Here is a 72,089-nt window from a genome sequence, read left to right on the forward strand (position 1 = left end):
TTTTTGGACAGAAACTGACCTGCAATATAGTCTATGTCCTCCTCTCATCTGTCCCAGAGTAATAAATTCTGACAATTACCCAATTCCCAGTTCAATGTCTCCAACTCTACAACTCGATGTTTCCAATTTGGATATCATTTCAAATTCAACATGTGCAAATTAACATTCTCATTTTATTCATCAAATGGGATTTTCTTTCCAAATTCCTGGTCAAAAATATTTTTTCTAAGCCTCTATGGTTTAAGCATTTAAACCATATTATCGTCCTGTATATTAAGTCCCATATTCCTTGGCTAGACCTAATCACTGTGCCTCATAACAATGGCATACATCAGTTTTGTATTGTGCTTAATATCTAACTATTTAGAAGTATCCATCAATTTTCTGCTCAGCATCCATCAGATTCAGCTTAATTTTAATTTCTTGAAAAGAAATCCCCAATTAACTTAATATTTCCAAATTTCCTTCCATGTCAAATTTCCAGATGTTTTTATTGCACTATTTTATACATAAATATATCTAGTTATAAATTCTCTTCTATAGTTTAAAAATGTTTTACAAAACTTTTACATAGTGGTAGAGAGATACCACAAGAGAGTGCGTGAGAGAGCTACCATTTCCTCGTTTGCTCCCCAAATGCCTGCCATGGCCAGGACTGGGCTGAGACCAGGACAAGGCCAAAGTCAGGAGTTAGGAATGCAACCCAGGACTCCTATATGAGTGGCAGAATCACTGCTGCCTCCAAAGGCCTACATTAGCAAGAAGCCGGTGTCAGGAGCCAGAGCCAAAATCAATTCCAGGTCCTGCCATGTAGGAGGTGGGTATCTGATCGGCTAGACTAAACACCTACTCCCATCTCTATAATTCTGATAGTTCATTTTAAATGTCGTAATCCCACGACTAATATACAAGACTCTTAAGAGTATAGGCTAAAGGAATTTTATTATTATTACCACTGGTGTTATCTTTAGTATACTCATCTCCATAATTTTGATAGTTCATTTTAAATGTCATAATCTCGGGCCGGCGCTGCAGCTCACTAGGCTAATCCTCCGCTTATGGCGCCAGCACACCGGGTTCTAATCCCAGTCGGGGCACCGGATTCTATCCCAGTTGCTCCTCTTCCAGTCCAGCTCTCTGCTGTGGCCCGGGAGTGCAGTGGGGGATGGCCTAAGTGCTTGGGCCCTGTACCCACAAGGGAGACCAGGAGAGGCACCTGGCTCCTGGCTTCGGATCAGTGCCCTGTACCCACATGGGAGACCAGGAGAGGCACCTGGCTCCTGGCTTCGGATCAGCGCAGTGTGCTGGCCACAGTGCACCTGCCGCATTGGCCATTGAGGGGTGAACCAACGGAAAAGGAAGACCTTTCTCTCTGTCTCTCTCTCTCTCACTGTCCACTCTGCCTGTCAAAAAAAAAATGTCATAATCTCACAACTGATATATAAGACCCTTAAGAGTACAGGCTGAAGGAAATTTATTATTATTACCACTGGTGTTATATTTAGTATACAAAGAAGATTAAAAATTAAGTAAATCTAATACTTGTTTGATAATTGACTATTTACTTATATAAAACTCATTTTGTTTTAAATTAGTAGTATATTATAGCAACTAACAGACATCATTGTCCTCAGACAGAGGTTTTTTTAACCCAACTCAAGCATTGCTAGCTTTGAGAACTTGAGTAAATTACAAAACTTCCCAAAAGTTAATTTTCTCAGTAGGAAAATAGGGACAGACAGAAATTTTTCACTAATTTTATGCATTGTTGTGAGGATAAAATTGTATCTTAGAATAATTTCTATCATAGGAATTCTCAATATGCTATTGTAACTACTATTTTCATCATTCTTTGCTATCATTATTGAATACTGGGTAACATAAAAAATAAAAACAGTAAAGAAAAAGCACTAATTTAAAAATCATGGCCAGCAAAAACACAGTAGACCAGGGACACAAAACTGGAAGGATACATAGATACACAATCCTAAAGTCAACACCGGATGCTAAAACTAGCTATCAGGATTCTGTTAACCAAGGCACGAAGGGAAACACAATCAACTACAAAGTTTGCAATGGCCGTAAAGGAAAAATACACAACTTTCATCAGAGAAATGGATCTTCCTATAGAAAATTAACTTTATATTTTTTCTAGTGGAAACATCAAATGATGAGGTCGACAACACCCTTAAACTAGAATTCATGAGATAACATCCTTCCTCTTTCAGAGAACACTTATATACCTTAGTTACAGCACCAATGCACAAATCACCAAAAGCAATATTGCAGCAGACAAGAAGAAATATATTCTAAAATGGCATGGGCTGGTGTGGTGATGTGGTGAGTTAAGCTTCTGCTTCCTAGTGACAGGATGCTGGATCCCACAGGGGCTCCAGCTCAAGTCCCAGCTGCTCCACTTTGGATCCAGCTCCTTGTTAACGTACCTGGGAAATGCAGACAAAGATGGCCCAAATACCTGAGCACCAGCCAGCCTTGGGGGAGACCCAGATGGAGTTCTAGGCTCCTGGATTCAGCCTGGCCAGCCCTGGCTTTTGTGGGTATCTGGGAAGTAAACCAGCAGATGGAAGTTCCCTCTTTCTCTCTCCTCACCTCCCCCTGTAACTCTACCTTTGATATAAATAAAATAAATATCTAAAAAAGTAGGATCCTTGTGGCCGGCACTGTGGCATAATGGGTAAAACTGCCACCTGCAATGCAGGCATCCCAAATGGTCACCAGTTTGAGTCCTGGCTGCCCCAGTTCCACTCCAGCTCCCTGCTAATACACCTGGGAAAGCAGTGGAGAACGGCCCAAGTCCTTGGGCTCCTGCACCCACAGGAGAGACTCAGTGGATCTCATGGCTCATGGCTTCGGATCAGCCCAGCTCTGGCCACTGTCATCATTTGGGGAGTGTACCAGTAGATGGAAGATCTCTCTGTTCTTTCCCTCTCTCTCTCTTTCTTTAACTCTGCCTTTCAAATAAATAAATAAATCTTAAAAAAAAATAAGTAGGATCCTCTGTTGAATTGGCTTAATCCAGACATAACTCCAGATAATCTAAATAGTTCCTCCAACAATCATACATAAACATCTATCCATGTTTGAAAGTTTACATATCACAACTCAAGATCGTTCTAAAAACGCTTTAGTTCCTTTCTCCTCCCTAATCTCCCTCATAGCCCTTACCCTGGAAGGGCTCATTTGCTAAGAGTGAATCTTGGGCTCTTACAAGTCAATTCAATTTCTTTTGGGTAAATGCTCTGTCATTCAGGGTTTGCCCTCCATTTTCCTACCCAAGATGACATTAGCACATAGAGGAAATCTGACATGAGAATAGAGCTTTTCAATTTTTCTATCTTTATGTCCCATGGATGCTAATTTTGTTAAGCAGAAAATTCCCCTGTTTTTCTGGCAGTGGAATGTTATGTTACTATCTCCTCTTGAAGCAGTAATGAATGCAACTCAAGTCTATATTCTTGGAATGCTCAGAATCATGGCCCTTCCATGTTGATTTGCCTGAGTGCAGCTCTCATTGGCAGAGCAGATACTCTGAACTGTAGTCAGGTTGGACACCTCTGCTCATGGCTTGGACTCCTCAACTCCTCCTGCAAGTTTCTGATGAGATGAACTCATTCTTCATTGATTTTCCTCCTGTCTCCCAACCTGCTGCACCACTCCAGCATGCTGAAGAGTTCTTTTCATGACTGTGAATGGAAGGAGATTTGGCAAGTCCTCATACCTGCTCTTCTTCATGCTCAAACATGGCACAATGTCAATGCCACTGTTCCATTCAGGTGTAAGAATTATATATTGGTATAAGGCACCCTGAAATGTATTCTAAAACTCAAATGAGAAGCAAGTCAAACCCATCTGCTTTTGGATTTCTTCTTTTCTTTCCATCATTTGTATCCCAGGATTGCAAGCTGGAATGGTGAGTTATGGTTGCAATTGAGTTATGGCCATGTTTCTTACGTTTTCTCTTCTATGCTAGAACATACGACTGTCTAGAAGAGATTTCTGTTCTGGGATGGCCTTCTCATTTTTTTAAAGATTGACTTATTTATTTGATAGGCAGAATTACAGAGAGAGACAGAGACAAAGAGAGAGAGAGATCTTCAATGGCTTGAGCTGAGTTGATTCAAAGCCAGGAGCCAGGAGCTTCCTTTGGATCTCCTACACCAGTGCAGGGGGTCCAAGCACTTGGGCCATCTTCCATTGCTTTCCCAGACCATAGCAGAGAGCTGGACTGAAAGAGGAGCAGCCGGGACCTGAACCGGCACTTCTATGTGATGCTGGCACTGCAGGTGGCAGCTTTACCTGCTATGCCACAATGCTGGTCCCTTCTCATTCTTTGTTTCAAGATTTATTTTATTTATATGAAAGTCAGAGCTACAGAGAGAAGAGGGTGAGACAGATTTTTTATCTACTATCCAGAGGGCTAGCTGCAAAGGCTGGGGTTGAGCAAGGCTGAACATAAGAGCATGTAATTCCATTCAGGTCTCCCACATGGGTGGCGGGGGGCTGAGCACTTGGGCCATCTTTTGTTGCATCCCCAGTTGCATCCCTCACAGCAGCACTCATATGGGATGTTGGAGTTCCCAGCAGCAGCCTAACAATGCTAGCCCTGGCCTTCCCATTCTTGAAGTATCATTAACCAGTTCCTTATCTTAGGGCCATAGCAGAAGTGTTGACTTTCCAGAAGCATAATAGGGGTTGGTGCTGTGACATAGCCACCTGCAGTGCCGACATCCCATATGGGTGCCAGTTCAAGTTCCACTTCTGACCCATCTCTCTGCTATGGCCTGGGATATCAGTAGAAAATGGCCCAAGTCCTTGGGACCCTGTACCCATGTGGGAGACCTGAAAAAGCTCCTGGTTCCCAGCTTCAGATCTGCCCAGCTCTGGCCCTTGCAGCCATTTGGGGAGTGAACCAGCAAATGGAAGACCTCTCTCTCTCTCTCTCTCTATGCCTCTGCCTCTCTGTAACTCTGCCTTTCAAATAATAAATAATGAAAAGTATAATAATTATTCCCATTTATTACTTTCAACTATTAAACGATGTATAATTTTACTCAGCAGAATCTTTCATAAATATTGATTATCAGATAGTCTGAGGTAACTACCAAATATCTGTAACAACACATTCCCATGAGATTCTAATGCTTTTTCCCTCACCCTGCACAAGAGCAACTTGATTGCACACCTCTAATCACAGTACTTGTGAATGAGATGATGAACTTTGTGATACATAATCTGCCTGGTGGCATGGGGAATCTTAATACCACTATCCCATATGTTCATTTCTAAATTTTTACTGGGCAACTAATGTGATTTTCCCACAAAGTTTCTCCAGACTTTCTTTATAGTGAAAGGTCTAGGGAGAATTGATGACTCTGGCCAGAGCGCAGATGCCATTTGGAGAGCCCAAGTTTATTCTGGATGTTTTCCCATGTCTTGGATTAGAAAAAGGGCATACTGATAAAGCATTTGTTTATTTATCAAATTTAACAACATCTTTTGAATACCTACTATAGGCAATGTCTGGAATGATGCCATGAATATGTGCTTTAAAATCTATCAGTCTAATTTATTTTTGCATAGCAACCTATTGGATTTTACTTCAAGATCTTTTTAAAAAAATTATTAGAAAAGCAGAGTTACAGAGAGAAAGAGAGGGACTGAGAGAGAGAGCAAAAGAGAGAGAGAGAGAGAAGGAAGGAGGGAGGGAGGGAGGGAGGGCAGGGGGAGAGAGAGAGAGAGAGAGAGAGAGAGAGAGAGAGAAATATCTTCCATCTTCTAGTTCACTGCCCAAATGGCTACAATGGCAAGAACTCGGCTGACCTGAAGTCAGGAGCCATGAGTTACTTCACGTGGGTGAAGGGACCCAAGGACTTGGGCCATCTTCTACTGCTTTCGCAGGAGCCTTAGCAGGGATCTGGGATGGAATTGGAGCAGCTAGGACTTGAACTAGTGCCCATATGGGATGTTGATACTGCAGGCAGAGGCTTAATCTTCTATGCCACAGTGCATACCCCCGGATTTCATTTTTTCATATAAGTATTTTAATTTTAATTTTTAACTGATATATTAAAATGTACATATATTAGGATACCATATGATGTTTACTAATGTCCAATCTGGTTAAACATATCTACTCCTTCAAACATTGCTCATTTCTTTATGGTGAAAACATTTAAAATCCTTTATTATTTATTTATTTACTCATTTATTTGAAAGATTTACAGAGAGAGAGAGAGAGAAAGAGAATCTCCCATCTACTGGTTCACTCCCTAGATGGCTGCAATGGCAAGGGCTGAGCCAGGCTGAAGCCAGCAGCCTGATTTGGGTCTTCCACTTGGATGCAAGGGACCAAACACTTGGGCAATTTGCTGCTGCTTTTCCCAGACAGTTAGGCTCCCAAAATCCTCTAACATTTTCTTTAAGAAAAATACACAATACATTGTCATTATCTACAATTACTCTATTGTGCAGAATACCAGAACTTCTTTGTCTTATCTAACTATAACTTAGTGCCCATTAATCAATCTTTCCCCACATCTCGCTTTACTCTACTGCTTTGTCTCTGTTAACCACAATTCCACTCTCAACTTATTTGAAATCAGCCTTTGTAGATTTCACATATGAAATCATACAGTTACCTCTTTTTCTGTTCATGGCTAATGTCATTCAACACAATGACCTCCAGTTTCATCCATGTTGCAGCAAATGATAAAATCTTATTCTTATTGATTGAATGGTATTGTTCATCGTGTTTGTACTTCATTTTCTTCATCCACTCATCAACTGATGGACATGCTTCTCTCTCTTTTTTTTAATAATTGTTTTACTTGAAAGGCAGAATTACACTGGGAGTGAGGGAGGAGGAAGGCAGAGAAAGGGGGGAGAGAGAATCAAGATCATCCATCTACTGGTTCACTCTCCAAATGGCTGTAACAGCTAGGGCTAGGATAAGCAAAAGCCAGGAGTCTGGAACTGCAGCCTGGTCTCCCTCATGGGTGGCAGAGGCCCAAAAGTCTTGGGCCATCTTCTGCTGCTCTCCCAGGCATACCAGCGTCCTCGCATCATCTCCTGATGATTTGGAAGTAGAGCACCCAGGACGTGGACTGGAACTCATATGGGATGCTGGCGTCACAGGCAGCCCACTTTGCCACAACACCAGCACCGGTTGTTTCCACTTCTTTGCTATTGTTAATAGTGCTGCAATGAACATGGGAGTAGAGGTGTCTCTTTGACATCTCCTTTGGATATATACTCTAGTGGAATTGCTAAATAACATGGAAGCTCTAGTTTTAATTTTCTGAGGAGCCTTCCACAATGACTGTACTAATTTACATTTCCAAAGACAGTGTGCAAGGATTCCCTTTTCTCCATATTCTATCACCAGAACTTGGTATATTTTTGTCTTTTTCTAACAACCACCCTAACTGGAGTTAGGTAGCATCATGTGGTTTTGATTTGTATTTCCCACATGATCAGTGATACTGACCTTATTTAATGTACCTGTTGGTTATTTGTCGGTCTTCCTTTGAAAAACATTCACTTATTTGTATTGCTTACTTGGGGATTTATTTTGATATATTCTTCATTTTAAAGATTTATTTATTTATTTGAAAGACAGAGAGAGGCAGAGACAAGGAGAGAGGGTGGTCTTCCATCTGCTGGCTCACTCTCCAAATGGCTGCCAACAGCCAGAGCTGAGCCCATCCAAAGCCAGGAGCCAGGGGCTTCTTCTAGGTCTCCCACGCAAGTGCAGGGGCCCAAGGACTTGGGCCATCCTTCACTGCTTTCCCAGGGCACAGCAGAGAGCTACATAAGAAGTGGAACAGCGAGGACTTGAACCAGTGTCCATATGGGATGTGGGCACTGCAGGCAGCAGTTTTACCCACTTTGCCACAGTGCCAGCCTCTTGATATATTGAAAAATAAATATCCTAACTTTGGGTTGCTATTTTTTGTTCTTTTCTTGCTTTGACTTTATTCTAAATATAGGCTAGAGTAGAACTTTGTGGCTTATCACCTCTGTAAGGGAACCATTTGATTTCTGATGGTCTGAGCATCCACATCTTTTCCCCTCCACCACATAACCAGCAACTGTACTCCAATTACAACTATCTTCTGTTAATTTGTTCCTGCATGTGTTTCACTAGTTACAACTAATACTTAAAACTGGAGTTTTCCACTATAACTATACCTCGTATATACTCACTATGACTGTGATTTTGCACACTATCTGGAACCAGATTATTGTAAATATAATCATATAGTCTTTCAGATCCAATAAAGCTTAATGGATTTGCAATCCTCCCAGTGGAGAACACCACCTCTCTCCAGTGATTTTGCTGTCAGAAACACAAATGCAATAGCCTTGAAGAGCTCCTACATAGCTGTCCTTCTTCAGGGCTGGCAAAATCCACAGACTGATGAAATCTAGTTTGGGAATCCTAGTGTCTTCAGCAGACACATTAGGTTTTCTTAAGAGCCTTGAGTTTATCACCCAAAATTTCTGAAATAATTCTAATGAGCAAGAGAAAAACCTTCACTTATTCCAAGGTTTGAATATAAAACTGAATTATTAAGGCTATTCCCTGTATATCCAGGGATATAGAAGACATATTCTAGCAACTGTTACATATAAGTTAATCCAGGATCTCATTTCTTCTGTTGAACTACAAGAGAAAAGTAGAACCTCAAATTCATTTAGGATTAGTATGGTAGGCAAGACACATTTAAAACACAGAAGGTTTAACCTAGGAGTAAGGTTTCTAAATCATTATGGTTAAAGGCTTTAGTCAACTAGAAACATAACATAACTAAATGCAATGAGACGCTAGGCAAATTCTTTTTTTTTTTTTAAAGATTTATTTATTTATTTGAGTGTCAGAGTTACACAGAGAGAGAAAGAGAGGCAGAGAGAGAGAGGTCTTCCATTTGCTGGTTCACTCCCCAGATGGCCACAAAGGCTGGAGCTGCGCCAATCCAAAGCCAGGAGCCAGGAGCCAGGAGCTTCTTACAGGTCTCTCACATGGGTACAGGGGCCCAAGGATTGGGTCATCTTCTACTGCTGTCCCAGGCTATAGCAGAGAGCTGGTGTGGAAATGGAGCAGCAGGGATTCGAACCAGTGCCCATATGGGATGCCGGCACTGCAGGCGGTGGCTTTACCCGCTACATCACAGCACTGGCCTCAATGCAAATTCAAATGTGGCTTCAATTTTTTTTTTTAGTATTTTTTTTAACTTTTATTTAATGAATATAAATTTCCAAAGTACAGCTTATGGGTTACAATGGCTTCCCCCCCATAACGTCCCTCCCACCTGCAGCCCTCCCCTTTCCCACTCCCTCTCCCCTTCCATTCACATCAAGATTCATTTTCAATTCTCTTTATATACAGAAGATCAGTTTAGCATACATTAAGTAAAGATTTCAACAGTTTGCTCTGTGGCTTCAAATTTATCTGTATCTGCAGTTCTGTTATTTATTTGCTCAGTAGGCATTTTAATCTATTCTGTTTAACTAAGTAATTTTATAGTTAATTAATTTTTAATTTTAATTAAGTTGAAAATTTTTATAACTTTAAGTTAAATAGTTACACGGAAGTAAAATTTAAAAAATACAGAAATTCCATGTAGCTCACTTTCACATACATTTCAGCTTCCAGAAGCAAACACTTTCATTTCTTTTAATATTTCATTCTTGGTAGTTAGCTCCATATTTCCAAGTAATACACACTTATCTCCTGATTTTTCAAAAAAATAATTATGGTAGATTGTATTCAAGATGAAAATCATTAATTCTCAATAACTGGTTCATGGTCTTGTGTAGTCCTTTTCTACATTTACAAAGGTCTGAGTGACTTGTGCAACTAATGGGATGTTGTGGGAAATGGTGGTGTGTGAGTTCCACAACTAGGCCATACAACACATTGTACCTTCCTGTGTATCTTGCTCTCCCTTGGATCATCCACTCTAGGGGAAGCCAGTTTCAATGATGTGAGGTCCACATGGTGAGATTTCCTGCAAACTGATCCAATTTGCAAACCATAGAAATGAGCTACATTAGAAAAATAATTCTCCGAGGGCCAGCGCTGCAGTGTAGCAGGTAAAGCCATTGCCTACAGTGCTGGCATCCCATATGGGCGTCTGTTCGAGTCTCAGCTGCTCCTCTTCTGACCCAGCTCTCTGCTATCACCTGGGAAACCAGTAGAAGCCTGTACCCACGTGGGAGACCCAGAAGAAGCTCCTGGTTCCTGGCTTCAGATCAGCACAGCTTGGGCGGTTGAGGCCAAGTGGGGAGTGAACCAGCGGATGGAAGGCCTTTCTCTCTCTCTCTCTGCCTCTGCCTCTCTCTATCTCTGCCTTTCAAATAAATAAATAAATCTTAAAAAAAAAGAAAAGATAATTCTCCAGCTTTACTTAAGCCCAGTTGACATCCTGACTGCAATTTTAAGAAAGATCCAGAAGAAGAAGTATCAGATAAGCTGTTGCCAAGTCCTGCTACACAGAAATCATATGAGGTAAGCTTATATTATTTATACTCTAAGTATGGGAAAATTTGATAGATGGTAGTTGATAATTTATCCATTTCCTGCAGTAGAAGTTGAGTATTTAGATCTCTTTCAAGTCCAACTTCTTTCCCAATAAGTTTACACATTCACACTTAATTTTTCTTCATCTTTCCAACAGAATAATTTCAAATCCTTGGGTTAATGCACTGTTCATTGCTTATATTGTTTTATATATATATATATATGTATGTATATAATTTAATAATGGAATCAAGTAGTATCTTGTGATTTCTATTCTCCCACAATGTTTTATAAATATGATCCAAGTGTGTATTAAAATATCATGAAATCTATCAATTTCACTGTTTTCCCTTGGTAACACTCCATCTTGGAACTCTTTGTGCTCTGTTCTGATCTAGACAGGCTGTTTTTTCCCTATTACAATAAAGTTTTTGCAATGAGTATCCCCTTCACCATCATCATATGGAATTCACCTTGTTTTCATTCTCTGATTGTACTTCTTTAATTACATACCTACCTCTTTCTTGATTGAATACTTTGTTTTATTGTAGAAGATTCTTCAATAGTTTTCAAAAGAAAAAAATGCATTAATGGTAGCTTTTTGAAGGCCTGTTTGCATGCAAAAACAATTTTATTCTAACACATTAAATATTCTCTTGAACCTATATCCTTTATCATTTTGCAGAATAAGTTGTATATTTCAGAATCATGCTGCTTCAGCACCTTAAGAGGCCACTTTTAAGCCACACTTTTCAGAACTATTTTCAATGTGAAATCTCAAGTTCTTCCACATTTAGAATTGTTCATTTTCTATGCTTTCCCTATGTAGAAAGCATAAAAATTGGTTTATATCATTTTATTTTTCTTGAGAAAATACACACATAAATTTTGGCACAATTACACAAAGGTTATTTGATATTTCTAATTACCTTTTGCATGAAAGATTAAAAAATAAAACAATGAGTTAAAATAGATTTCACAATACTAGACAAAATAATATAAATGATAACATCACACATTTTCTGATCACATTAAATTAAACATTACAAATTTAACTACCTTTGACACAACAGACATCAAAACTCTACCATTTTTGCAGTATTCACCTTTTGTTAAGCTATTTCTTGCATATAGTCTTGATTTACCTGTGATTTCTAATGGCTAGACTGGTGATAAATTTTCTTTTGCAAAGCTCACATAACCATCTGTAAATGTGGATAACTCTAGAATGCTATATGATAGTTATAATTAATTAAGAAAGTAATTTGTAAAAGAGAAGTTAATATATATCTATGCAATGTGATTAAGCTCTTTTAATAAAACATGTGCAATTATCTGCAATAACTAAATTGTAAGAGGCCAGAAGGCTGCCATCTACTCAATGGACAAACATGCATGAGCTTGATTTAGTGAAGTTAGCATGAAAAAAATAGACTGGTTAAGTACAGTTAAAGCATAAGGTATGGGAGTAGAGAAATAAAAATGGATGGTTATAGTAAATTAGGCTTAAAATTAATTTATATTTTCCAGGAACTTGAACTATAAAGCCAATGAGATAGTCACTAGTATCATATGTACAGGAGTGAATTGATCCTGTTGTTTTGATAGCACAGTGTTTTATTCAGGACTCACCAGAGAGACAGAAAAAGTAGGAGGGGGGAGTTATTAGGAGAATTGACTCATTTCATTCTAGAGTCCGAGAAGTCCCATGGTAAGCTGTCTACAAGCTGGAGAAAAAGGGGGGTTGATAGTATGCATCGGTTCAAGTCCATAGGTTCCAGAATTAAGGAAATTAATGGTGTAACTCTCAGTCTGAGACTGAAGGCCCTAGAGTTCTCCAGGGGCAAGTGAGGTTGGAAGCTAGTATGAGTCCATGAATCCAGGAATCAAACGCTGGAGAACCTGGAGTTCTGACGCCCAAGGGCAAGAGAAGAAGGGACTGGCCCTAGAAAAGAAAGAAGAAATTGCCTCTTCTTCCACCTTTTTGTTCCATCTGCACCTCAAGCTGATTGAATCGTACCCACCCACACATGGATAAATCTTTCCCACTCAGTTCACTGAGTCACATGCCAATATTCTCTGGAAACAGCACACCTGGCCCAGCTCAAACATTCTAATCAAATGCCAGACCACAGGGGTTTCTCTTTCAACAGAAGAGGAATGAGCTCAGAGCCTACTGAAGCATTGAAAATAATTAATGCAATGACTGAGAATGCATATGCCCCATCTGCTATCTGGGCATACCTTAGTTTACTCAAGTGGGCATCCAAAATCAATGATCACAGCAGATAACTGAAGGCAATGTGGTTAATGGACGGGAGGGAAAACATTAGCCAGAAATGTCAGCTAGAAGGCAACTGCACTAATCCTATAAGATTAAACAGTCATGATACTGATACAAAGAAAAAGGAGTGGATTGGTAAGACATTTCAGAGAAAAAAAAAATCCCTACATTTTTCAGAGCTACTGGATGTAGGAAACAAAGCAAGAAAGCATGAGGAACAAAGGATAATTTGAACCTCTGCCCAGGGGATGACAGAGAAAAATACTAGTTTCTGTTTACATGGCATGCCACAGTTTATAAACTCCTCCACACATGCTCCATTCCATTGTTTCAACAGCCTTGTGATAAAGTAATATGTATTAAATAACAGGGTTATACAGAGCCATCTACAAATGCTTGACTACTGGTAAATAACTTCTCTGCAAGGTGCTTTATGCAAGTCCTTTTCCAAGTCATCTTTTTTTCTTTTATAAACAGAAGTTAACTTGTGTTCTCTTCAGATCTATCATGTGTGCCTATACTGTCCTTAATTCTCTGCAGGTTGCTAGAGAGATGGACTTTTATTGCAGTTTATTTAATGGGCAGGTGTGTAGTGGATTGTGTATCTGTTTCTGAAAACAAAGTGATCGGTATGGCATGTCTCAAAATTTCGTGTGCATATGAATCATCTGGGTATCTGATGAAATGATGATTCTGATTCAGTGGCTCTTGGAGGGCTCCTGAAATTCTGAATTTCTAACAAGCTCTCAGGTGCTGCCATTGGTAGTTCATAAGACAGATTTTGATTAATCCCACAAACACTCCCAAAGTACCTTTGTTGAAGCAGGTATGCCATTCTGGGACACTTACAACGTACGTGATTTAAATTTTAAAATAAAAACCATTTTCTCACAAGTTTCAAGGTGCTGCCAACTGTATACGTATTTATTTTCAGTAGTATGACTGCATTCCATTTCTGTCTCTGTTGGCAAGCAGGCCCCTAAAGGTTTCAAAACATGTCAATGGTCTTTCTCAAGAAGAGATCTCATAAAGAACTACCTCATTGTTGGTTGTTCATTAATAGTTCTCTTACTGACAAGTTGGATGCATGCCTCTTAATTTTGCAAGTATTTTAAAATTAAAATGACTTCCAATGTATTTCAAATACTTCTTCTGGCAATAACATCTGCCTGGAAGCAGACATCCCAGATCTCCTCCCACAGGTCTTTTCTTTTATGATTCTGTAGCCTTGTGGGTTTCCTTAATAGTCCGAAATTCCACAATATAATCCATGTGTGCTGAAAGACATCTGAAATCATTGACATGCCTCAGGGTCTCAGGATTAAGCAACTACCAGCTCTGGATTTTTGTAATTGGACTCAGTGAGCTGGTCTTCTGTTTAGCTCCATCTCTGAAATTTCTTCTGTTCTCTTTTTGCCTTCTCCCTCCCTCCCTCCCTGTTTCTTTGAGGAAATCCATTTATGGTCAGAACAAGTTTCTCAAGGATCATATTTTTATCCCTATGGAAATCCCCCTTGTCAAACTCTAGGAGGTGAACAATGTCTCTTTGTATACATGACAAAGGGATTAATCTTGAATGCAGTAGCTGATTTTTATAAGATTCTAAGAAATAACTGAGCCACTCTGGACAAAGGAAAGCTGCTATGTGCTGTTCCAGCATTAGAAGTCCTTTAGCACCCTAAATGCCGAGTGGCTAAAATAAACATGTAGAAGTATAGAATAATCTGTGTTAGTACTAATTTTTCCAAAAGTCCAAAGTACTCAGACTGGAGATATACAATTTAACCTGCTACTCCATTCAGGAATCCTTAATGTAACATCCGTGAGAGTCCTTCAAGGTGCCAGGAGTACTTTCCAAAAGGGTGAGACATTCGTTGGACAGCTCCAGTTAAAAATCTGCAGCTGTGACCAACCCTGTGCTTTCCTTAAGGTGCCCTGATGTTTCACTCTATACCTACTCACTTGCTATACGTATATGACATGTTCTTGCCTTTTCAAGTTTACAGTGTCAGTTAATACCTTGTTTAATGTTCTTACTATTGCAACTTAAACTCCCCCCAAATGATTTCACTTTAGTTAGGAGCTTAATACTCATCAAAAATACAGCCTATTTTTGCTACTTAAGTCTGTGTCTCATCACTGTATCTTAAATGTCAGTGGCATTTCTGGTTTCAAACATCCTACTGCCTCTTAGGAAATTTGATGAAGTCTGTCTCACCATAAAGCATCCACCTTTCCCCACCACTGTTGGATGCACCAATGAAGAGTTAAACAGCATGCAGTGGGCCACACATACTGCTGGTGATCCAACTGGGAATATATCCTAGGAAACTTGACTCCCAGTCTGGTGTGCCACATGACCATAATTTCTGATGCATCTAAATTCCCATACTATTTCTTCTGTTGGAACATGCATGAGACAATCCCATTAGCAAACTGGACAAGTCAGTATATGTTAAGTAAGTTTCTAAACTGAACAGTGTGTGTTTTCCAGGATTCCTGTTGCTACTGACTATACATGGCCCAGATTTTGTTAATGAGATCACGATGCATGGCTATTTTGAGGGTCCCTCCACTACAACTTGTTCTAATATTCACATTCTTGGCTTTTGCTTTGCCTAACAGAGATTTGCTCCAATGGCACCCTCCTAACAAGGCACTTCTGATTGTTGGCAGCTGCTGTTGCTGTTAAATTTTTCATGGCCTCTGTGCCGTGCCCTCCAATATGCTTTCTGAGAGGCTGAGCTATTCTCTGCTTAATATCTAAACTGTAAGCTTCTAAACCTGAAACAGATGTTATCTTGGCTGCTGTCATTTGCCATGAGCTTCTATATTCAGATTTTACAAAAGGCAGGTAAAAAAAGCAGATAATTTGCTGAACTCACGCTGTAGAGAAAGAAAAAGAGGAGGGAAGGTGAAATGAGAGAGAATAATATATAAATTAGTGGAATAAAGCCACATGAAGAGAGTACAACCAGTCAAGCATCTATTATCTTAATATCATATGCTATAGTTTGATGACTACTGATTTGCCAGGCATCTCTCTTCAATCATATTTGTGGCCACCCAGATTAACTTTGTGAGCTGATCTCTTGATTTAATATCAGCTTGCTCTTTTCAGCTCCCATGTCATTTACTGTCTTTAAAAAAAGTACTGCTTGTTACTCAGCCATCTGTGTTTTCAAGAACCCACAGTGTTTTTTTTTTCTTCTTTTTGTATGGGAACCAGGAACTAGAAAGCATTAAATGAGAAAAAATGAACCACTCAGAAAAGGTGAAAGCCCAGAGAAAAAGGGGTTTGTCTTTTATGGTTTGTACTTTGTAAGCTGTGGGTGTGACTCAATTTCCTCACCACCCACATAAAAAGGTTGCCACCCAATCACTGTTTTTTTTTTTTTTTTTTTTTTCTATCCTAAACCCCTCCCCTTTGATTTTGGCTAAGAGAGACCCTTAGAAAGACTGCCCTTTCTGGACGTTGCAAACTGTGACATATAAAAGCTGTCAGCTGCTCCTGTAGCCAGCAGCATTCAAACCTTGCAGACTTTTGCTCTCTGAGAGTTTGTAATAAGACACACTTCTCTTACAAGGGTTCATGCTACAACATAGCAAAGAACTTTAAATTTTTGGAAGAACAGTATATTCAGTTTGGCATTTTGCAGAGGTAAGCTATTTGGCTCAACAAGTTTATATTGCATGCATTGATTTTAAAGTGGCTCACATATTTTAAAGAACTGAAATTAGTTGACTATAACTTTTTTGTATATGCTCTATCATTTTGTGTACATATATGTATGGGAGACACTATCAGCACATTCTCTGTTGTTACCTGTGGTGCATTTTTTTTCCTCTTCACTTTCAAGATGAACTTCAATTCCTAAAACTTCCCACTGAAAATAAATAATCAGTATTGCATTTTGTAGGTCAGGCAGTTGGGACAAATGGTTTAAATTTATTTTAGAGTTAGGATCATGCTGTTTCTTTTTTTCTAGCTCTGAAAAGTCCCTCTTAGGGGTCTGCCTGGTAACAGCAAAATGAGTAGACTCTACTACAGTCATCTGCTAGCTTTGAGTTCAACCTTTACTTGGGTTTGGAGAAAGTCAAATCAAGCAATGCTCCCCAGTGATGACTTTGTAAATACATTTCCTCTGGCCCTATTTTCTTGAATATATCCTAACTCTACCTTTCTGCTTTAAAGCAAAGTAAACTCGGTGGCCTCTTCTCCAGCCCTCAACATGATAGCAATCTCTGCGGTCAGCAGTGCGCTCCTGTTCTCCCTTCTCTGTGAAGCAAGTACCGTCATCTTACTCAATTCCACTGACTCATCCCCGCCAACCAATAATTTCACTGATATTGAAGCAGCTCTAAAAGCACAGCTAGATTCTGCGGATCTCCCCAAAGCCAGGCGGAAGCGCTACATTTCGCAGAATGACATGATCGCCATTCTTGATTATCATAATCAAGTTCGGGGAAAAGTGTTTCCACCGGCAGCCAACATGGAATATATGGTAAGAGGAAATCTTTCTCTTTGAGTTCTGAGTGAGAAAGCTTTAAATTGTATGTTAGAAGAACTTAAAGGGAATGCGGGTGTTTACATGTCAAGGGAAATGGGCTTTTTGCACATTTTAACTTAGGAAGGGTTCTTATTTGCTTAAAAATGTTAAATACTCTTCCATCATAGAATTTAAAAAGAATGATGTGAGTGTGTGTGTGATTCGACATAGAGTTTCTTCTCTGAATTCCATAGTCACTGTTGAGTTAAACCCTACATAAGGGACATAAAGAGTGGGGTTGGTAGACTGATGACATTTGAAAAGGGCACTTTTAAAAAATTTCACAGGGAACTTTTTCTGTGCTTTCTTTACCAAATAGTCATATTTATCAGCTAAAATGTTTCTTGAAAATATTTCTTAAAATTATAGGTTTTGTGTGCATGATTTATTCTTTGGGTAGATGTCTTTTCCCTTTCTTGGATAAAGCTCTTACTGATGCTAATCTATTTGTATTCTAAAAGAACATGCTGACTTTTTCCTCCCTATGATTTAGTGCTTTGTCATTCAGATAACAGTGAAGCCAGTGCACTTGCACACTGTTCCAACTTGCTGTGCACACATTCTTTGCTCTCTCTTAAAAATAGACTCTCTATGTTTAAAATCATTTTACTTAGGAAGTAAAAAAGCAATTTTAAACCTAAGTTGGCACTGAAAAGAATCTTGTTAAAGTTTATTTTTGGTTTTGAATTTATTCACGTTTATGATATAAAGCCCAAAACAGCATGGCACACGCTCTATTTACAGCAATGACAACCACCAATGTGGAATTCTCAAACAAGGGAGGGGGAGAGTGGTACCACTAACGATTTTTAAAGGGTGAACTGAAATTTGGGGTTCCTATTGGTTTTTATACAAATAAAGTTTTCAAGCTTGACTAACTCCAGATGCCAGTATCTCGGAAAAAATTATAATAATGTAAGAGAGTCATAGTTCATAGAAACACAACTCAGACTCTATGACAATGCATTTTCCTATGTTTTATTAAAGAAAGAAAAATAATCATAACTGATGTATGAAGATCAACATGGTCTTATGGTTAATATGGACTCTGGAATACAAACGTGAGGGTTCAACTCCTAGTGTTGGAATATAAACTGTGTGAACTCATTACCTTGCTTGTTTTATTTTTATCATCTCTAATAGGAAGATAAATATAGCACTTGCCATATAGGGTTGTTGTGAAGAATGACTGAATTGAGGAGCAATTAGGCATGAACCTACAACTAAAAATGTTCAATACACATATTTTCAAATTTAAATTTCTTGTGAAAGGTAACCAGTGAAAATCCATTCAGTATCTAAAAACAGAAATATTTACTCACATAGAGAATAGGTGTTTTAAGAAGTTGATCATAGATATGTAAAAAAGAAGAGGAATGAATACATTTTTAAATTGATATAAATTATGGGCCGGCGCCGCAGCTCACTAGGCTAATCCTCCGCCTGCGGCGCCGGCACACCGGGTTCTAGTCCCGGTCGGGGCGCCGGATTCTGTCCCGGTTGCCCCTCTTCCAGGCCAGCTCTCTGCTGTGGCCAGGGAGTGCAGTGAAGGATGGCCCAAGTACTTGGGCCCTGCACCCCATGGGAGTCCAGGATAAATACCTGGCTCCTGCCATCGGATCAGCGCGGTGCGCTGGTTGCAGCGTGCTGGCCGCGGCGGCCATTGGAGGGTGAACCAATGGCAAAGGAAGACCTTTCTCTCTGTCTCTCTCTCTCACTGTCCACTCTGCCTGTCAAAAAAATAAAATAAAAAAATAAATAAATTATGAAAGAAACATGTCTAATATTCTATATGAGCTCAAAAAGGCAAAATATCTAGGCTACAGATTTGGGACATACTTTCAGGCAGGGATCACATCACCATGCAGACTAAGGTTATGGCCAATACTCTTGAGTCAGCTTTGGAGGTGCACTCTTCTGGGTTCCAGTTCTACCTCTACTGCTTCCTTTGTATCCTTTCACAAGCTTCTTAAAGTATCTAAAACCCAATTGTCTTATCTGTAACACAGTGATGATGATATACATAATAATCAGTTAATAAACAATGCAGTTCACTATATTAATGATGGTGAGAGCAGATAGATTACCACGGAGTAAAGATATAGGTGAGTATAAAACAGTAGGAAAGGTTGAGAAAAGCTACATTTTTCTAATCATACATCCCCCACTTGTCAAAAATTAATTCATAATGCATTTGTCATCACTTCTCTGTGCCAAGGACTTAACTGTTTTCTTAGATGATCTCATTTGATAGCTCACATTCTCTGTGTGAGGTTGAGATTATGATCTTCATTTCACAAGTGAAATCACTTAGACCCAGAGAGGTTAATGAGTAGACCAAAGAGGTATGGATATTGGTATGCCTGAAATTAGAATTTAGGTCTGTCTTATTCAAAAACCCATGCTTGTTTTAGTGAACATATTTTCATTTATTTGAGCTAATAAGTGCATCACTGGGAGAAACCCCTGGAGATATCAATATATTTTTTCTTTCCTTTCTTAAAAATGTCAATTGAGATCTAATGGTATTCAGACTGTATTTGTCATTCCACCTTTGGTTTTTCTTCTCCAATATCAGAACCACTACCAATGATTTATTTTGTAAGAACCAGATAGAATAATCATTATATTATAGATGCCTTATAAAGCCTCCTCAATTCAGTGAAACCAATGAGAAACAGTAGCAAAAGCAGTAAGTTTTATGAGCAAACTAGACACTGGCTCAGATATCCATGTGGATAATATGCATATAATTCATTTTTACATGTATTTGTTCATTTAACATTTATTGGGCATTTACTATATGGTAGGCACTATTTTAAGCACTATGAAAACATCTTTGAATGAAAACACACCCTTGACTCTCCACCCACCCCAGGTGGGGAGTCAGACAATTAATCACATAATACGTTAGAAGGTGATGAGGTTATGAAGAAAACTAAAGTGGGTTGTGGTGTGGTTTTCATATTTAAGTTTGTCATTGAGAATGGCCTGAAGGGCGATGCAGAAATGAGCTACACTAATAGATGAGGGAAGAGCAAGGACTCTTTAAGTTAATCAACAAATGAAAATCATTCATCTGAATCCTTCATGAAGACCCAGAGAAACGTGATGGTACATACGACGTAATAGGTAGACTGGACTGTAAGTGACTATTTCCCTAGATTAGGTGAAAAATACAGATCTTGACTGAATGCTACTTACCTTTAACTTAACACTGGTTGGACCTGAGAACAACTGGAAAACTAGCTCAGTTCCTAACTGGTCCTACATAGCTCACAGACCTAGGACACACCCCACAAATAGTTGTTTTTTGAGTCACCAGCTATGCGTCCAAATTAACCTCATCAGTTAGTGATATCACCCAAGAGAGCCTCCTGAAAGACCAACTTTGGCTTAGGGCTTTTTCTAATGGCACTAGTCTCATTTGTAATCTTTTCCATCTATAACTCTCTAAATTTTCTCTGCCTCTAATGTTTTCTGCTTAACTTATTCCTTTATTTATAATCATATCCTTCATGTTTTTGATATCACAACGCTGGGTCATTTCTTGGTATTTCTTATACCACATGTAATCTTCCCTTCTTTTGCATAGCTGTAGCCCCTCCTGTCTACCATATCTTTTTATCACAATAGAATATGATATAGTTATTTGTGCATTTCTAGAAACCTGCCTAATTTTAAACTTTGAGGATACTAAGCCTATGTTTATTTATCTTTTAAAATATTATTTAGTTAGTTAAAAGGCAGAGACAGAGAGAGAGAGAAATCCTACATGTGGTTTCAGTCCTAAAATACGTGCAAAGGTTGAGACTACTGTACCAGGAACTGGGAACCCAATCTCAGTCTCCCACATAGGTGGCAGGAACCCAACTACCTGAGCTATCACCACTGCCTCCCAGGGTACACATTAGTGGGAAACTGGAATCAGAGGTAGAGGCGAGACTTGAACCCAAGCACTCTGTATGGGATGCAGGTATCCCAAGCAGTCCATGTCTTAACTGCTAGGCCAAACTCCTGTCCTCATCTTTGTATATCTCTATTTTCTTTAGCAATTTGTTGAGTATAGATGGTACATAATATTACTAATTCAGTTTGGTTGATGTCTCTGAATTATTATAAGTAGTATCAACTTTGATATTATAAATATTTTAATACATTTTATCATCACATATTTTATTCCACTAACCTAAAATAAAAGTTTTTAGCAAGTTCATATATAGCCCTTAAAATTCACTTTATCTTCCTTAAGTACTTCATTATGGTAGATAGTATAAACTTAATGGGATAAAGCAAAAGAAATTTGAACACCAGAGTGCTGACATTCATATTATGGTGCTTTAATGTTTTCTTTGGATATTGTCCATGATTTTCATAAAACAACTTGTTACTTGAAATATTTAGCTTTCTTCAACAGTGTGTTTACACAGAAATAATGTAGATAGGACTTGAAATATGCAAGTGGAACTTCTTTACTCTTGGCTTCTGTTCTATGATTAGTTTATTGACTAATTTTTCAGAGCTCCTTGGACACCAGCTGTTTTTCATTCTTTGTAGGGGCAGCTTAAACCAAGACTTGAAACCACAAACCACACTAGTTTCTTAGAATAAGAATTATACTTAAAAGAATGAAGTTGCAAGACTCACACACAGAATAAAATTTGTAAGATGTTCTCTGAATTCAAGGCAATTGAGCAAATTAATTTTAAACATTTTGAGGTCCTTCTATGAGAAGAAGAGATAACCAAAGATAGAAATCTTTGCCTTTAAAGTAGAAACAATATAGTAAAACAGAAACAAATGGGGGCAGGGAGACACCACTAAGCATATAATTCAGTATAAACACTGTTGCATAGGAATGACGCAATATGAGAAGTACAAATACTGCAGAGAAGTCAAGGAATGGAGTGATAATCTCTTCCTGGCAGATCATGAAAGGCTTGTGGAGGTTAGCTGCTTAGGAAGGGGTAGGGGTAGCTGCTACAGCAGGCAACACAATGTACAAACTAAATCACCAAAGGGGAAAAACCATAACATATAGCCATATTTCTTGAGGAATTTGAGGAAAGGTTGAGGTTACTGTATAGAAAAGCCACTAGAGAGCATACGAAGCTTTTACAGTAGGGGTAGACATGCATTTTAGAAAGCTGTTCCTGGAAGTTTCGGGCACAGATTTTGACAATTAAAGTGACCAGAGAGATGCTGACCACTGAGTAACTAATGCTATTCCTTAAGGAAATGGGAAGGAAGAAGTGTGTAGCTACACCTACATACAGTGACAAGTAGGAACAACTAAATGAATTGTTATGCAAGGGATCACAGTCTTTACAGATGATGGCAGGTGAGGGACAATGTGAAGATAATAGGAATGATCTGAACACCTTAGAAATGGAAAAAAAAAAAAACAAACATTTTTTGCAATTTCAAGAAGCCAAAATAGCTATGCTGATACTATGGCCTATTGCAAATAGAATTTGCAGAGCTCAGGGGATAAGTCTTCCTAAACTTTCCTGAAAAAGAGAAAAGTACAGGCTACCAAGTCACAGCAGGCTGTAAAGTAACAGAATACATTTCTTGAAAGACAAAGTGGCTGAAGAACAGATGAATCAATCCATCCTCAGAAGAGCCAATAAGCTATTTGCCTAGATGTGTGACTTTGGAATAAACAGGAATACTGATTTAGTTAATCTGGAATTCACGTGGAAGAGAATAATAGATAATGTAAAGTGGATAATGTAAACTACCTTTTTGCTCCTTTATTCGGTAGTTGACTAAACACTTCTGTGCATCCTCATTTTTATATTTCTTAATGAAGCCACATCTTCCAATTGTTCCAGATGACACATTTCTCTCATTTGGGAAGGTTTTCTTGTTATAAATCTAAGCAATTTGATGTGTCTAATCTAAATCTCTTGAATGGATGCTTTTGTGACCACTAGAAGGCCTGCTGGGAAGAGCTGCCAACAAACAGTGAACTGGAAAGACTGCTGACAGGAAGGCATTTCTCCAGCACGTTTGGAACCCTGCATTCCTGTTGTCCTGGATGCAGAACCTTCTAAGTGCCTTGGCTTCAAATGAAGACCGGGCATATTTTGTAGGAGTTTTCTTCCAAGGTGCATGTTGCTTAGTATTACTTGTAGATGAACATAGAAGGTTGTAACCTTGAAGGTTATTTCCTTTTGTTCAGCTCTAAACATACACAGGCAGCTAAAGGAAGAACATTTTGTTTTCTTTCTTTCTTTCTTTTTTTTTTTTGACAGGCAGAGTGGACAGTGAGAGAGACAGAGAGAAAGGTCTTCCTTTGCCGTTGGTTCACCTTCCAATGGCCGCCGCATCGGCGCGCTGTGGTTGGCGCACAGCGCTGATCCGGCAGGATCCAGGTGCTTCTCCTGGTCTCCCATGCAGGTGCAGGGCCCAAGGACTTGGGCCATCCTCCACTGCACTCCCTGGCCACAGGCCTGGAAGAGGGGCAACCGGGACAGAATCCGGTGCCCCGACCGGGACTAGAACCCGGTGTGCCGGCGCCGCAGGTGGAGGATTAGCCTAGTGAGCCGCGGCACTGGCCTGTTTGTCACCATTTTCAATTCAAGCTCCAAGAAGCTAAATGTGAAAACACTAACACAAGACAATTTAGAACCTCACCATCATGTGGCAGACAGAAAAGCTGTTAATTATACAAAGGCCCCTCTAAGTAACTACATTTCCTGGTACTTAACACTGCTTTTCTTAGTGGCAGATGCTACTTCATCACCTATGATGGTGTAGAAAGATAATTTACTGTGTCCCTACTGAGTTTATAGAACCCAACATCAAACATGCTCCACAGATGCTTGATAAATTGGATCAACTGAATGAAATCTTGTAACATTTTCTGGTTAGAATGTGTGACTGTGGAGATCCAGCAGGCCAGCTCCATATATCCACAACCACTCATTCTGCAATAGTCCTTCATCTGCCTGCCATTGGGCTGAGAGACTCAACGGGGAGAAAGAGACTCTCTCTTTGGTAGGAAGTACTGTGAACGGACAAGTGGGTAAAGTAGTGTGCTCAGTGTGGAAGCAGAAAAAATACAGGGTACTTGGGATGGCATAAGCAGACACAGTGCACACTTGAACAAGGGAAAGGGTAGGAGGGGGGCAGGGAAAGCTTAGGGAAGCAATGATTTTTAAATGTAAATATAAACACTGCATGAAAGTTACACAGGAGGGAATTAAGGAGTGAGAAAATGTATATGAAAGATGCTCTGAGAGGGTACACGGTCCACTGAAGCCATGGATAAAAATGCAGTGTGGCTTGAATTTAGTGTGTAAAAGAAAGAGTGATGTTTGATGAACTTGGGGGAAGCACTCAAAACCTTGCTGGAATTCTATTGGAAGATCAAAGGAAGTTATTGCAGGTTTTAAGAAGGGAAGTTATATGATAACATTTTCATTTCAGAAAGATCATTTTGTCAGCAGGCATTTGGTGAAACAATTAGGACGCCTAGGACGTCTGTATCCCATGTCAGAACATCTGTATTGGAGGCCTGGCTCCACTCCCAACTCTGGCCTCCTGCTAATGTACCTCTTGGGAGGCAGCAGGCAATGGCTCAAGTAGTTAGGTCCCTACCACCACATAGGAGACCTGGACTGTGTTCTTAGTTCCTGGATTCAGGGTGGTCTAGGCACCAACTGCTGAGGGCATCTGGTGAGTGAACCAGAAAATGGGAACTCTCTCTCTCTCTCTACCTCTTAAATAAATAAATAAATAAATATTTCAAAAAAAGAAAAAGTCATTTAGGGCTCAGGATAAGGAAGGGATTGGAGAGAGGCAGATGGTCAAGAGGTCTGCTGTGAGATATAATTGAAGCTTCAACTGTTTAAGGCAATAGGGACAGGGGTGACCAAGTGAATTAGAACTGTTCATTACATTAGAGGTGTCCAACGAGCATAAGTAATCCATATGATGAAGGAGGATTTATAGGATGAGACAATCGAGAAGAATGGCTCTGCTTTTGACCAGGACAACTGGATTTCTCTGAGTGACAGAACATAAGATAAAGAGCCAATGTCGGAAAGCCATTGAGTGGTTGCAGGTTCACCATCCAGGGTACATACCTGTAGAGGCTGAAAGAAGTAGCTAGTGTGTGGGAGGGAACATTCTTCTACTACAAAGAATTTTGGCTTGGAATATGCTTTGGTAGTCCACTTTGCACAACAAAGGTAGAGGAGGGTCATGGAGACAGCCTGGGTGGATGATTTTATGTCTGGGAAGCTACCCAAGAATTTTTGCAAGAAAATTTTTAAAAATTTTAAGAATAAGTGCTAAGGTGTAAGTCGCCCCTCATCCAAATTTGTTTTAGGGTCTAGGTAACACCAAGCCTATCTAGTCTTCCTGACATACTCAGAATAAAGTGTTTTTGGAAGCTACTCAAAGGACTTCAAGAAAATAGAAGCTGATTAGTCTGGCTAGTCATGTGTCACGAATTCAATATGTCTGAAAAATCATTTAATCATCAATGACCATTAAATACTTATGAACTCAGAGCATTGGCTGTCTAGGATGATTTCTTCAGAAGGGTGTGGGAGGGAGTCAGGGAAGATAACTAACTCCTTGAACTGGTCAAGGAAAATATGTGGCATAAAATATATCCCCAAATGAAGCTTGGAGGGATGGGATTTGAATGCTTTCAGTCTGCATTGTGCATAGCTTCTAAAATCAGGGACCAGAGTGTTTGGGTGACAGACATGTGAAGGTGCTAGAAGGGTGGCACACTCAGGAAGCACATGAGAGCTCTGTGTTCCCCCCTACCCCATAAAAATAAAATCAGGTTGCAAGCATTTTTTTTGACATGCAAATGGAAGGATGCCCAACAAATTGTGTTTTCAGACTAAATTTTCATGAAATCTGTTCAAATTTCACACCATGTACCCCAAACTGAAACAGTCCAAAAATGTTACTTAAGGGCACAGTTTTTTCTTCTCTTAAAAAGTGAATTGAATTCATACTTCATAATTTAGTTAAATAGGAACATTCTACGAAATCTCTCTGTGCATTCCAGAGAGATCATGTTTTCAGCAGGCAGTAGGTAGGCGGAAAGGCATTTGAATTCTTCTGACTGAGTGGGCAGTGGCAAGATAAGAGATTTGTATGTGTATCACAGGAGAGTTTAACAATCAGGAAGTCCATTTTTAGAACATTGTAACACTGAGTTGTTGGAAAAAATTAACCACACATGAGAATGTCTTTCTGACTCATAACTTTAGTATTAAATGATAGCTGGTAGGTATGATGGTTCCCTGGAAAGACAGACAATTGCTAGAATCTGTCAACAAATGGTCTTAAAATTTAAGGATAAAGCATAGCCAATGAGAGATTTAAAGAAGGGAAAATGATAAGTTTAAAAACTTCTAAACTAGTCTTTAATTTCTAATTTTCTGCTGTCTAATAGTATTTTTCCATGAAACAGGCTCATTATTTCTACACAATTCTTTTCTCATTAACTAGCTGCTTCAGGGTGTATCCTTTTCACTTTATCTGATCGACAGATTACTGGATATGAACGCTTGGTAATGTGATCAAGAGTGCGTTTCTAGGCCGGCGCCTCGGCTCAATAGGCTAATCCTCCTCCTGCGGCACCGGCACACCGGGTTCTAGTCCCGGTCGGGGTGCCGGATTCTGTCCCGGTTGCCCCTCTTCCAGGCCAGCCCTTTGCTGTGGCCAGGGAGGGCCAGGGAGTGCAGTGGAGGACGGCCCAAGTACTTGGGCCCTGCACCCCATGGGATACCAGGAGAAGCACCTGGCTCCTGCCTTCGGATAGGCGCGGTGCGCCGGCTGCAGCGCGCTGGCTACGGCAGCCATTGGAGGGTGAAGCAATGGAAAAAGGAAGACCTTTCTCTCTCTCTCTCTCTCTCTCTCTCTCTCACTGTCCACTCTGCCTGAAAAAAAAAAGTGCGTTTCTCACTGCTTCCTATTTTAGATGACTGTCTGGTTCAAGACACCATCACCATTCCTGAATCCCAACAATAACAGTAGCTACAATCCCTTGTAAAAATATATAAGGAGTATATGTTAATCAAATTTTTAAAATAGTTTTTAAAAAGTACACTCTTTTCCTATTAGAACTGTACTCCTAACTCTCCATTCACTATTTTACCTAATGTTCAGAACAGTCTTCAAAGATAGTGACAGTTTTCCTTGTCTAGAGATAGGAACCTAAGCTTAGAGACCACTAGTAACTTTTCCAATACCACAGAGCACATACCAGTGACCAGAGGTCACTTCTGACATTAAGCCCATGCTTTAAACATACTCCTCTTCCTGTGTTCCTCTCTCTTGTTCTGGATCCCATTGACTAAACACTTTACCTATAGGCTAAGTGTTAGATTTTCTTCATTTGCAATCAAATCTTTTCCTCTGCATTCTTTGTACCCTTGAAAAAAAAAGTCATGCAGGGAAAACTTGCATTACAATAATGCTTCAAGTCTTTGCATAGATATTCAGAGGGAAGAAAACCTCTATGTCATGGACAAACTCTTCCTGACCCTTATGTGTTAAATAGCTACATATATCACCTCTCCCATCCAGAATGCTGCCAACATAGGCTATGAGGGAAGGTTGTACAAAGATACCTGGCTTTTGAAAACTCTGGGAAAGGTAGGAAGTTCTGTCACAAAGAAAATAGAAAATTAAGGAACACACATACCCCTTGCTCCACACATGCACACTTTAACTGTGCCAATGGGATCATCTTGGGAATTGGAAGCTGTGTGGTTCTGAGTAAGGAATGTTCTCCCCAAGTGTGTTACAATATTTGTGTTTTGTTCTGATAGTGAAGTATCTGCGATTGACCTGACATGACCACGGTAGTGTCAAGGGGAGAAATTACTCTCCATTTGTGGATGCATCCTATAGTTAGCTTGGCAGATCCCGTTGGCTCATTCTTCTGCTGATTCCTATCCTCATTAACAAAGTTACTTGTGGGTCAAATGTGTGTTTTAAATGCAAGTTTGGTGTTATTAATGAAAAAAGATTGCTTTACATTTACAAATTCTTATCCTTTAAATGATCTTACCTTAAGATTTTGGATTTTCAGAAAGTTACATACATATTTTTCCCACATGTTAATCTGATATCTCAGTAAATAAATCAATATTTGGCAGTTCTGTAAATATAGAAACAATTTAAAAGAACACATGGAAGGTATTCAACCCCTGATATCTACCTGGTCTCCTTGATTGATCCAGGGTTGGGCTAAGCCATCTGCCTTCTCAGAAGTTCAACAGGAAATATGGAGTTATTTCCCCAGTGAGACCCCCATGTGTAATGCAACTCAATTCACAATAGCTAAGGTATTGAATCAACCCAGATGCTCATCAAGCAATGACTGGATAAAGAAATTATGGTATATATACTCTATGGAATACTACTTAGCTGTAAAAAGGATTGAAATCTTGTTTGTTTTTTTTTTACAAGAAAATGGAAACCATTGTACTTAGTTAAATAAACCAGTCCTGAAAACACAAATACCTTATATTTTCCCTGATCTGTGGTAACTAACAGAGTTATGAAAAATGAAATATACAGGGATGAAATTGACATTTTGAGATTTTATGATTGTTTGTAGCCTTTATCTAGTGTTCAGGAACAATGTTTTTTTTTTTTTTTCTTCTACTTGTTGAACTCTTAGTGTAGAGGTAATCTTATGAGTATAAAGTGAATTGAAATTAGGCCATTGTAAAAATTAAGGGAGAGAATAGGAGAAAGGAGAAAGAGGAAGAGTGAGAAAGTGGACAGAAGGGAGGGTAGAGTAGGAAGTATCACTGTGTTCCTAAATCTGTATATATGAAATTCATGAAATACCTTAAATTAAGAAAATGAACTATCTTAGATTATGGTTCAAGACCTAAAACTGAGCCAAAGAACCTATTATTTGGTCAAGCATCCACTTAATTGTCATAAGACTATACATTAAAATAAGAGGTTAAATCAAAAGAAGAATTATTCCAGAGATTATGTCCCTATGGTCACATAATTTCAATTCATTATTCATTTAGAATCTGCCTTTAGAAAACAAGTAAGCACTTCAGCTTAGCTACAGAAGTCTACAACATGGAATGATCTTTACTTGGGAAAGTGCTTGCCTAAGAAAACTTCAAAAGAATCAAAATTTTAAGTAGCGTATTACTTTTTTGTATCTTCTTTATAGATTGTATTATATAGATTATACTTGTATAAGAATCCATGGAAAAAACAGTGACTTTGATTAAAGCAGTGGCAACAGTGGTGGCAATCAGTGGTTATATTCTGGGTATATAGTACTTGAAGGCAGAGCCACCAAGATTTGCTGACTGAACAGATGAATCACCATTGTGAGAGAAAAAAAAAGGCAAAGTAAAATAAAGATGACTCTGGTAGTTTTTGGCTTGAGCAACCAAGAACAAGTGTCAGCAAACTTCTTATGTCAAGGGTCAGCGAGCTTATATGTTCTGCTTTGCAGGCCTTATAGTCTGTTTTGCAACTATTTACCTCTGCTTCTGTAGCAGAGAAACAGTCATGGACAAAATATAATAGGCAGTGGGACAGATGTGTCCATTGTGCCATAGCTGGCAACTGCTGAACTAGAAGAGCGGCATGATTATTCACCAAACTGAGGAAGGTTATAGGAGTAGCAGGTTTGAGGGGTAGAATTGTGAATATCTGGAATTCAATTCTGGACATGTTAGGTGGAGTTTTAATGTAGGCAGGCGAAAAAACAGTTTGAAACTCAACTGAGAGGTCTAGACATACAGTTTGGAATAACACTATAGCACATATGTGAACGAGTTTACCGAGCAGAGCTGATAAAACTCTGGCCTGCTGGCTATATAAGGCCCATGAACACATTTGGTCTGGTCCTGCCAAGGCAACTGAAGATTCAATAAATCTATAGCAGGCTCCTTTTTTGCTGATAATTCTGTATGGTCTCCTAATGATATTTGAAATATTGAAAATGGATTTTGGCAGAAAAAAGGCTTCTCCATCCCTGAGGCTATGAATATAAATAAATCAGAGGAGAAAATAAAGAGAAGTAAAGGACATGAAAACTTGAGCACACAGAGGGTGAGAGATCCTCAACAAAGAGATGAAGCAGCAGCCGGAGTGTAAAAGTCAAGTGTAGGATCCGCGAACCAAGGGATGGAAATGTGTCCAGGAGGAGCAAGTGGACAGCAATGACAACAGCTGTTAATAGACCACAGAAGGCAGGCGCTGCGGCTCACTAGGCTAATCCTCTGCCTTGCGGCGCCGGCACACCGGGTTCTAGTCCCGGTCGGGGCACTGGATTCTGTCCCAGTTGCCCCTCTTCCAGGCCGGCTCTCTGCTGTGGCCCGGGAGTGCAGTGGAGGATGGCCCAAGTGCTTGGGCCCTGCAACCACATGAGAGAACAGGAGAAGCACTTGGCTCCTGCCTTCGGATCAGCGCAGTGCGCCGGCCGCAGCGGCCATTGGAGGGTTAACCAACAGCAAAGGAAGGCCTTTCTCTCTGTCTCTCTCTCACTCTCCACTCTGCCTGTCAAAAAAAAAAAAAAAAAAAAACCACCACAGAAGGCAAAGACCTGGAAACTGTCTTCGAGAACCTTGACAAGATCAGTTTGGGCAGAGAAGGGGTGGGGCAGGAAAGCTGCCAGGGTAGGTGTAAGGGACCTGGAGAGGAAACACTGGCAATTCCCAGTTAAGACCATTCTCTCAAGGAATTCTCTTGTGCAAGCAAGAAGAGTGGGGCAGTTGGAACAGGAAAAGTGTTCAAGAGAGGACTTTTAAAAATCACACTTTTTTAAAGATATTTATGCTCCTCGCAATGATTCAGTTCACAGCCCATTGGAAAAGTGCACCCTATGACTGGATAAAGAATTGTGGTATATATACACAACTGAATACTACTCAGCCACTAAAACAATGAATAAAATCCTGTATTTCACAACAAAATGGATGTAACTGGAGAGCAGCATTCTTAGTGGAGTAATCCAGTCCCAAAAATACAAACATCATGTGTTTTCCCGGATTTGTCATAACTAATATGCAGACTACAGAAAAATGTAATGTATATGAGCAAAAGTGACATTTTGAGAATTGATTATTGTTTACAGCCCTTGTCTCTACTCTTCAGGAACAGTGGTTTTTCTACTTTAAAAAAGTGCACCTAAATCATCTCTTTGTAGAGAAAGAAATGAATAAGAAAGATAGTACTTTTCTCATGGGAAATTTCTGACATCTTTTAAACATCTAAAACATCTTCAGAATCCTTCCTTGATACTTTTTGGTATAGTTCCATATTTTATATTTATTTTTGAGGCTCGAAGAGATACTGTTGATATTAACTCAATTTTCTTTAACACCGCCCTTTATTCTTGCCAAGCAGAACAATCTTAATATCATAATTAATCTAATCACTACCGAAAATTCCCCAGGGATTTCTTCCTCTTCCCCTTTCTCTATCTTCTCTTTCTCTCCCCACAGTGCATCCCTCCCTGGCTTAACTAAGGCTTATTACGGCCTTTTATTTGGTTTATTTCTTACTTTTATTTTTGGAATTTATTTGCTTGAAAGGGAGGGATTAAGGGAAGAGAGAGCAAGAGAGAAATAGCTCACTTACTAGTTCACCCTCCAAATGCCAGCCACAGCCAGGGCTGAGCCAGGGCAGAATTTGGGTCTCACCACAGGGTGGCAGAGACCCAACTATGTGAGCTGTCACCTGCTACCTCCTAGGTGCAATAGTAGGAAGCTGGAATCAGGAACAGAGTCAGGATCCAGGATCATACTTTGATACAGGAATGTGAGCATCTCAAGCAGTATATTAACCGCTGCACCAAATGCATGTCTGTAGTCCCCTGTTTAACACTGGTTCTTGTCTATTCACCCCCGGTTTTCTTCAGGAGTCATTTCACAAGCATTTGCATCTAATGAGGATAAGCCCGCTAATTTTAAAACAGAGCCACAATTCTGCCCATGAAGTGTTTTAAAGCTTTTGGCAGTCTGCAGGGGAAGTAATTTTGTCACCACTTAATTTTTATAATGGTTATTTCTCACTTCTTTATATCAGCACTCTTCTCAATCTAAGGAAAAGATCAAATGCTTTAGTTAAGTTATTAAAACAAAAATGCAAACTTGACTATGCAAACAAGTTATGTTTTACCTAAATATGGGAAATGACCGCATAAATTTAGTTCAAGAGACTAAATATCCACAGCACATGCAATATTGCCTCCAATGACATTGCTGGCATTGCTCTGAGCTATGACAGTAACGAGCTTAGCAATCTGTCTGCAAAACTTCAGTGTGATATTTCCATGTTTAACATTTTGTGGCTTTAAAGACAGTTACCATAAGCACTGATTTTTCAGAGGTCAATTTAATATTCAAATTAATATTCTTTCTTCCTTAAATTTTTAGCTTCAATTTATAAATATTTTTGTTCTTTTATAAAAATATGAAGTTTTGATGCTCAGATTTATTTAATGTTTACCATTTACAAATTACATTTCTTTTTTTTCTAAAGATTTATTTTTATGTATTTGAAAGGCAGTGTTACAAAAAGAGGAGGAAAGACAAAGAGAGAAAAATCATCCAATCATGGGTTCACTCTCCAAATGGCTGCAAATGCAAGGGCTGGTTTAGGCCAAAGCCAGGAGCCTGGAGCTTCTTATGGGTCTCCCACATGGTCGCAGGAGCCCAAGGACTTGGGCCATCCTCTACTGCATTCCCAGGCACATTAACAGGGAGCTGGATCAGAAATGGAGTAGCAGGACTAGAATCGGCACCTATTTAGGATGCCGGCATCCCAGGCAGAAGCTTAATCTGCTAGGCCACAATGCCAGGACCACAAATTAAATTTCTTAATCTGCACTTATAGATTTAATATATCAGATTTGTTTCAATAATAGAATCTTCTTTTAGTGTCAATTATTCTATTGATAACAATCATTTTCATATAAATTAGTCTTAAAAGTATGAGAAATACAGAATTTTAGGTTCTCCTAAATTTTTGAAATACTATTTTTTAAAGATTTATTTATTTAATCGAAAGGCAGAGTTACAGAAAAAGAGAAGGCGAGGCAAAGAGTGAGATCAGTCTTCTGATTCGTTGCCCCAGATGGCCACACGTTCCACAACTGGGGCAGGTTGAAGTCAGGAGGCTGGAGCTTCTTCCAGGTCTCTCATGTGGGTGCAGGGGCCCAAACACTTGGGCCATCCTCTGCTGCTTTCCCAGCCACATTAGCAGGGAGCTGGATTGGAAGTGAAGCACTGAGGACTTGAACTGGAGCCTATATGGAATGCCAGTGCTGCAGGCTGCAGCTTTAACCTGCGAGCCACAGCACTGGCCTCAGCAATACTATTTTTAAATGTAAAAGACTTTCCTTATTTTCAACTTGAAACCATAAATGCAAGGAACTACACACTTGTATTTCTTACTTTGAAAAATATGAGTGGGGCTGGCACTGTGGCGCAGCAGGTTAAAGCCCTGGCCTGAAGCATTGGCATCCCATATGGGCGCTGGTTCTAGTCTCGGCTGTCCCTCTTCCAATCCAGCTCTCTGCTATGGCCTGGGAAAGCAGTAGAAGATGACCCAAGTCCTTGGGACCCTGCACCCATGTTGGAGAAGCTCCTTGCTCCTGGCTTCGGATCTGCATCACTCTGGCTGTTGTGGCCATCTGGGGAGTGAACCATCGGATGCAAGACCTCTCTCTCTGGCTCTACCTCTCTCTGTAACTCTGTCTTTCAAATAAATAAAATAAATCTTTAAAAAAAATTCTTTCAATTTCTGTTTGCTATGAAAAGTCTTTATTTCACCTTCATTCACAAATGATAGCTTTGCAGGATATAATATTCTGGGCTGGCAGTTGTTCTCTCTTAGTACCTGGGCTATATCTCGCCATTCCCTCCTAGCTTGTAGAGTTTCTGATGAGAAGTCAGCTGTGAGTCTGATTGGAGATCCTCTGAGAGTAATCTGACATTTCTCTCTTGCACATTTTAGGATCTTTTCTTTATGTTTCACTGTGGAGAGTTTAATTACAACGTGTCGTGGTGAGGATCTCTTTTGGTCGTGTTTATTAGGGGTTCTGTGAGCTTCCTGTACTAGGATTTCTCTGTCCTCCAAACCTGGGAAATTTTCTGCTAATATCTCACTAAAAAGGCCTTCTAATCCTTTCTCCCTCTCCATGCCTTCAGGAACTCCTAGAACCCGAATGTTGGGTTTTTTAATAGTATCCTGAAGATTCCTGACAATATGTTTTAGATTTCTAATTTCCTCTTCTTTTCTTTGGTCTGACTGTATCCTTTCCTGTTCTCTGTCTTCTAAGTCCGATATTCTCTCTTCTGCTTCACCCATTCTGTTTGTAAGGCTCTCTATTGTGTTTTTCATTTGATCTATTGAATTCTTCACTTCAGTCACTATCACAGTTTCCTGTTGTACTAGTGGTTTCGTTTCATTTTGATTCCTCCTTAATATTTCATTTTCACGAGAGAGATTTTCTATCTTGTCCATTAAGGATTTGTGTAGTTCAAGAATTTGTTTTTGAGAACTTCTTAATGTTCTTATCAATTTTTGGAGATCTGCTTCTTGCATTTCTTCTATGTCATCATCTTCATAATCTTGAATTGGGGTGTCTTTTTCATTTGAGGGCGTCATGGTGATTTCCTAGTTTTTATTACCTCAGTTTTTGCGTTTGTTATTTGGCATATTGGAGATATTTGGTTTCTTCACTGTGGTGCTTTTTCTTGTTATACTATGACTCTAGATTAAGTGGACTATCTGTTTTTGATGGAGCCTTAGGGCTTGAGATGGGTGTGGCCTGAGAGCTCTGTTTGGTGTGCCAAAGGTGACACTCCCAGGTTAGGCGTGGTAAATCTCTCTCTCTCTCTCTCTTTCTTTTTTTTTGATTCAAAAGGGAAGTAATTCCGCACAGCTGAATGAAGTTGGAGGTAGTTAGCAGGCAAATGATCTACCCACAGGAGCCAGAGATCAGAAGCTCTTTCCCAAGGACCACACAGGGAATCTGTTCTGCCCTCAGAGTGGGCTCAAATTCTCCTTCAGTCTCCCACTGGGTTACCAAAGTTACGGAATTGTAGCGTCTCTGGAGAGTGCTCACGTGAATTCCGTGAGTTCTCTCCCCCACCGTCTCTTTTTTCACAGTCTCAGTTCAGTAGCACCACAAATTTACTAGGTCCTAATCTCCTGTTAATTCGCCCCACCCAGAGTCAGGTTTTTCTGCTAGGCCTAGGGCCGGTGCAGACCTGAGGTCACTCTGCTTATGACGTATGTCCAAGATGGCGCCTGCTCTTTGTCTTGCTCGCCCTTGAGAGGTGAGCGGAGAGAGAGAAACCCGTGTCCGTACCAGTCACCTTTTTTTCTCTCTCTCTCTCTCTCTTCCAGTTAGCCTGGTGAACTTTCCCCCCCCGGGGGTCGTTCCCTCTAGTCTCCTCTCTCCGCTTGCCTGCCAGTGTCTCGGGCTATTGAGGTTCGGCTCACCTCGCGTTCCAGCACTGGTGTGTTGAGTCTGCCGCTGGTGTCCCGAACTGTGGGCTCCCACGCTCTCCATGCAGGTCCGCTGTGAATCACGCGTTCCGGAAGAGTTTCTTCTGCTGTTTCCTCCCCTACTCTTCCTTGAACCTGCAGTATCTCCACTTTATTAAACTATCTCTCCCCGGAATATCAGTGTGCTCCCTTCCTATTCCGCCATCTTGCCTCCTCTCCGGATGGATCTTACTATGATTGGGCTTTTTAAGAAAGATTTATTTACTTGAAAGGCAGAGTTAGAGAGAGGGAGAGGCAGAGAGAGAGGCCTTCCATCTCTGGTTGACTCCTCAAATGTCCACATTGGCTGGGGTTGGGCCAGGCCAAAGCCAGGAGGTTCTTCTGGGTCTCCCTCCTAAAGACCCGGGGTACAGCGTCCAAAAGACTTGGGCTATCTTCTGCTGCTTTTCCAGGTGCATTAGCAGGAAGCTGGATCAGAAGTGGAGCAGCCAGAACTTGAACTGGCACCCATATGGGATGGTGGTGCTGCAGGCGATGGCATAACCCACTATACCACAATAGTGGTGCCTATGATTGAATTTTAAATTTCACTTTTGATACTGAAAGAATGAACTCAAACTGACATTTATATATCCAATGACTGTCAAGTTTACTAATTAATTCTAATTTTTTTCTAATACTTGTATATTCTTTTAAAACTAAAAGCTTATATCTGAGCCCTGCTTTATTGCTTTGCTCAAGTGTTTGTCAATGTTTCCAATATCATTCAATTAAACATATTTTAATATTACATAATTTAACCTTTAACCTTTTGACTTATTATTGAATTTCCAAACATTTTGATTGCTTTCCTTATATTTATCTTATATATTTTCTGCAGTTTAATTCTATTATCATCAAAGAACATATTCTGTGTAGTTTCAGTCTTTTGAATGTATTTAGTCTTACTCTTGTTTTCTGGCCTGTTATTTGGTCCAATTTGGCAAATTTTCCATTGACACATGCACAGAATATCGTTCTTCAATGCAGTATGTGAAGCCTTGTATATGCACTGGATCAATCATATTGATTGATCATGTCTCCCCTGTCCTGCTCATTTTTTGGTTGGCTGATTCTATCACTCACTGCAATATATGTTAGAATCCCCTTGATTAGTGGACAGCCTAATGGGTCCTTTGAAGACTTCTGCACTTATTTTTTATCTTCAGAACTTAAAGAGGTTATCCACCTGAGGGAGAAAATGTTATCTCAAATTTAGGGTTATGGCCCCCAAGCAGTTTTTAGAATTATCCTCCAGTTAGATTACATTTCTTGTTAGTCAGAAACACTGGCTAGGGCTGAAGAAGGGAGCTCCCGATGTCATTGTGCTACATGTTTCTGGCTTCTGCCTTGATGTGGACCCCAATACTTAGGAAACGATAAGACAAACTCATATCTGGGTTGCATTCATACCACTATCAAATTCTCTCTACTTATAAAATAAAAGTCAGCATGCTTGTCACACACAGCAATGGACTTTGACTCAATTTTGTATTTCTTTAGCTCAAGCTCTAGATATTTCTAAGCTTGATGAAAAATTTGCATTGTTTTCATACTCTGCCTATATCTTGGGATCACACTCTTCTAGATGTTTAAATGACATCACTTTGAATTTTAGATAGTTCTCAAGTCTTTGACTACGTGGTTTCAACTTCTTGCGATTTACAGACAAGATACTGTGTCCAGCTCAAACTCTCTGTAACTTATTTTATAAGAAGAATAGGTCATGGGGAATATTTTCAGTCAAAACTACTAAGTGATTAGTAACAACAAAGAATGGAAGAAAACAATTTGGGTGAATAATGCAGACCTAAAATCATATGCAGACTCCAGCACATCTACAAGCAATTCTATTTTGTAAATTATCTAGTTTAGTCATAATTTCTCCCTCTAGTGATTCCTGTACATGTTTTTTGTGCATCATAAATATTAACCCTAATTTTTGCTTCCTCCTGCGGGTAGACACGATTTTAAGTATTTACAAGTGAATTACCTCTGTAAGTATCTTATCTATTTAGAGGGAAAAGAACTAGATAGAATGTTGAAGTTGGTTGAATAAAAGCAAAGTATCAAGTGTTCAGTTTATCCAATAAAAAGAATAATCCATTGCATTTTTACTCGATATTCCATAGAAATAAGTGCATACCAGTGCTCCTCTTTCTCCTGTTGATATACCTGCAGGGTGTGATATTAAAATCATTTAAAAAAATATCGCAGATGCTCTGAAAAATGCGCATCAGCTGGATTGTCCTTCAGGTACCCAGGGATTTGTTTAAAAGATTCATTTATGTATTTGAAAGGCAGAGATAGAGAGAGAAACGGAGAGAGAGAGAGAGAGAGAGAGAGAGAGAGAGAGAGAGAATCTTCCATCTGCTTGCTCATTCCTTAAATACCCGCCAAAAATGGTTTAAGGTCAGGCTAAAGCCAGCAGCCTAGGACTCCATCCAGGTCTCCATGTGGATGGCAGGAACTCAAGCACATGGACCATTATCTACTGCCTCCAGAGCTGGATCAGAAGGGCAGAGTAACCAGGACTGAAACCAAGCACTCTGAGTAGGATGTGGCCATCCCTCTGAGCAGTTTAACCTACCATGACATAATGCTCACACTCAGAAATTTATAAATAAGTCAAATAGTTAGGCAAATTACAATTTCTTTATCTGAATTTTGGTAAGTTGTTAAATTATTTCACATGGTCACACTGACCAAATTCATTGCAACTTAGTACTTCTGGACAGGAAGGAATGGATTATATTTCAGACTCCAATTTTTTTTGTTGAAATTTCCTATGGTTATTAAAAAAGTTTACATTGTTATTTTCAAACCTGAAGACTTCATCATATTAATAAATGGAAATACCAATGGAGACAAATGGAACAAATCATCCACTCTTCTTTTCCTGGGAATTGGAATGAATGAAGAAAGGCAGATAGTAAAAGCAGATCTCAATTTTACGAGAGGATATGACAGCATTCCCACATTTCAGTGCTCTCTACTCACACAGTACCTTTCTCTAGAGGGTGTGTGTGAGTCCTGACTTGGAACAAAAAAGCACGGAGGAGCCCATGGCCTTCCACTTCCCCACAAGCAGGCATCTGAGGGACAGTCAATCACATGCCTCCCCATGGAGGCAAGGTCACCCATCTGTATGGATGTGGCCACTGTCCAACAGGCTTTTCAGAACCTTCCTTCAGGGAAAAAAGACAGGCTGAAACCTCTACTTCCTAAAAGTAGATTCAGGGTGAGAAAGAAAGGAGTTATAATTGTCAAGTTATTTTCAGAAATATTTATTTATCTTACTGATTTGAAAGGCACTGAGGCAGAGGCAGATACAGAGAATCTTTCATGTGCTGTTTCACTCTCCAAATGCCTGCAATAGCCAGGACTGGGCCAGGCAAAGCCAAGTGTCCAGAATCCCATCTGGGTCTCTCACATAGGTGGCAAGGATCCAAGCACTTGAGCTATCACCTGCAGGGTGCACAATGGCAGGAATCTAGATTAGAAGCAGAGGGAAGACTTGATCCCAGGCACTGTAATATGGGATCATCTTAAGTACTGTGCTAAGTTATTTTTATCCCAGTTTGTTTCTGGTTCATACCAATAAAAATTGTTAAGTTTTCATTATTATTACTAAGAAAGATTTCAATGATATCATATATAAAGTTTCACAGCATTTATTATACTCATATGGTTTGACCTTTGAAAGTTGCAATATGACATAAGGCATTGTTAATTTTGGCAAATCAGTTTGAATAGAAGTGACTATTTTTGTTTTTAAAAGAGTTGAATAGCATGACTGGCTCCTTGTTGTGTGAAGATGACCTCTAGGGAAATCTGTGACTTTAATGGATTCAAGCTCAGTGGTCTGTATGAGATATTCTCAAGTTACAACTAGATACAGTATTTTTCTTAACCTGTCATTCTCTAAAACTGCAGCCCAGATGTTGGATGCAGATGATAATATTTTGATAGGACAACCATACTTTACTCATGGAACTTTGAATAACTGTTACATGAATTTGCTTTCTCTCAGTTAAAATACTGTCAGGAATCAGAATTGAAAGAACTCTAGGAAACAGTAGCACACTTTCTTTCCTTTTTTTCCCCCTTTGTTGCTAGTGAAACAAGAAAGCTGAAGGTTTTCTACCCCTACAGGTTTGGGATGAAAATCTTGCAAAATCTGCAGAGGCGTGGGCAGCTACTTGCATTTGGGACCACGGACCTTCTTACTTACTGAGATTTTTGGGCCAAAATCTATCTGTACGAACTGGAAGGTATGAAGCAGTTTCACTGATATAGTTCATCCACATGACCTGATTAACTACGTACTCTGAAGGGGAATGACGCCAATTTCAAGTAATACCTGCCAGTGTTTATTGAGCACTCTACTCATGTATGCGCTACTCATTGATACATGTGAATATCTTAGATGTCTTCAAGAATTACTTAATTAGTTACAAGGGCCTAATAAACCAGATTCCCTTTTCACCTTTGGAACACTCCCTTAAAGCTGTGTTTTCTGCTGACCTCTCAGTAAAGCTATAAACATGTGACATATCCTATATCCTCCCCTTCAGGAAAAATCCCATGACTGTGACAGAACCATTTGTGTTTGTGTGCATGCACATTTTTTCCATCATTGCATATTCCTGCAACTAATGGATACAGAATTAAAATATAAAATACATATATTTATATACATATGTATATATGTATGCATATATATGCAGGCATACGCAACTACAGGAAAAGTTATTTCCACTCATAAGATAGCTTTTCTACCATTGGGGAATGTTATTTAAAAAATTCTCTTCTTCATTAGGGGTGAATGTTATTTTTAAAATTAAAGTGATTCTGATTTAAGGGAAAAGATGGCCCCAAGTTCTAATATTGAGTCTACTTTTACATGTTTAACTTTGGAATGTTCATAAAACTTTATTAGAGGAAATTTTTCATGCAGATTATATAAAATATGAATTATTCCTGAACTATTTGCATTTTCTTTCCTCAAAATGACTAGTTTCATAAACAAATATAATACTATTTGCTCATTCCTGGATATTTTCATACTTGGTCCTACCTGTGGGAAAAGAAGCCTTTACGAGGTAATTGTGATTGGTGGATGTGCTCTTCAGACATCATGAATAATCTTCAAAAAGAACAACTATTTACAATGTAACACAAATTCTCTATCTGTATTCTAAGTTCTTTCTGTATTCTTTTTTTGCTTTTGGCATCTAGATACCGCTCCATTCTCCAGTTGGTCAAACCATGGTATGATGAAGTGAAAGATTATGCTTTCCCATATCCTCAGGATTGCAACCCCAGATGTCCGATGAGATGTTTCGGCCCCATGTGTACACATTATACACAGGTTTCTGCAATTTCTTTGTTAACTTCTGATTCATTCTTTAAAAAATAATGCTTTTGCGATTTTGGTGGATACGCATTTCCTTAGCTCTGATACCAATAATGTTATTTTGGTTTATTTTAACAGATGGTTTGGGCCACTTCCAATCGGATAGGATGTGCAATTCACACTTGCCAAAACATGAATGTTTGGGGGTCTGTATGGCGACGTGCAGTGTACTTGGTATGCAACTACGCCCCAAAGTAAGTACCAAGTGGGATTTTCTTTACTGGGGCTGTTGTTGGTGTTACATATCTCCAGCCTGACAGGTACTTTTGACAGGTAAATAATATAAGGAAGACTAAAAAGGCCTGTAATCTTCAAGTCAACCCTCATCCCCACGTTCCTGAAAAGCAGATTATTTGAAAGTTTTCTTTTCACAAGGACAGGAATTCTAGGCTAAAACTGTAGGAAAAACAATTTGAGACACCAACTCCCCAAATCCTATTTACTATCCTTCTTTAGTTGCAGTAATTGTAAAATAAAAACTGTATGTCACTTTTTAAATTGTTTTTAAGATTAATTTATTTATTTGAGAGTCAGAGGCAGAGAGAGAGAGAGAGGTCTTCCATCCTCTGGTTCACTCCCCAGATGGCAGCAGATGGCAGCGCTGGCCTCCAACAGGATTTTAATAGCTATATAAAAGACACTAGAGGGGTCAGCACTGTGGCACAGTGGGTAAAGCCACCGCCTGCAGTGCCCGCATCTCATATGGACGCTGATTCGAGTCTTAGCTGCTCCACTTCCAATCCAGCTCTCTGCTGTGGCCTAGGAAAGCAATAGAGGATGGCCCAAGTCCTTGGGCCCCTGCACCCATGTGGGAGACCTGAAAGAAGCTCCTGGCTCCTGCCTTCTGACTGGCACAGCTCCGGCCATTGCTGCCTTCTGAGGAGTGAACCAGCTGATGGAAGAACTTTTTCTCTTTCTCTGCCTCTGCCTTTCTGTAACTCTGCCTCTCAAATAAATATTAAAAAAAAAAAGGCACTGGAAAAAAGTATTCTATGGGATTTATCAACATTATCACTGCTAGGATTGCTGGCTCACCTTTTTTCACTAGAAAAGCAAAATAATGGAAGATATTTCCTTCATCTCTTGTTTTTTCAACTAGAAAATATTCAGTAATTGTATCTGATGGTACACACAAAATGTCTTACGGAAATTTGTCAACAATGATAAAACATGGTCATATTTATGAGCATTCTTTATAATATGAGAATCAATAAACATTTGCCAACATGTGACAAAATGCCTTCTTGATAGCAATAACTCTTTAGATGATAAAATTTTCCAATATTTATGCACAAGTCTGTTCTCATTTGGAATGCATACCAAAATGTGCAAAGGATTTATGACACCCTTGCTGTCTTCCAAAGTAAGTCCCAAGCAAAGATTTTCTCCAGTTTTTCCAGCCCGGGGAGGGACTGAGGATGTGTCATGAGTAACTACATTACTCATTGAAGTGCTGTTGTGCCAGGGGCAGTGTTCCTGCTGAGTTTGAGAACCAGTGATTTTTCCGATGTTCCCTCTTCATCATTATTAGGGAGAGTAAGTTGGAAAGTAGACTGCATATCTATTATAAAAAACATTAAATATGTGCATTTGTTTGATATTTTTATTCCAACATCATATTTTCCCATTAAGCCTTTATTCTTTTGACTTGACATAATTAGGCCAAGTAATACCAAATGGCCAGAGATTTTTCTTTAATTCAGTTAAATATTAGAATCTTTTGGCAAAAATTGGAATTTTTCTAATATTATTGAAGAGATATATTATTCCTTTACAGGTCCAAGAGACTAAGATATTGCATTTGCATGCTACATGTCAGTCATAATAAAAAAAAACATTTTTCTGGAACCTACATTATGAAAAAAAGTTCTAAAATCCTTACCTGCAGCTGAATATAATTTTTCCAATGCCAATATAAAGTTATCACAAATATAAATTCTTCAGTGGGAAAAAGATGTCCGTGAGGGAGAGAAAATTAATTTAATTAAATGGAATTAGACAAAAATAAAAATGAATAGTATGTAAATAGACTAATTTACTGTTTAATTTAATAATCTTTTAATAAAATGTGATCTATGTTAAAGTTGTAATATAACACAATTGCACTTAATAAAAAAAATCTAAGCTTCTGTTACCAAAAATATATACCCAAGTTTCAAAAATGTGAGATTAAGATAGCATAGACTAGGTCCATATACTTTTTTTATTTATTTATTTATTTGACAGTAGAGTTATAGACAATGAGAGAGAGAGACAGAGAGAAAGGTCTTCCTTCTGTTGGTTCACCTCCCAAATGGCCACTACGGCCTGCGCGCTGCGCTGATCCGAAGCCAGGAGCCAGGTGCTTCTCCTGGTCTCCCATGGGGTGCAGGGGCTCAAGCACTTGGGCCATCCTCCACTGCCCTCCCTGGCCACAGCAGAGAGCTGGACTGGAAGAGGAACAACTGGGACTAGAACCCAGCACCCATATGGGATGCTGGCACCGCAGGCGGAGGATTAACCAAGTGAGCCACGGTGCCAGCCCTAGGTCCATATTCTTTTACAGTTTGGGGTAAATATAATTGGGATAGAGTGAAATAAGATCATAAATACAGGACAGGACAGGATGGGGATAAAGGAGAAAACTACCCTCATTGCAAATGGTCCTTTTTGTTTCTATACAGTATATGATAGTATTTGACATCATCAAAATTATGCTCAAAGAAATCTTATCCTTAGGGAAGAATGTAGAGTAACTTAAAATAATGGTGAGGGGCTTAAGATCACAACTTGGGGTGGGTTCTTGACCTCGTGGTTAAGATGCCTGAATCAGACTATCTGAGTTCAACACTTACCTATGGCTCTAGCTCCCTGCTAATGCAGCCCCTGGGAGGCAGAAGTGATGACTTAAGAAATTGAGATTCTACCACTTGTGTGGGAGATCTTGATGAAGTTTCTGGCTCTTGGGCTTTGCAGGCATTTGGGGAGTGAGCTAGCAGATGGAACTATGCTTTCTCTACCCCAAACCCATCTCTCTAACTCTCTAATTAATTAATTATTTTTAATTATGAATTCTTTGTAACAAAAGCCCCATTTTGTAATATCAGAAAATTAGCAAGTTCTTCATCTTATGGATAAATATTGCTTTTTAAAAAAACTTTCATTTAATAAATATAAATTTTGAAAGTACAACTTTCAGATTATAGTGGTTTCCCCTCATAACCACCCTCCTACCTGCAAACCATCCCATCTCCTACTCCATCTCCCATTCCATTCTTCATTAAGATTCATTTTTAATTATCTTTATATACAGATGATTAACTTAGTATACACTAAGTAAAGATTTCAACAATTTGCACCCACACAGACACCCAAAGTATAACTAGTTTTACTGTTATTCTCATAGTACAACACATTGAGGACAGAGGTCCTACATGGGGAGCAAGTGCGCAGTGACTCCTGTTGTTGATTTAACAATTGACACTCATATTTATGACGTCAGTAATCATCCGAGGCTCTTGTCATGAGCAGCCAAGGCTATGGAAGCCTCTTGAGATCACAAACTCAGGCCTTATTTAGACTATATGAATGGTATATAGATAAAACTTTGAATTTTTGACTGGTCTATCAATATATTTTCATATCCCACTTGATAACTCACTGCTTGGTCTTTTCAGGTCTTACAGAAGACATGGACCACCTGTTGTCATGTTTTAGTCCCTTTCCTATTGTTTCATCTTCAAACCTAATTTCACCATTGATGACCAGATTTTCTCCTGATCTTTCACCTTTGTTCATGCTTCTGTCCAGATTAAAATTAGATTCTCTAATTCCTATCACCAGTTGACATTATTTTGTTACTTCTGCTTTATAATTACAAGAGCTAAATAACAGTACATCAAAGTGGCTATTTCTCACTATCCTAAATGGAGAAGTTGCTTTATTATATTGATCATTGCCATTAATACAGATAAAGAAAAATACTGGTTGCATAGACTAACAACTTAAATGTGTCCATTGTTATAAAAAATGAATAGCACTAAATAAAAAATTCGTAGCTACAACTCTATATATGTAAAAAGTTTTTGGAACAAACTTTAATCATTGCTGTAGGCCATTATTCTCTTACTGTGAGAACAGTTTTTCTTATCTCATTTTACAAAGACTAGGAATCTAAGACATTTCAAGCTTTAGAAACATTTTTTCTAAGATTTATTTTATTTATTTGAAAGACAGAGTTAGAGGGAGAGGTAGAGCCGGGGTTGGGGGGGGACTTCCATCTGCTGATTCACTCCCCAAATGACCACAATGGCCAGAGCTGAGCTTATCCAAAGCCGAGAGCTTCCTCCAGGTCTCCCACTCAGGTGCAGGGGCCCAAGGACTTGGGCCACCTTCCACTGCTTTCCCAGGCCATAGCAGAGAGCTGATCAGAAGTGGAGCAGCTAGCACTTGAACTGGTCCTATGTGATGCCTGTGCTGCAGGCCAGGGTTTTAACCTGCTGTGCCACAAGCGCTGGTCCCTGGAAAGAAATCTTGTAAACATTTATAGCATATTTCTTTTGTGTGTACATGATGACTTGTTACTCATTACATCACTTCTAAACATACCAGAAAACACTAAGTATTCCTCTTTATTTAACATCTTTTCACAAGCATTAGCATGAGTTTAATTTTTCTTACCTTTATTTGTTTGAGCAACAGGAAGGGGGAGAAAGAGAGAGACATATAGACAAACAGAGCTCCTGTCTACTGGTCTACTCCCCAGATTACCACTGAGCCATCAATGCTGTGTCTCAGAGTGTGCATTAGCAGTAAGATAGAGTCAGGATTGAAACCCAGGCATTCACAGGACCGGTGCTGTGGTGCAGCAGGTTAAAGTCCCAGCCTGCAGCGCCAGCCTCCCATGTGGGCACTGGTTCGAGTCCCAGCTGCTCCTCTCCTGATCTAGCTCTCTTCTATGGCCTGGGAAAGCAGCAGAAGATGTCCCAAGTCCTTGGGTCACTGCACTTGCATGGGAGACCTGGCTCCTGGCTTCTAATCAGCTTAGCTCTGGGCATTCCCATCATTTGGGGAGTGAACCAGCAGAATGGAAGACCTCTCTCTCTTGCTCTACCTCTCTCTGTAACTGTCTTTCAAGTAAATAATTCTTTAAAAAAAAAAAAAAAAGAAGAAGAAATAACCCAGGCACTCAGATATCAGACAAGGCCAAATCCCACTCCAGAATGAGTTTAAAAGGAGTAAGGTTAATGAAAATGTCCTGACAGTGTTCAGTAGAAGGCCTCTAAACTATAAGCCAGATGTAGTGAATGGAATGAAACTGGTGACGATTAATGATGTCATCATACCCTGGAAGGTCTCATCTGTAAGTTAAAATAGCATTAACTTACTCAGAGAGAAGGTATTCAAAAACAAGATGAATATAAATTACTGCTAAAATAAGAAATTGATATAACTTTCCATGTTTTTCTAAAATTTTCCAAAGGATTATAAATATCTATACCCATGAGTATATGTTTAAGAATCATCCAATCTTTTTAAATGCATGAGTATAACCAATGCTATCTTTTTTACCCATTCTAGGGGCAACTGGATTGGAGAAGCACCATATAAAGTAGGGGTGCCGTGCTCATCTTGTCCTCCAAGTTATGGGGGATCCTGTACTGACAACCTGTGTTTTCCAGGAGTGACATCAAACTACCTATACTGGTTTAAATAAGCTTACTTTCCATCAGGAGATATAATGGTTTGGGGAAATCATAGGCATATATATATATTGAATTTTGCACATATTATACATATTTTATGATAATCTTTTTTCCTTTTACTATTCAATTGTATAAATGAGTGTTTGTCTAGTGTATTTGTTTTTATTCTTTTAGATTCAAAATATCCATTTCTATTTCTGACCTCTAAGCTTGAATTGAAATATTTTAAAAACTTATTCCAAAGTATGTGTGAGGTGGTGGGACATCTCTAACACCTATCTATAATGCAAAATACTCGACAGTGACATGTGGAAAAATAACTTATATAGGCAGCCATAGATTTTTATTCTGGAGATATTTTACCTTATGTTGGTTCACCAAAAGATATCCAAAGATATCCTTGAGTGATGTAAGCTTTCAAATCAAGACTTTTTCTTATTCTTACTTACGTAAATCGGCTAATTATGTGTAGAGTATTTATGACAAACAAGGCACTCTATTGGTTATGTCCTGATAGTGCAAAGACAATGAGACATGGTTCCTGTCCACAAGAAGTTCAAAAAAGTCTTCAGGAAATAATATAGCCTATAAATTTTGCTGTAAAAGTCTTTTTTAAGATTTATTTATTTATTTGAAAGTCAGACTTACAGGGAGAGAGGGAGTGAGAGGGGAGGGGGAATAAGAGATCTTCCATCCACTGGTTCACTCCTCAAATGACTGCAACAGTGGAGGCTGGGCTATGCCAAAACCAGGACCCAGGAGCCTTTTCGAGGTCTCAAATGGGTGCAGGGGCCCAAGCACTTGGGCTATTCTCTGCTGCCTTTCCCAGGCCGTTAGCAGGTAGCCTCATTGGAAGTGCAGTAGGTGGGACTTTTACTGGCACCTATATGGATGCTGGCATTGCAGTCAGCAGCTTTACCCACTACACCACAACATAAGCCTCTGTTAAATTATTTTAACAAATTAATTTTTACATAGTTTTGAGAAATTGAGCATACCAACAGTGTTCACCTGTAGCTGCAATATGTGATCAGCTACCCTGTGAAATATGTAAGACCTCTGATTCCTATGAAAATTTAGCCACATTATTTAGAGAGAGAAAGGCAAAGTTAGAATTAACAACTGCCTGGAGATTTCAGAAGCAGATTAGGTAGTTTTGATTTCGGAAAGCAGAAAGCAAAATCCCCAAAAAACTGATAATGTCTAGGATAATTAAGAAGTAGAGGACAGGTATGAAAAGTCACAGAAACAGAGTATTTGCACAGAAAGCCCGGGTGGAGAAGTTAAGATGGATGTGTATCCTAGGGGCATGGCGCATCTTAAAGACTGCTCAGGAGCAGCAGGAGGTGAAAGGATCCAGAAAGTGACATGAGGGATGCCAAAGACACCTCCCTCTCTTCATGGTTTTTGCCTCTTATGAATTGGTGAGACTCAATCTACTTGTCATGTTGGGCCTTTGAGAATTTCAAGGTCCCTCCAGCATACCACATTCAGCCAGGGTGCTTTTTTTTTTTTTTTTTTTTAATGGAGCCTGGTACAGATGCTTTTCTAAGAACTCATTATCAACTTTATTTTGTATTTTTATGGAGGAATAATTTTCAGTTCTTCGTTAAGTTTTTTTTTTTTTTTTTTTTGGCCAGGCAGAGTTAGACAGTGAGAGAGAGAGACAAGACAGTGAGAGAGAGAGAGAGAGAGAGAGAAAGGTCTTCCTTCTGTTGGTTCACTCCTCTAATGGCCGCTACGGCCAGCGCTGCAGCTGCACCAATCCGAAGCCAGGAGCTGGGTACTTGCTCCTGGTCTACCTTGCGGGTGCAGGGACCCAAGCACTTGGGCCATCCTCCGCTGCCTTCCCAGGTCACAGCAGAGAGCTGGACTGGAAGAGGAGCAACCGGGACTAGAACCCAGCACCCCAACCGGGACTAGAACCCGGGGTGCCAGTGCCGCAGGCGGAGGATTAGCCAAGTGAGCCACAGCGCTGGCCCTTCATTAAGTTTGACTACGAAAGTCAATTCCGTCACTGAAAATTTCATTCATGTGATTTGGAAATGTAACGGTTCCTTATTCATGAAGTCTGTTTGAGAGGATACATCTGGATCCAGACACCTAACACATTAGCTTTCGAATGTGTGTGTATTTCATTCAGGTTACAGAATGCCTCCAGAGGATTATGGAACAAGTAAACATGATTAGTTCCACAGTGCACATGGCAGGAGGGAGCTATGTGTTTAAAATGTCACACACATTTGGAGTTTCTGAGGATGACAGAGTTAATTAAATCTATTCAATGTGCAAACTCTCCCGTCTGGAGATTGGGTCCATTTGAGGACAAACAACCAGCCCAATTTTTTTTTACAGATATGGTGACCCAATGTAATGATACTATAGTACTTTTTGTGGGTGCAATCAGACCCTATTAAAAGTAGGTATTTTTAGAGAATAAAATGAAGAATAGAGTCATTACATAATTTAGGCCCCAATCCAACTTTTATCTGTTGTGTCAGGGCAACTGAAGGGAAAGCTCATTAGTTGAACTTTTCTTGATTCAGGTAGATAGTGTTTCCATCCACGATTTGACCATGTCAGTTCTACAGAAACAGCAGAGAGTACTATTGAACAGGAGGTAGCTGTTCTCAGTGTAGACTCACTGGCTGTACTCTTGTTTAGTTTCTTTCTCAGTTTTAAGGAAGAATGGTGGTATTTGCTATTTATTTCCTAGAGGTTGCCACCAAGGTAAATTTACATACTAATAGAAATATATGAATTCTAAAATTATCATTAATATATGAGCTCTTCTTTGACAGGAACTCTGTCTAATTCTTTGTATTTATCCCAGCATTTCATACAGCAACTATAATGTAATGTTTACATGAGTGCATTTTTACTATTAGCTAAAAACTCTAGAACTGCAACAGTTTAGAGAAATCCCACCTTTCCGTGACTTATTAGGACAAAAATGTCTCAAATAGAAAGCTTTGAGTGATAAACCATTAAACATCAGATTGAGATTAGACTAGGGGTCTACACACTTGTAAATTACACTTTCATAAGAGTACTTTCCAAACCACAACTAGAACTATGAGTTTATTTATAATTTAACAGCTCTGCTTAAAATATAACGGGTATAGTGTTATTCTATCTGTAATTTTTAAACTTAATAATATAAAGTGGCCATGTAAAATATTTTATTTTCCAAGCTAAAGCAAATGAAAATGAGCTACTATCAACACAGTGAGTCATATTTTTTATCAGATTCAACAATGGTGCTAGCATGGCTGTTTCCCAGAGGCAGAAAGAGCCAGGGGATAATCTATTTCATAAGAGCAGCTTCACATAGTAAGGACGGAAGTTTTCATTTGGAAAGATTTCATTTAAAACAATAGTAATTGATACACTTATTTTATAGGATTGATCCTCTTTATGGTATAGATTTTTTTTTGGTAGAAAAGAAAAGTAATCTATCATGATAATATTTCTGTGCCTCCCTGTCTTCCAAAAAACAAAGTAAAATTTTATCTATGATGCAATGGATTTCTTTCTATAACTTTCTGAGTTGTGTTGGCACACTCTTGATCATCCTGGTTTATGACAGATAAATCTGCTTTAAAATGTGGAAGAAACTGGTATTATTATTATTATCATTTTTGCTTCTGTTAAGTAGTCAAAGCCTCGTCACATCACTGGACACTGCTGCAATGCCCCCATGAAATGCTCATGGGACCTCTCATTCGAAGTTCCAGTGTGCAGATTTAGCACAGAGCTGACAAACACTAGAGCAAGTTTGTCCAATTCAATTTACTCAGAATATTTGAATTGAAACAATATAAAGGAAAGGTCATAAAGTTTGTGGAAAATATAATTAAAAAGTTTACTTTTGTACAAAAAGTTTTGAAATTCATGCAGTTTTTTCATAGCAAGCATTTTTCATGAACTTTTGGAGGACTCCTGATATGTGCAGATTCAAAAAATGTTTACACCAAAATAAACTTATTTTAATTTCATTTTCCACAAATTTTGAAGTATCTTTATGTTTACTATCTCCTTCATATGTACTTGTGTTAAATCAATCAACATAACAATCTAACATAAACTTAAGTCAGTTTATATGTTTGATGTTCCTACCATGCTTAGGAAATAAATGCACAAGCTAAACAAATAACTCAAATGTATCCACTAAAGGAGATTAAAGCCTGGGCTTTTGTTCTCGTTTCCCAGTGTGTAACAAAGTGTCTCAGTAGGCTCCCCAGCAGCCTGGAAGCAGATAGTTTTTACCTACTGAAGTGTTGGGGAAAACAGAGTTACATTTCTACCAATATCTAACAAAATGTTTTTATAAGGTGTTTTTCCTTGTATTTTCATTGTATGTGTGGGTGGAACCATTTAAACACATGCAAGTGACTTACAATTATGCCATACTTTCGTTTTGATTTATGAAAGGTCAATAGAAACCTAGGAAGTTTAACAATTCAATGATTAATGGTGCTGAAAACACATTACAATCACCATATTCTTGCTATAATTTTGAAGTTTGTTTGCAATTAAATTTTGTATTAATTTAATATCTATTCTGGTGCTAAATATATGGTGCTAAGTGAATTGTGAGTGCTAATGGCTTTAGTAATAATTTTAGCCATTGTTTAAAGTGGTATCTGTTCAATTCCTGATTCAGACACATTAACACAATTCTAGGTTAAATTATTCACCAAAAATAGTACAGTTGACTCTAATTTCTAATTTAACAGCCATATATTACTAGGCATTATAACATACAAATATATTTGTTTAGAAATTACCAATTATCTTTTAAAACATTTTTTACTTTGGCAGCGTCCAAATTTAAATGGCACCTACACTAACAATGCTGTGGACACTGTCGCCCTCTGGTGGTTCTGAAAACAACTTCTCTTGATGGCCACCTGGCCTGAGGTAAAAGTAATTTCTGATAGAATTCATGGATGCTTCCTAAATTGATGATATGTAAAAATGCTTTCTCTATTGATTCACTGGCCTAAGAGGTATAAGATTTTTAATTTGTACTGTCACCCACTTTCTAAATATGTTTCTCACAATTTTCCAGTTCTGAGGTGCTTCCTAAAGTTTGTTTTGAATCCAGTATTGCTGAAATATATTTTCCATTTCGTTTACATCACAAGTACAATTATAATAGTCAAAATTAATTTATCTCATTTTCAGGAATTATAATATATTTTTATTTAGCATAATACACAAGATAAAATGAGATACACTATAATAACAATAAATCCTATACATTAAAGAGTTGTTCCTCCACATTTAATTGTTCGCTAAGATTCAAAAATATTATTTGGGTATACTATTCACTACTGAGCTAATATTCAATGATACTATTTCATTTAAAGTTCTTCCAGCTAACAGGTGAAAATTATGTCACCAGTAAATAATGAAGGTTACTCATATTCTCAGGTGAACATTCATTTGAATTACAAAATTGTCTGGAATGAATCATAATCTCTTTTCACAAATTTCTTAAACTGTACTAGAATAGCCAAATAAATGTTCTTGAAGCTTTTTTGCCAAATCAATATTTTCAAACTTATCTGAAAGCAATAGAACCCTTTTGGTGCTCTAAGTCCTATGCAAAAATACAACATATAATAAACATCAAATGAGCCTCTCCGCCCCTACACCTACCCCAGTGCTTTCTTGTATGAGCCCTATGATTCTATTAACCAAAAAAAAGTTGATCTAAATCATTCATTTTTATCATTTTCTTGAAAAACAATCAGCTAATAAAAGAATACATAAACCAAAGATAATCTGAGGGCCTAGGTTACATTTGGTGGTTCTTTTGACTACTCAGTTAAATTTGCATGTGTTAGCAAACTCTTAGTTTTGTGAAGAATTAAATGCTGGGTTAAATTGGTGCTTGGTTACATTTTACAACATCTTGTGTTTTATTATTTGACAAACAGAATTTCGGTACCATTATATTTTGAGGATTAGAGATTATTGTGGTGCACATTAGAACACAATATGCTTTAAATTACTTCAATGTTTGAAATGTTTATATAATCTTAAAATATACTGTATGATGTTAGATACTTTAAAGAAACAGGTTAATCTGTATAAGTTTTATTCACTACCTAATGCTGTGGCAGTGAAAGGTGCATTTGATATTGTAAAATAATATCCTGAATATGTATGTATGTTACACCTGTGTAAAACTCTGTCCTTATGAACCACATCAAATATAGCCTTTTTAGCTCCACTGTATTTTTTTGTTCAATAAAATATTATAATTAATTGTTCTGTTTTTGAAGTATATCTAATCATTTTAATAGAATTTTCAAATAGTTTCAGAACTTGATGACATAATAATTTTGAACTACTTTTATAAGCAGCAATGATTCTATCTTTAACATATCATTGAAATATACCCAACTTTCTATTTTTCTTTTTAATTTCTTCCCCTTCCCTTTTCCCACTAAATCAAAAAATATTTTGAGATATCAGTATAAAAGACATTTCTATGGGTGGGTGGGTTGTCTAGAGATTAATATGCTACTTGGAAAGCCTGCCTCCCATACTGGGGTGCCTGGGCTTATGTCCCAGATCTGCTCCCACTTCCAGCTTCCAGCTAATACACTCCCTGTGAGGCAGCAAGTGATGGCTCAAGTAAAGTGGGTTGCTGCCACTCATCTGAAAGACCTGGATCAAGATAGGGAGATAGGGTGTTGCAGGCATTTGAGGAGTGAACTAGTGGACAGGAAAACTAATTCTCTCTCTCTCTACTTTCTGCTTCTTAAATAAATAACATAATAATTTCAATAAAAATTAATGACATTTTTATGGAACAAGAGACAAAGAGCAATATATCAAGGATCTCTGGCTGATGACAATCATAGCAACTAAACACAAATATTTTATGAGTCCCCATACAAAGGGCCTGAGGAGACACTAGGTGTTTCTCGGGGACAGGCACCTTCCTGGGTCACTAGTTGGACCAAAGCTAGTGATTCTCAGAGGGACTCTGCCTTGTAGATTTAACTCCATCCTCTCTGGTGAGATAGTAGATCTCACAGGCCAGTCCCACGTAGGACTAACTAGAATGTAGAACTTTGAAATTTCTCATTAGCATACTGTAAGGAAGGAGAACCTAACTTTTCCAGGGTCTTCCACTCCAGCCCTGTAGCTGTCTCAGTTCTTTCTCTTTTGCTAGTCATCTCTCTCATTCGCCATACCTCCTCCCATTTCAAGGCTCTATTTTCCTGCCCACATATCTAGGCACTTTGACTCACCTCCAAAGGATATGGGGTTCCGTGAGGGGGATGAAAATTCTAGCCCCTCTGACTATGCCTGACTGTTGTGAATAAAAATTTCATCCTCCTAGGAGTACAAGTCCCTGAAAGTGAAGAAATGGGGGAGGGAGGGTGATGATTCTAGTCTACCTTTCCTGCCAGTGAGAGCTATGTTATGCCCTCAAGAGAAGCAGGCACAGCTTGTTGAGGCAAACATCAGCTTTCACAAATAAGAAGATTATGTTCTTGTGAGTAAAGTCTATTCCTTCTTCTATGGATTTCTGATTGAATGCCTTTTGCAACAGGAACCTGGGAATTGCAAGGCCAGAGAGCCCCAGCCCCTTCTTGAGCTACTTAAGAAATGACTAGCCCTGTCTTAGCAAACTGGAGAGATGGTACTGATCCTAGATGAATCTCTGACTTTAACTCTTCCCCTTGTTGCAAGCTAATCTAGGTTCTGGCAGTATCTTACATTGGTAGCCTATTAGTTGAAAGGAACATTCCAGCTTTTGAATGGATACTTGAGTTGTACTAAACTCAAGTGCCAACAGGAATTTGTTCTCAGTTCTAAATAATATATTGAACATTGTGGTTCATTACTATTTCAAAAATGAGTTTTTGATAAAATGAATGAAAATGCTAAAACCTTGCTGCTGAATTCTAAAATTAAACGATATTTAGAAGTTCTCTATACTCTAGAATTTGACAACGTCTTGAAAAACTACTGTATTTGCCTTTTGACCAAGTAATTTATCTTTTACAACTTTATTCCAGAAGTACACTGGAAAATATGAATTTACACACATAAATGTTAACCATGACAGCATTATTTCTAACACCTAAAGGACAGAAACATCCCCGATTTCCATCAGAAAAGGTTGGCTAAATGGTTTGTCCACATGAGGGAGTGCTATTGTTCAGACTGCTGTAACAAAGGGCCATTGATTGGTTGATTGCTCAGAGATCTGGACACTGGGAAGCCTGAAAGCAAAGTGACAGCATGGCTGGGTTCTTGTAAGAAACCTCTTCCAGGTTGCAGACTATCAACTTGTTGTATCCTCACAGGGGCAGCTCTCTGAAGCCTCTTGTGAAAGGCACTGATCCCATTTGTGAAGACTTTACCCTCTTGTCCTAACTAGCTTCCATAGCCTCACCTCCTAATGCTACAGCACTGGCAGTTAAGTTTTCAACATAAGAATTTTGTTGGGAATAGGATGGTCAGACAAAAATTTCAAAAGATTTTAAAACACAGTATTTTTAGTGGGCTTCATTAATGGAATCTATTGGAAAGACAGATTTTTTTTTGCTTTTTATTAAGTGAATTTCTTTTTTTTTAAACTTTTATTTAATGAATATAAATTTCCAAAGTACGGCTTATGGATTACAATGGCTTCCCCCCCATACCGTCCCTCCCACCCGCAACCCTCCCCTTTCCCACTCCCTCTCCCCTTCCATTCACATCAAGATTCATTTTCGATTCTCTTTATATACAGAAGATCAGTTTAGCATACATTAAGTAAAGATTTCAACAGTTTGCTCCCACACAGAAACATAAAGTGAAAAATAATAGATGATTTTTTAAATGATGATGAAATCAGATCAGACCTATTGTCATGTTTAATCCCAGTGAGAGTCAAGTTGGGAATTGATAATTTCTTCTTCCTTTTTTTTTTTTTTTTACAGAAGATCAGTTTAGTATACATTAAGTAAAGATTTCAACGGTTTGCACCCCCATAGAAACACAAAGTGAAATATACTGTTTGAGTACTCGTTATAGCATTAAGTCTCAATGTATAGCACATTAAGGACAGAGATCCTACATGAGGAGTAAGTGCACAGTGACTCCTGTTGTTGACTTTACAAATTGACACTTCTGTTTATGGCATCAGTAATCTCCCTATGCTCCAGTCATGAGTTTCCAAGGCTATGGAAGCCGCTTGAGTTCTCCGACTCTTATCTTGTTTAGACAAGGTCATAGTCAAAGTGGAGGTTCTCTCCTCCCTTCAGAGAAAGGTACCTCCTCTTTGAAGACCTGTTCGGAAAGACAGATTTACAAGTAAATATTTCACTTGATTTAGTAGTCTGTTAGTATGATCAATGGGTATGTGAGAAATACAAAAAGAAAAAGAATTCTGCATATAAGCAATTAAGGCAACTCTTTATAGGAGCCAAAATTTTTCAGTGAGAAAACTAGGTGTTTGTGAGAAAAAGAGGTATAATTTCCAAAAATGTTAAGTAACACCAAAATATTAATTTGAAACATTAATATTATCTCAAAATGTTTTGTTTTTGAAAAAAAAAAAAAACTTTGTAAGTGACTGGACAATGAAAAGTCCTATAATCCCAGAAACAACCTAATCAGGATAAGCACATTTGGTGCATAAGTTATTGTCTCCAGTAACATTCACCATGCCAATTCATGCTTAGTCTCATCTCAGCTGCTGTCAACCTAATCCAAGACATTATCTTCTCTCACACAGATTAATGGTATCCAAAGTCAGATCTGAGTTTCCAAAAATGGGTGCCAGAAGAACCACTGAAAATAGTGCTTAAAAACAAGAACTTATATTTAATTTTATCAGTTATATTTAACCACAATTAATTTAAATTTAATTTTAAAAAGAAAGAAAATAGAATTCCTTACAGGAAAATGGGTTGATGGGGCTTCCCTCCCTTGGTCCCTATGTCTCAGGACCACAGGTCCCAAAAGGGTGGCATACATGGAGGAATGGTGGGGGGTCAAAGGCAGTGCCTCACTTGGGCTCTTCATGTGGCTCTTCTTTTTAAGGCTTTTCCACTTGGTGCATTTTGATGAACCAGGTAAGAGAATCAATTAATTTCAAAATCCCACTTCCACTTCACATTCACAAATAGTCACAGGATGTTCCCACAAAACTAAGATTGAATATAATTTAATAATAAACACACAGCTAATACCAAGGAAATTTAACAGTTTATAATTACCTTGTTTATTATAACAAGTTTTATGTCAGCCACATTATGAGGTAAAAATGATGATCTAATTAGATATGACAGGCTGGCCAAAGAATTCAAATCCTTCAAGTCTACTTGGAATGACAAATGTGCTATTAATGATTCACTAATAATAAACATTTGCCTTGACAGACAAGCTAGTGACAGTTAAGCTATCATGATTAATATTTTAAACCAAAATAAATGAAAATGACATTTGAAATTAAGCAAAACTTTCCAAATTTAATGACTATATTTAACCACACTGCTCCAAATGCTGATAAATTTTAAAATTAACATTATAATAATAGAAATACCAAAATAACATTTTGGTGAATGATATATTTTATAACATTGATAGCATAAAATATGATAATATAAAAATATTTTTATCCTAAATATTATGTTACTTATATTTTATAATGTATGCTACAGATTAGCGCATGGGATTCAAGTGATCTGATGACTAATAATTTCAGAATGTGCTATAATTCATACCATATATGTAGTGAGAGTCAAGATAAAAACTTTTTTTCCAAGATCAAAGGAAAGATATCACTTTTGAAAAAGATTTATTTTTATTCATTTGAAAGGCACAGGGAGACAGAGAAAGAGAGCTAGATCCTCAACCTGCTGGTTCACTTTCCAAATGTCTGCAATAGCCAGGACTGTTCCAGGCTAAAACTAGGAGCACAGATCTCCCTCTAAGTCTCCAATGTGGGTGGCAGGGGCTCAAGCACTTAGGCCATCTTTCACTGTTGCCTTGGAGCATCAGCAGGGAGCTGGATTAGAAATGGAGCAGCCAGGGTTCGAACTCACACACTAATATGGGATGTTGGTGTGGTAAGCAGCAGTTTAACAAATGGCACCACAACACAGTTCCTGTGGATCCCAAGTCATGGTTCACAACCAAAAATTTGGAAGAGGTCTGAAACTGGAGCAGCTACCTATTATGTCTTTCTGCTTCTACTTTTGTTCTTGGAATGTCCAAGCTGTGCAGTAACTAGATTGCTCTTATTTTTAGAAGAACTGTATCCAATGACTACTGCACAAAACCTTCCAATTACATCTCATCCATTCTTAAGAAAATATGAATCATTATCACCACTTATAACGGTTTATGGAGCTTACTTCTACCTTATCTTTCCTCATCCTCCTCTGCCCTCCCTCCCCGCCACTGCCCACTCACTCTCCACAATCTCTTCTGATTTCTTTCTACCAATTTCATCCCCTCCTTAGGGCTTGTTCAATTTGTTCTTCCCTCAATGTAGACACATAGCTTTCCTCTTTCTTTAGTTTGGCCCTTGTATTTGACACTTTTGATGCCCAATAAACACAAGTCTCAAGAGGGCAGGGGATTTACCTTGCTTATTGCTATATTCCTAGAGAGGTAGTTAGCATTTTGTAGGTGCCCAGGGACTGTGAGGGTGCTTCAAAAACTGCATGAGAAATGTAATTAAGAATGTTCAGGGTGAGCTCTGTGGAACCACAGGTTAAGCTGACCTTTGGGACACTCACATCCCATATGTGAGTTTTGAAATTAAGGGCCACCTCTGCTTCTAATCCAGCTGCCTGTTAATGCATACCCTTGGAGGTAGTTGATTATGGCTAAAGTATTTGGGCTATGGCCACAGTTGTGGGAGGCACTGATTAAGTTCTGACTCCTAGCTTTGACCTGGGCCAGCCTTGGCTATTGCAGGTATTTGGGGGAATGAATTAGTGAATGGAAAATCTCTCCCCCTAACCCTGTATATTACTCTTTCAAATTAAAATATACATTAACTAAAATTTTAACAAAGATAAATTATTTTGAAGCAAAATTTTTAAATCCATACCTAGTGATTTTCATAATACGCATTTTCCAAGAATGTTTTGAAGACCTGTCATATTGTTAGGTGTGCTAATAAATGAAAGGAGTTGAATTGGTCAAGAGGTAAATGTAAAGCATCTGGGGCCCCCTCTGTGACGTAGCTGGTAAAGCCTCCACCTGCAGTGCTGGCATCCCATATGGACAGTGGTTCTAGTCCTGGCTGCTCTGCTTCAATCCAGCTTGCTGCAATGGCCTGGGAAAGCAATAGAAGATGGCCCAAGTCCTTGGGCCCCTGCACCCACATAGGAAATCTGGAAAAAGCTTCTGGCTCCTAGCTTCAGATCAGCCCAGCCCTGGCCATTGTGGCCAGTTGGGGAGTGAACCAGAGGATAAAAGACTTCTCTGTCTCTGCTTCTGCCACTGTGTGAATTTGCCTCTCAAATAAACAAATAATTCTAACAAGCATCTAACACAGCTATGATATAGAATGAACAAAATCATTTTAAAATATTTATTTATTCATTTGAAAGAGTTAGATAGAGGGAGACACACACACACACACACAGAGAGAGAGAGAGAGAGAGAGAGAGAGAGAGATTCTATCTACTGGTTCACTCCCCAGATGTATAACAGTCAGGGCAGGACCAGACTAAAGCCAGGAGCCAAAACCTTCATCTGGATCTTCCATATAGGTTTTAGGGCCCCAAGTATTTGGACCACCTTGTGCTGCTTTTCCCAGGATATTAGCAGGGAGCTGGATAGGAGATGGAGCAGCTGGGACATGGATCAGCACCCATATGGAATGCTGCTGTCATAGATAGAGCATTACCTGCTGCATCACAATTAGGCTCAGAAAATCATTTTTAAGCATAATTATTTTTCTTGATGAAAAATAACCAGAGATCTGTGGGATCTATGTCCTTAGATAATTTCAGTTAGCAGAGTTCTTTTTCCAGAGAAACTGTAAGCTAAGCCTTTTGTTCCACAAAACCAGGGTCTTTTCTCTGTTAAGTAACTTTCTTTCTAATCTCTAGCTGGAGTCTGAATTAAATTAATGCCCTTTAGGCAACAGGTCCTCGTGGTCTAAATGACCAACTCAGGAAACAGATTGTCCAGAGAGACACCATTTATGCTGGCCTCTGAGTTCTCCTTACACAGAAAAGAACAAGACAAGTTCTGAGAGCACAGCACAGAGTTCTTCAGTGCTCTCCTACACTGTCTGCATATCCAAATTATGGTTGTCTGCCAAGAAGAAAAATTAAGAAATAAGTGAAAATAAGCCTACTGAGGGGTATATTTGCTCCCAATGCCAATGTGAATTAAAAAAGGAAATCTAGAAAAGAAAGTTTTGACTGACATTTTTGACACCCAGGTCATTTTCCATAGTACTTCCTGAGCTCTCTTCACAGAAGACTAAGAAAGCAGAAATTCTATCTCAGGAACTCAAACCATTAGGTCAATCTTGAGGACAAACATCTTCATGTAGATAAAAGTCCTAAGTAAATCAAGTACCTTTTGGAGATACACAATGAAATGATAAACCATATTAGATAATGAGATGATCGTGTAAGACCACAATTAATAGGTTTTTAGATAAGAATCCTTCCTCGAGCAAAACACAATGTCCACGTATTTGTAATAGATTCCTATTTATTAATAAACAGACTTGCAAGAGTAATGGGGGAGCCTTTTGTGTTATCTTTACAGATCAGGCAGAATGATCTTTGAGCATTTCTCATTACGGGTGATATTGGCATTTTGGTAGGAAAATGTTTTATTGTGAGGGGCTATCCTCCTTCTGGAAAGATACTTATCATTCCTGGTTCCTCAGTGGACAAAATGTCTGTAGAAAGCCCTCTAGGTTCTATAGTACAGTGATAAACAAAATAACCTGTCCTTATGTATGTAAAATATTTTATTTATCTGAAAGGCAGAGTTACAGAGACAGAGATGGAGAGATCTTCCATTCACTAGTTCACTCCCCAAATGGCCACAATGACTGGGGCTGGGCCAGGCCAAAGCCAGAAACCAGAAGATTCCTCAGGGTCTCCCACAGGATGCAGGGGCCAAAGGAAGTAGGCATTCCTCCATTGCCTTCCCAGGCTCATTAGCAGGGAGCTGGATTGGAAGGCAAGCAACTGGGACTCGAACTGGTGCCCATAAGGGATGCTAGCTGTGCAAGCAGTGGCTTAACCTGCTGCACCATAGCGCCAGCCCCACCTGTCCTCATTTATAAATTCCCTCAAGGAGAGAGAAGGCTGCTGTCATATATCTCAGTGAGAACAACTGATAGAAGAGACACGTCTGAGAAACAAAACCAAGATGGTCTGATTAAGGCATTCAACTCATCTGTGAACTGCTCCTACCTGTATTTCATAGTAATTATAGAGTCATTCATTTTCTCAGGATGTCTTTTGAGTTCTGTCTATGCAGCAGGCATTATTCTGAGCTTTGGAGCAATACAGTGAACGAACCAGATTAAAACCTATGTCTCTGGACTTTATGATCTAGGGCAGGGTGGGGAACATGCAGCTTGTGGGCCATGTAAAGCCTATGAAATCATTTCACCTGGCCCTGTAGAGGCAATGGCAGATGAGACTCAAAATTCAACAAGTCTATAGCAGGCTAGTGTTGCAGTTGGTAAGTTTTGTATGGCCCATGAATGATACTATAATTATCCACGTGACCCTCTGCAGAAAAAAGCTTCCCCAACCCTGAGAGGGGATACACTGGATTGACATTAGACAAATACAAGTAAGACAGGGAATATGTCAGATGTACTAAATGCCTTGGAAGAAAAAGCAGGCGGGTGAATGCACAGAGGAGCAGGAAGAGAGGGTTTTATTTAACATAATGGGCCAGGAAAGGTGTAATGAAGGTAACAACTGGGCAAAAATAACACAGATGTGATGGGGACAGCTACTCGCATCTACACCTAGGCAACAACCCTGTGGATCTCGGCGAGGATTTTCCAGGCAAACGAGGCAGGGAGGGCTAAGTGCTCCGGGTAGGACATGGCCTGCACATTCACAAATGTGCAGAAGAGGAAGACATGAGGTCAGGGAAGGCACAAAAGGCCACATCGTTTGGGACAGATGATGCTAAAGACAAATTCTGAAGGAAATGGAAAGCCATTGAAAGTGTTGAGCAGAAAAGTGCCATGATTTGGCATATTTCAGAAGGATCGCTCTGTTCACAACTTTTACTATGTTCAAAATAGACTGAAGAGAGGTGGGAGGCCACCTTCATTAGGATGCAGCTCTGTCAGTCATTCTTTCTTTCTCTGGTATTTTCACTCTTCTTCCAAGCTCAGAATAGCACACAAAAAATAGTCACTGTCTTATTCACTGTTTCACCTCTCATTATTCGGATTCATGAATGTGCCATCTACAGTCATTTACTTCAGACCCTGTTTACCCAACTAAATCCTGGTCTCTTTAGGTTCATTCATTTCTTCCACAAATATTTACTGAGCATGTTGCTCATGTCAGGTACCATGCATTCAAAATAATATCAAGCAAAGTGTATATACCCAACACAAACTTACATTTCAGGGGCAGGGGAAGAAATAACTAAATATATAATGGAATCTCCAGTGGAAATCACTGCTATGAAGAAAACTAAAGCAGAGAAAAGAGAAAAAAAGGGCTGGGATACTTTGGGAGTGGTGGTCAGGAAAGGTCTCACTTGGGGCAGGTATTTGGTGTAATGGTGAAGACACCTGCACCCCATATCAGCAGGCCTGGATTTGAGATCCTGCTCTGCTTCCAATGCAGCTTCCTGCCACTGTGCGCCCTTGGAGGCAGCAGGTGGTGGCTCGCTTTCTTGAGTCTGCTACCCGTGTGAGAGACAGTTCTGGGCTCCTGGAATTTTCCTGGAATTTGGGAGTTAATCAGTGGATGAAAGATTTTTTCACTCCCTCCCCCCATTCCTACCTCCTCTCTCCCCCTTTCAAATAAATTTCTCTCTCTATATATATGTGTATATATATATTTTCTTTTTCAAATACATTAATAGAACTTCCAAAAAAAGAGAGTCTTCACTGAAGAAATGAAATTTGAGCAAATACCTGAATGATGTCTGCTCTTCCTCAAATGAAACAGTGCCTTGGAGAATTTCGGTGATTTTCTTGTAGATAATAGCTAGCACTTCTTTCTTTCTGTTGAATTTAAAGCAGGGATCCTTGGATTTTTCTTGAAATCCTTCTTGTGTTCTGGGTCTTCTGGTTTGACCTCTGTTACCTCTGGAACTTCTGGGTGGTTCAAGTGATAAATCCATCTCTCTTGAGGTCAACTCTGAAATGTCACCCCCCTTTTCATGTACTTTGCTTTCTCGCTCCTATTGAATAAAAGCAAACAACCTTTCCTTACATTTAACTTCCTCTATGCTGAGGCCAGAGCGTATGTTTATAGCTATTCCTGTTCTGCTTCACCCATTTTTTCTAAAGATGAACTCAACTACTTGACATCACTTAGACCTTATCCTATGTACTCCCCAGAATCTCTTGAGTATCATATGCTTATGCTATCTGGGCATGTCTGTGTACATGCATGTGGCCTGTGTGTGTGTGTTTGTCTTCCATGGCACAAATCTTCATTTCTTTGACTTAATCTCCTCTGGAGATCCTTGATTTCTACCATATAAAGCACACTCTCTTTCCTTTAAGCACCACAATACTTGAACAGAATCTATTACCGCATTTACCTTCTGGCATTTTTATTACAATTCATAAACATTCTAACATAGGTTGTAGTATACTGCATTGTCGATGCTAGGGTCACCTTTGTTTCACAAGTATTAGCACAGAATAGTCATTCGCTATTTAAAGAATTGGTGCTTTTGTGTAGGGCTGTGCTCATGCTGCTACATTATTTCTGCCGTAGTCACATACACACAGGTACATGAATGACCAACAGATGCCCTTCTTGCAATTATCTGTAGTGGCATACTTCTATTTACAGGAACTAAGAATTGCATCATAGGAACATTTAACATGCCTTTTCTGGCTGGCGCCGCGGCTCACTAGGCTAATCCTCCGCCTTGCGGCGCCGGCACACCGGGTTCTAGTCCCGGTCGGGGCGCCGGATTCTGTCCCGGTTGCCCCTCTTCCAGGCCAGCTGTCTGCTGTGGCCAGGGAGTGCAGTGGAGGATGGCCCAAGTGCTTGGGCCCTGCACCTCATGGGAGACCAGGATAAGTACCTGGCTCCTGCCATTGGATCAGCACAGTGCGCCTGCCCTGGCGGCCATTGGAGGGTGAACCAATGGCAAAGGAAGACCTTTCTCTCTGTCTCTCTCTCTCACTGTCCACTTTGCCTGTCAAAAAAAAAAAAATGTCTTTTTTATTGTTCATGCTAAAAAAAAAAACAGCAGCAACAATCAATGCATGTAAAAAAAAACTATGCAGAGAATATGCAAATGGTTGTATGTTTTCCATTCTTTGACAAAATAGCATAGTTCAGAGCCAGTGTTGTGATGCCATGGATTAAACTGCTGCTTGCAATGCTGGCATCCCATATCAAAGTGCTGGTTTGAGTCCTGGCTGTTCCACTTTTGATCTAGCTTCCTGTTAACAAGCCTGGGAAAGTCATAAGTTTGACCCAAGTACTTGGGCACCTGCTACCCAGGTGGGAAACCAGGATGTCTCTTGGCTTCAGTCTGGCTAAGCCTAAGCTATTGTGACCATATGGGGAGCAAATTAGCAGATGTAAGTTTCTCTCTACCCCTCTCCCCTCCCCTTCCTCTGCCCCCCCCCATATATATATACATATTATATACATATATATATATATATATATATCTGTCACTCTGTCTTTCAAACAAATAAATGAGTCTTCATAATAGTAACGCATTCATTCCTTAGGTAGACAGGCAAGTGTGTAAAGTTTATTTTTAGAGATATTTGAGAATGAAGTTGAGGAAAAACAATGAATAGTTAAGTGTATGAAGAATTAATATGGAATTATGAATTTTAAAAACATGGTTCTGAGGCGTGAATTTAGCACAACAGTTACTATACCACTTGGGACACTTCATTTCATGTCAGAAGACCTGGATTTGAGTCTTGGCTCTGATCCTAGTTCCAGTTTCTTGCTAATGCATACTCAGGAATGCAGCAGGTGATGGCTCAAGTACTTGGGTCCCTGCCACCCACAGACTAAGTTCCAGCTTCCTGGCATTAGGCTGGCCAACTAGACTGTTGCAGGCATTTGGAGAATGAACCAAATGATGAAAGATCTCTTTTTGTATGCCTATCTCTATATCTCTGCCTTCAAACACATAATAAATTTTTAAAATTATTTTTAAAAAATCAAGAAAGGAAAAATGAAAATACAAAGAAGAAATGACATACACAGGAAACACAGCTAAAAGGCAGCTCAAAATTCAGCTAAACAAAAAATCAGCTATCTCAGTAATTAGCTCAGAGTTGTTTTATCTTAATTTCACAGGAAGATGTCAAATCATAAAGTTTTATGCATGCAACAATGCTACAATGCTAAAACATGACAGAACTAAATGAAAAAATAGGCTGTCCACTAATCAAGGGGGTTCTAACACATATCGCAGTGAATGATAAAATCAGCCAACCAAAAAATGAGCAGGGACAGAGGAGACATGATCAATCAATATGATTGTACCAGTGCATATACAAGGCTTCACATACTGCATTGAAGAACGATATTCTGTGCATGTGTCAATGGAAAATTTGCCAAATTGGACCAAATAACAGGCCAGAAAAAAAGAGTAAGACTAAACACATTCCAAGGACTGAAACTACACAGAATATGTTCTTTGATGATAACAGAATTAAACTGCAGAAAATATATAAGATAAATATAAGGAAAGCAATCAAAATGTTTGGAAATTCAATAATAAGTCAAAGGGTCAAAGGTGAAATTATGTAATATTAAAATATGTTTAATTGGATGATATTGGAAACATTGACAAACACTTGGGCAAAGCAATAAAGCAGGGCTCAGATATAAGCTTTTAGTTTTAAAAGAATATACAAGTATTAGAAAAAAATTAGAATTAATTAGTAAACTTGACAGTCATTGGATATATAAATGTCAGTTTGAGTTCATTCTTTCAGTATCAAAAGTGAAATTTAGAGGAGGCAAGATGGCGGAATAGGAAGGGAGCACACTGATAGTCAGGGGAGAGACAGTTTAATAAAAGTGGAGATACTGCAGGTTCAAGGAAGAGTAGGGGAGGAAACAGCAGAAGAAACTCTTCCGGAACGCGTGATTCACAGCGGACCTGCATGGAGAGCGGGGAGCCCACAGTTCGGGACACCAGCGGCAGACTCAACACACCAGCGAACACACCCAAAGAACTCTACTAAGAGACTTTTGGAACTCATAAAGATTTTGGCAAAGTAGCAGGGTATAAAATCAATGCACAAAAATCAACAGCCTTTGTATACACAGACAATGCCATGGCTGAGGAAGAACTTCTAAGATCAATCCCATTCACAATAGCTACAAAATCAATCAAATACCTTGGAATAAACTTAACCAAGGACGTTCAAGATCTCTACGATGAAAATTACAAAACCTTAAAGAAAGAAATAGAAGAGGATACCAAGAAATGGAAAAATGTTCCATGCTCATGGATTGGAAGAATCAATATCATCAAAATGTCCATTCTCCCAAAAGCAATTTATAAATTCAATGCAATACCAATCAAGATACCGAAGACCTTCTTCTCAGATCTGGAAAAAATGGTGCTGAAATTTATATGGAGGCACAAGAGACCTCGAATAGCTAAAGCAATCTTGTACAACAAAAACAAAGCCGGAGGCATCACAATACCAGATTTCAGGACATACTACAGGGCAGTTGTAATCAAAACAGCATGGTACTGGTACAGAAACAGATGGATAGACCAATGGAACAGAATTGAAACACCAGAAATCAACCCAAACATCTACAGCCAACTTATATTTGATCAAGGATCTAAAACTAATTCCTGGAGCAAGGACAGTCTATTCAATAAATGGTGCTGGGAAAATTGGATTTCCACATGCAGAATCATGAAGCAAGACCCATACCTTACACCTTACACAAAAATCCACTCAACGTGGATTAAAGACCTAAATCTACGACCTGACACCATCAAGTTACTAGAGAACATTGGAGAAACCCTTCAAGATATTGGCACAGGCAAAGAATTTCTGGAAAAGACCCGGGAGGCACAGGCAGTCAAAGCCAAAATCAACTATTGGGATTGCATCAAATTGAGAAGTTTCTGTACTGCAAAAGAAACAGTCAGGAGAGTGAAGAGACAACCGACAGAATGGGAAAAAATATTTGCAAACTATGCAACAGATAAAGGGTTAATAACCAGAATCTACAAAGAGATCAAGAAACTCCACAAAAACAAAACCAACAACCCACTTAAGAGATGGGCCAAGGACCTCAGTAGACATTTTTCAAAAGAGGAAATCCAAATGGCCAACAGGCACATGAAAAAATGTTCAAGGTCATTAGCAATCAGGGAAATGCAAATCAAAACCACAATGAGGTTTCACCTCACCCCGGTTAGAATGGCTCACATACAGAAATCTACCAACAACAGATGCTGGCAAAGGATGTGGGGAAAAAGGGACACTAACCCACTGTTGGTGGGAATGCAAACTGGTCAAGCCACTATGGAAGTCAGTCTGGAGATTCCTCAGAAACCTGAAAATAACCCTACCGTTCAACCCAGCCATCCCACTCCTTGGAATTTACCCAAAGGTATTTAAATTGGCAAACAAAAAAGCGGTCTGCAGCCTAATGTTTATTGCAGCTCAATTCACAATAGCTAAGACCTGGAACCAACCTAAATGCCCATCAACGGTAGACTGGATAAAGAAATTTTGGGATATGTATTCTTTAGAATACTATACTGCAGTAAGAAACAACGAAATCCAGTCATTTGCAACAAAATGGAGGAATCTGGAACACATCATGCTGAGTGAAATAAGCCAGTCCCAAAGGGACAAATACCATATGTTCTCCCTGATCGGTGACAACTGACTGAACACCAAAAAGGAAACCTGTTGAAGTGAAATGGACACTATGGGAAACGGTGGCTTGATCAGCATAGCCCTGACTGTTAATGAACAACTTAATACATTATCCCTCTTAGTAGTTTTTTTGTCTGTTCTACTTAATATGACTGGTTTAATTCTGTAATTAATACACAGTTATTCTTAAGTTATTCTTGCCCCAAATGGTAGAGTTAGAAACATACCAGGGGATTCCAATCCAATCCCATCAAGGTGGCATGTGCCAATGCCATCTCACTATTCCAAGTGATCAATTTCAGTTCACAATTGATCATAATGAAAGACTATGAGTCAAAGGGAGCACATAAACAAGTCTAGTACCTGCTAACACTAACCGATAGAATAAATAAAGGGGAGAGTGATCCAACACGGGAAGTGAGATACTCAGCAGACTCATAGAATGGCAGATGTCCTAAATAGCACTCTGGCCTCAGAATCAGCCCTAAAGGCATTCGGATCTGGCTGAAAAGCCCATGAGAGTATTTCAGGCATGGAAAGCCAAGACACTCTGGCAAAAAGATCTCTGTGAGTGAGATCCCGGTGGAAAGAACAGGTCTTCAAAGAAGGAGGTACCTTTCTCTGAAGGGAGGAGAGAACCTCCACTTTGACTATGACCTTGTCTAAACAAGATAAGAATCGGAGAACTCAGAGGGCTTCCATAGCCTTGGAAACTCATGACTGGAGCATAGGGAGATTACTGATGCCATAGACAGGAGTGTCAATTGGTAAAGTCAACAACAGGAGTCACTGTGCACTTACTCCTCATGTAGAATCTCTGTCCTTAATGTGCTGTGCATTGAGATTTAATGCTATAACGAGTACTCAAACAATATATTTCACTTTGTGTTTCTATTGGGGTGCAAACTGTTGAAATCTTTACTTAATGCATACTAAACTGATTTTCTGTAAAAAAAAAAAAAAAGAAATTATCAACTCCCAACTTGACTCTCACTGGGATTAAACATGACAATAGGTCTGCTCTGATTTCATCATCATTTAAAAAAAATCATCTATTATTTTTCACTTTATGTTTCTGTGTGGGAGCAAACTGTTGAAATCCATACTTAATGTATACTAAGCTGATCTTCTGTATATTAAGATAATCGAAAATGAATCTTGATGTGAATGGAAGAGGAGAGGGAGTGGGAAAGGGGAGGGTTGTGGGTCGAGGGACAGTATGGGGGGAAAGCCATTGTAATCCATAAATCGTACTTTGGAAATTTATATTCATTAAATAAAAGTTAAAAAAATAAAGAAATTATAAAAAGAAAAAAATACAAAAAAATAAAATATTAAAGTAAAAAAAAAAAGTGAAATTTAAAATTCAATCATAGGCACCACTATTGTGGTACAGTGGGTTATGCCATCGCCTGCAGCACCACCATCCCATATGGGTGCCAGTTCAAGTCCTGGCTGCTCCACTTCTGATCCAGCTTCCTGCTAATGCACCTGGAAAAGCAGCAGAAGATAGCCCAAGTCTTTTGGCTACTGTACCCCGGGTCTTTAGGAGGGAGACCCAGAAGAACCTCTGGGCTTCGGCCTGGCCCAACCCCAGACGATGTGGACATTTGAGGAGTTAACCAGAAGATGGAAGACCTCTCTCTCTGCCTCTCCCTCTCTCTAATTCTGCCTTTCAAGTAAATAAATCTTTCTTAAAAAGCCCAGTCATAATTGTACCAAAATACCAAATACCTCGATATAAATTTGGTGAAATATGTGTAACATTTTTACTCTAAAACATACAAAAATTGTCTGAAATTAAAAATTCATCATTTGAAAAATATAATTTTCATTCAATGAAAAAAAAACAGTGTTTTTAAAATGTTAAACCCCTCTAACTTGATCCATAAATTCAGTGCAACCTCTCTTATGGCTCCAGTATGTTTTAGGGGTGTGTAAGAAAACTGATGATCTGGGCCCGCGCCTTGGCTCACTAGCCTAATCCTCCGCCTTGCGGTGCCGGCACACCGGGTTCTAGTCCCGGTCGGGGTGCCGGATTCTGTCCCGGTTGCCCCTCTTCCAGGCCAGCTCTCTGCTGTGGCCAGGGAGTGCAGTGAAGAATGGCCCAAGTACTTGTGCCCTGCATCCCATGGGAGACCAGGAGAAGTACCTGGCTCCTGCCATCGGATCAGTGTGGTGCACCAGCCGTGGCGGCCATTGGAGGGTGAACCAACGGTAAAAGGAAGGCCTTTCATCTCTGTCTCTCTCTCTCTCACTGTCCACTCTGCCTGTCAAAAAAAAAGAAGAAAGAAAGAAAAAAAGAAAACTGATCATCTGAATCTAAATTTATATGAAAAAGCATTGAAACTAGAATATCCAAGAAAATCCTGAATTAGAAGAACAAGGCTAGGAGCTGGCGCCGTGGCTCACTTGGTTAATCCTCCACCTGCGGCACCAGCATCCAATATGGGCGCCAGGTTCGGGTTCCAGTTGTTCCTCTTCCACTCCAGCTCTCTGCTGTGGCCCGGGAAGGCAGTGGAGGATGGCCCCAGTGCTTGGGCCCTGCACCCGCATGGGAGACCAGGAAGAAGCACCTGGCTCCTGGGTTCAGATTGGCACGGTGCTGACCATGGCAGCCATTTGGGGAGTGAACCAATGAAAGGAAGACCTTTCTCTCTGTCTCTCTCTCACTGTCTATAACTCTACCTATTAAATAAATTAAAAAAAAAATAAAACAGAACAGGGCTCTAGGAAGTACATGGCCAGATCTCAGGACTAAATTTATAACTCCAATAGTTAAATCTATGAAATACTATCTTAAGGCTAAGCAAATCCACATGACTGGGGCATGCAGAAACATGTGTGTGTTTACTGAATCACAATGTCTATGGCAGCACGATTCATTAGGGAAAGGTTGAGATTTCTGTAAATACTTCCTTGTCACATGACTATGCATTTGAAAACAAACCAACCAACACTATTGAGTCCTTCTCATCTAACACACAAAAATCAACTGGACTCATTACTACACAAGCATGATAGTGAAAAGTATATACTCAAGTTTCCAGAAGAGCACTAACGAAAATATCTTTTGCAACTTTTGGGTAAAAAAAATATTTCATAAACAGGACATAGTACATATTAACTGTGTAAGAACAGATTAATAAAGGGACAGACATGACGAATCTAAAAAGTTATACAGTATTTGAATTTTATCTTCAAAGATAAAACTAGTTTTTACTCAAAATTAATTGGTCATTATTTATAGTACTATTCCATTTATATATTTATAAGTACCCATTATTTCTAGACTAAATTAAATGCAGTTATTTAAGACTCTACATTTGCTAATTCTAATATCCAAATTACTTGCTAGTTTGTTTTTGCTGAGAGTTTTTACATAAAGCTCTCCCTCCCCTGTACACAACGCACAAGAACTTTCTCTGTAGATTGCTTGAGGCCTAGGTTGAAGCTGAGTTCCCTCAAGAGCTGCATCTTCCACTTCAGTTAGTCTCACAGGGACAGTACCAATCTGGAAATACTTTAAATTAAGTTCCGCAATGCAGATTCTTTAGACCACAAAGACAGAGTGAATTTGGACTGGAAACATTTGTCCTGTAAGGGCTAGCTTGTGGTTACAAATTCTCAAGGAAGATTTTATTTTCTTACCACCTAATGCCAAGACCAAGTTGGCCAAGTTTTTCTGCTCTCCTCTTCTGTGTGGTGGATTTATTTCTCCCCTTCTCTTATACTGATGGGGTCCAGTTCTACAGAGAACTTCCTGGGCGATCACCTGCCTGCTTCCCCTTTTATAGATCACTCTTCAGATTCCTTCCTTCTCTGTCAGCCCAGTGATAACATAAAAGCAAATAAGTATTTCACACAGAATTTTAATAATTTTAAGTGTGAGAGTTTTCCAAGGAATTGGCTTTACAACACTGCTAAATACAAGGTTACATCTTTGCACACACTGTAAATTTAAAGTTGATCTCATAGAAGCAGAGAATAGACCAGTGGTTACCAAACACTGGG

At 39.1% G+C, this 72,089-nt stretch overlaps 1 protein-coding gene across 1 annotated transcript; it reads left to right on the forward strand.

The window, feature by feature from the left end:
- The first annotated feature begins 16,288 nt into the window (after window positions 1-16,288).
- PI15 (peptidase inhibitor 15) lies at window positions 16,289-53,287 on the forward strand. The gene is made up of 6 exons (XM_008255671.4): window positions 16,289-16,488; window positions 17,023-17,332; window positions 40,061-40,179; window positions 41,147-41,279; window positions 41,403-41,518; window positions 46,884-53,287. Exons 2-6 carry the CDS (start codon window positions 17,060-17,062, stop codon window positions 47,017-47,019), a joined length of 777 nt encoding a protein of 258 aa, XP_008253893.1. The 5' UTR covers window positions 16,289-16,488; window positions 17,023-17,059; the 3' UTR covers window positions 47,020-53,287.
- Window positions 53,288-72,089: the final 18,802 nt, after the last annotated feature.

Source organism: Oryctolagus cuniculus, chromosome 6 (genome assembly GCF_964237555.1).
Source record: "Oryctolagus cuniculus chromosome 6, mOryCun1.1, whole genome shotgun sequence".
Lineage (NCBI taxonomy): Eukaryota > Metazoa > Chordata > Mammalia > Lagomorpha > Leporidae > Oryctolagus > Oryctolagus cuniculus.

Coding starts and splice junctions, on each gene's coding strand:
- PI15 (XM_008255671.4), top strand. CDS start 17,060: ATGATAGCAATCTCTGCGGTCAGCAGTGCGCTCCTGTTCTCCCTTCTC. Junction 41,280..41,402: donor TGTGTACACATTATACACAG/GTTTCTGCAATT, acceptor TTATTTTAACAG/ATGGTTTGGGCCACTTCCAA. Junction 41,519..46,883: donor GTATGCAACTACGCCCCAAA/GTAAGTACCAAG, acceptor TACCCATTCTAG/GGGCAACTGGATTGGAGAAG.